General features: G+C 36.5%; 2 protein-coding genes across 5 annotated transcripts in view; both read left to right on the forward strand.

Annotated features, from left to right (window-relative positions):
• The first annotated feature begins 1815 nt into the window (after positions 1-1815).
• Positions 1816-29738, forward strand: LOC139133334 (NIPA-like protein 2). 4 transcript variants are annotated; one of them, XM_070699879.1, is made up of 14 exons: positions 1816-2084; positions 11305-11373; positions 12739-12913; positions 13513-13572; positions 14673-14725; positions 15724-15795; positions 16332-16428; positions 17165-17300; positions 18362-18450; positions 19850-19913; positions 20774-20871; positions 21810-21940; positions 23567-23645; positions 28753-29738. In XM_070699879.1, exons 1-13 carry the CDS (start codon positions 2055-2057, stop codon positions 23642-23644), a joined length of 1152 nt encoding a protein of 383 aa, XP_070555980.1. In that variant the 5' UTR covers positions 1816-2054; the 3' UTR covers position 23645; positions 28753-29738. The 4 variants fall into 4 exon arrangements, with proteins under 4 accessions (XP_070555980.1, XP_070555982.1, XP_070555981.1 ...); XM_070699880.1 differs by lacking the exon at positions 1816-2084 and adding an exon at positions 10736-10960; XM_070699881.1 differs by lacking the exons at positions 21810-21940; positions 23567-23645 and having other exon boundaries at positions 1863-2084.
• A 9487-nt stretch (positions 29739-39225) lies between these two features.
• LOC139133335 (short transient receptor potential channel 5-like) overlaps positions 39226-72089 on the forward strand; it is a 72032-nt gene continuing 39168 nt past the window's right edge. Inside the window, exon 1 of the mRNA XM_070699883.1 lies at positions 39226-39516. Coding sequence (XP_070555984.1) covers positions 39333-39516 — 184 coding nt within the window. The 5' untranslated portion in view covers positions 39226-39332. The remainder of the gene's footprint in view (positions 39517-72089) is intronic.

Here is a 72089-nt window from a genome sequence, read left to right on the forward strand (position 1 = left end):
GGTAATGACCACTAAAGGAACTTTTGATTACATCACACATAACGATGCCCTCACTGCCTCTAGTGTCATGACGGCACATACTATACACATGGTTTGGTGGAATTTTCGAAATGCTATGGGATTGGGTATGTTGTTGTAATCAGCCATCAGCCATTGCGGATCATATAATGAAACAATTTAATGTGCACAAGAATGCAGCCATAGTATTTTATCTTCGTATCACGTTTGAACAAAATCAGTCCATCGAGGGACAGTGACCTATGTTTATGTTTCAAAGACATAAAAGAATCACACCAAAATTGAAATCAAATGGCTGTCTATTGACCATATCGATCATAGCACAAAATTAGTAGACATGCATATGTATGCCATAGTACTTTATCTTTGTACCAAGTCTCAACAACATTGGTTAAGGAATATTTGCATATGATTAAGCCTCAAAGACATGAAAAAATCCAAAAAAGACCATGGGCAGAGATATTGGAAAAAATTTACAATCTGGCAGCCATATTGGAAATGTCATGAAGTAAATTGACATGTATGCCATAGTGCTTGTGCCAAGTTTGGACAAAATGGGTGTAATGACCTTTGAATTATGCTTCAAAGACATGCAAAATTCCAACAAAATGGCAGTTCTGCAGCATTATTGGATCCTATCGCATGGTTAATTGATACATGCATATGCATGCCATAGTACGTGCTTTGCCTTTGTGCCAAGTCTGAACAAAATCGGTTCAAGGATGTTTGAGTTACGGTTCAAAGACATGAAAAAATCGCAAAAAAATGGCCACCTGTCAGCCATATTGGATCATTTCACAAAATAAATTGGTGTTCATATGAAGGGCATACTGTTTTGCTTTTGTGCCAAATTTGAACAGAATCGGTTCAAGAATGTCTGAGTTATGGTCCATAGACATGAAAAATCGCAACAAAATGGCCGCCTCACGCCCATATTGGATCGTATCGCAATATAATTTGACATGCATGTGTAGGCCATAGTGTTATGCCTTTGTGCCAAGTTTGAACAGAATCAGTTCGAGGATGTTTGAGTTATGGTTCAAAGACACGAAAAATCACAAACAAAATGGCCGCCTCGCGGCCATATTGGATCGTATCGCAAACTAATTTGACATGCACATGTAGGCCATAATGTTATGCCTTTGTGCCAAGTTTGAACAGAATCTGTTCAAGGATGTCTGAGTTATGGTCCAAAGACATGAAAAATCGCAACAAAATGGCCGCCTTGCGCCCATATTGGATTATATCGCAAAATTATTTGACATGGATATGAAAGCCATAGTGTTATGCCTTTGTGCCAAGTTTGAACATAATCTGCTCAAGGATGTCTGAGTTATGGTCCAAAGACATGAAAAATCGCAACAAAATGGCCGCCATGCGGCCAAATTCGATCGTATCACAAAATAAATCGACGTGCATCTGTAGGTCATAGTGCTATGCCTTTGTGCCAAGTTTGAACGAAATTGGTTCAGCAGTGTCTGAGAAACTGTTGATGACGGACGGACGGACGCACAGACGGGACCCAATCTATAAGTCCCCGCCGGACTTCGTCCGCGGGGACTAAATGGTCACCATCCCTGTGTTGTTAAACTGTAGGCCTTATATAGAGAAAAACAAAATTTTCGATAAACTAGGAAGGTGACTGAAAGGGTTTTTCACAAAAAGCTTTAAAATGAACCCACACGAGTGGTAGATCAGAAAAGAGTTGTAAAAATTTTAGAGTCCAAATATCTGTCCCTCAGGCGCATGGTACCTTATAAAGTTAACACCCTTGTCGCGCACTCGAACACGACCTTTAACCTTTTGCTGGGTAAGCTCATCAAAACAGGCGGGGTGCTATGCTAGTGGGTCCGGTCAGCTGTGTGAAAGTGTCGAAAGCGCCGCACTGGGGATCGGGAACTCTGTCTAGAGTAAGCCGGTCACAGGAGGAGTCCCAAGTAATGATCGAACATACGTCCAAGTTTATAAACGAACATGAGAGGACATTGGGTCTGATGTGAGAGACAACACGGTGCGGCCAAGAATTCGAATGTGCAATGATCCAAATACATTTAACAGACACCCAGGTAAGGCCACTGTACACCAGAATGCATATCAAATCAGTAAAATATTCGTGGGACGGAATCGAATACAATGGGGCCTTTCACTTTTTTCTATTCAGTAGCAGTTCAGTTCCGGTGCGGCGCCCAGTTTACCGTCGCTAAATGCAGCTTTTTCGCTCGATACAGCAATATTCCAAGGGTTGGATTAGATCGACTAACGTCGCCAAAAAGTTTCTCTGTAAATCGCCTTCCAATGGCTGATTGGAGTTGATGAACGTAGCATATTTTCCAATATTGGCGGGCGGCCGACCGATGGTGTCACAGTAGTAGCCGCGTGCATATTTATGTAGCTCATTCAACCTGAACGAACAAACCTTGGTGGACGGTACGGACCGTGGACAAACATATTACCGGTTCATTGGTCGTGAAGATGAAAAGTATTCATCTTTCATTCGCGAGCGTTATTTTGTCCTAAACATTGCCGGTATTCCGAATTATTATACACCTCACTCACTGAGCCCTCGTCCATACAGTGCCGTATTTTGTGAATAACCCTATAATACTCGAAGTACGCTGGGATCGACGGAGGATCGTTATATTTTTTCATCACATCAGGGTCTGCTCTGGCTACTCAAGCTGATTAGCCTTTTTGGCTAATACAGTGTGAAATACAGTGTGAACACAAGTAGCCAGATTTTCTTTTGAGAGGTGAGGTCAAGGGTCACACACATTCATCTCGAAGGGTCAAAGGTGATATCATTAAATACTCAAGAGTAATGATAACCAAATATTTCAGGTCTGCCACTTTCTCATCATCATATGTATCCTCAGTGCTGCTTTAATAGTTCAATAAAAGAATGCTTCGTATCAAAACTCATGCATGACTATTGAACACCACTTGTGAACTTTCAAACGTCAACCAAAGAAATTGTGAAGTACAAAAAAATACAGAAAAGAGTAACATCCTCAAGATCTTCATGAACGTGGCATGGCATGCCATGATCACACTGATATTGATACACGTCCGTGCATGGCCAAAAGCCAGCAAAACTCAGTAACAATTTCCAAGCTAAGTAAACAGTGTTTTACAAAGCTGTTTTAAATCAAACTGGTTTGCACAATCCCTCGATATAGAAGTGACATTTTGATGACATTTCAGCTTGAATCATACCTTGAGATAAAATATAAACGTGAAACAAAGACATCATGTGTGCTGCCATTCACGTTCAAGAGCATGGTGTGAACCCGTGAACTGGCATGTGCATTGGCTGCACGTAAAAGCAACTCTACTTTCCTCCAAGATCAAACGGTCCGTGTCTTGTTAAAACAACAGCATAGCAGTGAAAATTGTAATGGTCACCGGTAAAACCGCTCTTCACAGATGAAAGGATGATCGCTGAAAACAACTGAAATTGCATGTTTATACTTGGACTATGACAACCTCCCGGGAAAACAGGACAGCGTGAACGTGATTAATGGCGGACGTAACTAGAGTGGGACTATTCTATTTAGATAACGGGGGACATTTCGGAGGGGCACAAGTACATGTATTGGGTATACGTGCCATTTTGCTCACGATACTATCACGGGAACTTCGATGTCCCATTATCTTCTTTTATCTGAAAAGTAATTTTACCAACTTGTACGACCCATTATACTCTGAAAACAGTGGCAGGGCTTATACTTAGATGAGTACGATAGTACTATGGCGGAAGACTTCCCAAGAAGTAAAACAAAACACCGCAATGCAACAGAACATCGTAGAACAAAGTGACCGAACGTACAAATTTTGAGTCGCCAGTCTGGCGATTGTTCTGACCGTCTGAGTCGCCAATGAGTGAATCAATTCGCCATTTTGCCGTCTGGCGAGCGGTAGCGCGAACACTGCACATATCCATTAATTATTCCGTAAGCGTACAAACCCTGGCGTATTAAATGACCGTTTTACATGCCATTTTTGACAAAATGCATCACGTTTTTATATCGATGCAAAATGTCAGCATGTTTTTGCCACATTGTGAAGAAGCACCAATTAACAAATTGATTTTTCTGACTGAAGATGAACTACCTGCAAAATCACCACACCACCCTGCACGCCGGCCCCGGGGCAGTTACATTTTTGACCGGCAGGTGAAGTCGTATTATTTGACAGTTGTTTGCCCGATGAGCGGGTATAAATAATGACTGATCTTTGGTTTGAATATCAGAGGCGAGTATACCGCTATACTAAGTATGCCAAATATGTTTGATCAGAGTAGGTATACCCATGGATGTAAAAAATAGAAGGATACAGGACAGTCCTTTGATCCTTGTTCAAGGGATAGTTGCCGCCGATTCGTTATCTCGTAATCCCGTAACGGGATTAGCGTGTTATTTTATTCATAGCGTGCCTTCGGGTTGTCGTCGGTAAACGTCGAGTCTTTTCGTGCATTACCACAGACAGCGTAAAAAATAGCGTCTTTCGTGCCAGTAATGTTGTTGTAGCAATACTACAACCTTTTTCTATCTTAACGATGATAAGCGGCTCATCGAGGAGGAAAACAATCGACTACGATAGCTCCTGGCTCACTTTCTGTCTGACGTAAACACGGTACAACAAGAACTGCGCATGTGTAATAACCTTTCCCCTTCTCGAACAATGCCTCAACCCGCGACGCAATGAACTTCGGCGAAAAAATCACCAGGGAATTTTCGGCCAGGCACTCAGACCGCCAAACATGACCAGACAGGAAAGTTTATATATAAGACTATATTTTTGGCGTAACAGTTTTTTCAGCGATGTCTCTGAACGTCTAGAAACGTGACTTCAATGGGTGAAACATGTCAAGAACGACGAACGCATTTGCATGCAATCCTATGGGGACAAATTATCGGCGTACCGCAATTGTAGCCCAACTTTAGAATACGATAACTTCAACGGCCAGGCGAACCAGCACTTAGGACAAACATTTCTAAAGAGTTCATACCTTGAACCTCTTAAATAAAAAAAATCAGACTCCGCGGCTCGATCCTTTGTAAGTGAGAGTGATTTTACAACATGAGGACTTATCCAAGTCGGTTCAAAAGAATAGTCATAACTTGGTCAAATATGCGTCGATTTTCTCAGTCTTTGGTTTGTTTGAGGTCTGTTCAGTCTGGGCATTCAGCACAAGCAATTTCACAAGTTTGAAAAGTTTTTTTATGAATTTGGCAACAATAATTTGATGTACACGATATCGTGAGTAAAGTGGGTGTGTCTGAGCCGTCCTGATCGCGGCAACCATGCCACAACTTCAAAGACCAGCGTAGACAAAGAAATAACAATAGGTGTGAAAGGGATTATAGGGCTGTCCTGTATCCTTCTATTTTTACATCCATGGTATACCACAGTCCCTCTACTGTGGGTATACTAATCTGTTTGGGACCCAACTTTTCAAAGTAATGTGCCCGGCCCTCTGGTTGTCTTTTCCCCCACGAATTTCCATACACAGCTCCAACCTTGGCAAAGCGCGGATACAACTTTTTTTTCAATGAATTTTCAGGCGCTGATCAGGGAGAATCTCCAACAGTCAAACCTGATTTCGATGGTTTGACGTGTTTTGGTTGGCATTTTAATGAATGATTGTCCCTACTATTTGAAAATCAGAATTCACCTCTGGCCGTCTTACCCGTGTTATACTTTGAGCTCGGGTAATATTATAAAAAAGTCAACATTTGCCAAATGCTCCATCACTCAGTACAGAAAATTACCCACAATTCTGTTTGATTTGTACCCATACTTTTCTAACAATAAAAGTTCATCAAGATGTTTTGCAGCAAAAATTTCAAAATCAGTTAAAAATACAAAAATCATGGTCTACAGTTATTACGATGCCATACTTTTTGGGAAGCAAACTATGAAAAATGGAGGGGGTCATTCTCTGAGAAAAGTTAACATCTAAATTTTTGTCATTTCCATCAGAAAAAAATCAATATTTCTTTGTCTCATGTAAAAACAGATGAAAAAGAATATTTCCAAACTTTCTATTACACTATTCTGCATGGCTGGGGAGATAATTTTTACAAAAATGCTATCTGATCCCTTTATCAGACAATTTTCCAAATTATTTAAAATTTAGAAGAATGATGTGCTTAAATTGATTAAGGTAGCACACGCCTGAGGGATAGCTAGTCGGACTCTCAAATTTCTACAATTCTTTCCTGGGTCGATCTTCCACTTGTGGGGGCTCATTTTAAAGCTCTTGAAGAAAGAAAAACTGTCAACAGCTTAGTTTTTTGAAAATCCAATTTTAATTTTTCCCCCATTGAGTTAATACAGGAATGGTGGCCATTTTGAATATTAAATATTGCTGCAAAATGTGGAGTAATTTGTTTTGCTAGTTCCAAACTTTGCGCGCCAACCCCCGATTTTTATTGTTGATTTGGTAAGAGAAATGGTTGAAAGTTCCATTCAGGAAAGTTTGAGCAAAAGTTTAAGTCTTTATGCTTTTTGAGGTGCATACTACCTTAAAAATATGAAATTTATAAAACTATGGTTAGTCCTTAGAGAAATTTGTCAACACATGCATGCACATTGGAGAGATGCGAAAGTACCTCACTGAGGAATCTGTATGGTAACAAATCATGATGATGATAAAATCATGGGATATCTCTGGTATTCAGTGTCCCTCCCCAAGTTGAGCAAGACATGCAAACAATCAAGGAAATTGCCACTAAAACAAACAAATCCCCCACATTTCCACCACGACCCCATCAACATGAATCCGTGAAACCATGGTAAAACAGACTTAGGTGAGGTAAAAATGCCAAAACTCTTTGTGCTCAGGTTCATGGCAAATTCCATCTTAGTCCTCCCCACACATTTGTCCTCAGTGTTGCTCAAGGTATAACCTCCTTGGGAAGTACATTAATTGACAGACAGCTACATACAAGAAATCTGGTAGTCCCAGCCAATGTCCGACACATTTGATGTGTATATACAGTATTTCATTGTAATATAAATCAATTATATTTTGCCTAATGAACGGGGCTCGTGAACATGGGTATTTATTTCTTCCTGAGCAGAGTGACCTGTTGTTTCAACAGTCAAACAAACAATATTAAAAATGGAAAATATTTACTGGAAAATAGCTGTTATTTTTCTGATAATTTGTATCAATTGTCAATTAACTTTAACCCTCAAAATTTCAGTACAACCCCATTTTCTGTCTCAAGGGGTTTTAGGAGGTTCAAGTAGAAGAGCAAAGGGCCTGGCTGAAAGGATAATCACATAAAAGCTATCCAAAAAGGATGGATGACTGTCACACCGCCTGTCTTTTTTCTTGATGATATATGTTGGCAATATTGAACACACTTATGGAAATGAAGTTTGTGATGAACAGACCAATTGTTTAAATTTGTCATTGAGGTACATGTATTCATGCACTGTTATATTTGCATATTATATAAGATACAATGTATTATATCCTGCTAGGTGAATCGCCTGAACGTAGGTTAAAGGTCAAAGCAGTTGTCAACTAGAGAGAGAGAGAGAGGCTAGGTTAAGCTAAATATAGAAATGTTTCATTCAGTATATCTATACTCTTTATGATGAGACATTCGGATAAATCACTTTGTATGGGACAGGAGAGAACGTTTCAGTTTTGCAAATGGAGTTGGGTACTGGCGAATGGGAGAGAAAAAATCACAAAATATTACTGACGAAATCAAGTCAAGTATTAATTGTTTTAATTGTAGTATTATAATTGTATGTTGAAGACAGAACCATCAGCAATACTGACAATGCTCAGTGTCTATGCCTGTACGCTTTGGGGTCAGCAATGTACCTGCAGAGATAACTGTGGCAGTATTTTTAGAATTTAGACTGAAAGCCAGGGAAATATGTAAACAACAGTCTAAATTGGTATGAGGACACTCGACAGTGGTAGCGAGACTGCAACTAAAAAGAAACGCATGATGCATAAAAATAAAATAGATGAAGCCAATATTACAATGTCTTGTTGCCATATTAATGATATGCATACGGGAACCATTAACATAAATTATCTGCTCATAGTCCTGTCACAACCATGGAGGCAGGGGACCTAATGTAGAATTATTACAGAATTATACTGAAATCCTTTTGATGACATTATGGTTCCTGTGGTTAAACCAACACAGGAAAATACACAAATAAGTTTATAATCAAACATTGACTTTGCAAGGTAGAAACACAGGGCCTCATAAGTGCCTATTTAAGTCAATATTACAGCGTTTTTCTTTCTTTTTCAATGTTGCAAATAATCCAGCTGAAGAGCACAACACTTGTGTAGCTGTCTTTTGTGTAGCGTGTATTGGCATGTATAGTGCGTCCTCGTAAATGTGACCTTTGGTTCCGTGACCTCTAGGCCCGGCTCTAGCCATGCCTACTTCCTGCCTGCCCTCGCTATGCTTACTGTACTAATATATGTAGTAAACACAGCGACGTCTGTACACGTGGCCAGAAGGCATGGCCAGAGGAATTGGCTAGAGGTCACGGAACTAAAGGTCGTATTTACATATGATCACATTCCCCATTGAGGGCGCACTATACATGCCAATACAAGCTACACAAAAGACAGCTACACAAATGTTGTGCTCTTCAGCTTTATTTGTAACATTGAAAAAGAAAGAAAAACGCTGTAATATTGACTTAAATAGGCACTTATGAGCCCCTGTGGTAGAAATCAAAATTTTGATATTCTAAAAAAGCCATTACCGTCGTCTTCATTATACTTCACTCAAAAGAGAATACTGCCCTTTGACAAGTCTTAACTTGACACTTGATGTTGTTAAAACTTAGCCTATTATATAGGTTATATAATACATATTGTCAAATATTGTCATGAGAGTTGATTGATGTGTGGTAAAATAATACCTTTTGCAAATGTGGAAGTGGTAATTTAAGTTATATCATACTTTTGTTCGCCTTTCTCTTGAGATCTTTGCTCTTTGCATAAATTCATTTCCAAAATTTAAAAATCTCGAACTTTGTCACCAACTCTCTCATTGTTTGTGCTCAGAATTTGTCATATTCACACAAAGCTATGGACCATGTGCTGGAGATCTGCATGCAACTGCTACAATTTATTAGCAATTCAGTCTCGATTTCAGTCTTTCAACAGTTTAATAGATGTCTGTAGATTTCACTGCAGATATCGAGATTACTTTAAGGTAGTATGTGCCTTAATAGTGATCAAGAATTAAACTTTTGCTTGAACTCTCCTGAATGAAATTTTCAATCATTCTCTTACCAAATCCACAATAAAAATCGGGGGTCACCATGTAAAGTTTGTAACTAGTGAAACAAATTACCCAACATTTTGCGATATTGAAATTTAAAATGGCCGCCATTCCCATTGTTAACTCTATGGGGAAAAGTGGATTTTGGATTTTCAAAAAACTAAGAGGGGAAACCTTTTCTTTCTCCAAGAGCTTTAACCCTTTAAGTGCCGAAGTCAATTTTATTGCCTTTGTAAAATGAAACCCAAACTTTTTTCATCAAATTTTTTTCAGAAATTGTGATGAGAAACTGAATTCTATAAGAAATCATGTCAATTCAGCCAAAACTATAAAAGAATTATTTAAAAAATGCATAAAAATTTACAAAATGTTGCACTAAAATTTTGGAGGGAAAAATTATGGCATTGGGTTAAAATGAACCCCACAAGTGGTAGATCAGAAGAGAATTGTAAAAGTTTGAGAGTTCGACGATCTGTCCCAAGGCACATTCTTCCTTAAGGATGGGAGGGAAAATTTTTATGCATAATTTAAATTTTGCAGTTGAATGGAGTTTAACTCTGTCACAAAATTATGGTGTGGCTGCATTATTCATCGGAACGATGAGATAGCTCAAACTGCATAACTGAATTATAGATAGCAGGCCAACCAAATTGCGTCAATCATCAGCATACAGACCTTAATTTATAATGCTGCCCTGGAATCATACCCTGTCAAAAGTTAACTCCTGAAGAGTGACATATACTCATTTGTTGTAAGGAATTAATTGTCCTGATAGTCCAATATATTGCATGAATAAAGAATCTTTCAGCATGTTTGAGATAATGACACATTTTGTGATTTGAAGGCCAGATAAAAAGGTATTTGTTCAATTCTAAAGCATGGTAAAGACATTAATTGGGATTTGCATGCCTATTTACATGTGTAAAACCAGCCTACCAGTAATTGTTATTATAGCCATCGAAATAAATTCAATTCTACTATGATGTGAATGTACTCTGTCACTATAGCATAAACCCTTTTACCACCTTGGTTTGAACCAATCCAATCCTTTTCTATGGTAAAGTTGGACCTGTAGAGGGTGAAATTGGGGTGAAAGGGTTATGGGTCTAGATTTAAGTGGGAATTAACTGACTAATTACCAGCAAAATGGCCGGTTCGCAAATAAAAAATCTTGTTGGTTTGAGGCAAACTGGCCAGGCTTCTATAGCTATAACCTTGATTATGAAAAATACATGTTAACCTCTAGAGGAAAATTTTCACATCTTTGTATCAAGGATGCTAACTGAGTGAAAGCTTGTAGACCTATTTATGGTCACAGCCGTGAAAGTACTGGTGCAAGTAACATTATTGTTAAATATTGTTCATGAATCACATGTTCAACTTTGTACAGCAATGATTGCATATGGGCTGACCCACCCATCTCATTGGATTCACGTATAAACAAATTTTCTAATCTAAAAATTAAATGAACCAGTTTTAGACATGTGCCAGAGCTGCGAGCAGCATGCAGCCAGGATTTACGAACACCTCAGCCTTGACGTTCTTAAATTTCGCTGCAGATATCTACATTACAATTTGTTAATTGGATTCAAGGGGAAAATATGCTTACTTTGAGTTTTAAATTCATCATTTTGGATTAACCCTATCAGGAACATATTATGGTAAGGGTACTTTAAATCAATTGAGACGGATATTAACAAGGAAGCAGTGTGATGGTCCAGAACAAATCTGTACTTTTTCTATTTCTGTAAATCCAAAATTAATTTGCACAGAAAAAGAAATGGTGTGTCACTAGATTAGTCAAGGATCTCTCCGCCATCTCCAAATCTCACCAAAATGACGGAGACATTCTCTATTACCATGGAAAAAGTTCTAGACTAGATTTGCAACAACACATTTCTCAAATGTAGTGTGGTATTGAACTAATAGAATAAGTAATAAGGATTTTATTTCATTTTTTTCAAATTTTTACCAGTGATACTTTTATGCTTCATTATATTTTCAGTTAATTGCCATCGGATGTGCGCTCTCTATTGGTGGAAATTTACTCATTAGTATATCTCTCAATCTTCAGGTGAGTTCATTATCATGTATGAAAGTCGTATATACTTTCCATTAACCCTTTGAGTGCTGTAATTTTTCCCACCAAAATTTTAGTGCAACATTTTACCGATTTTTGTGAATTTTTCTGATAATAATTTTGGTCCAAATGGACATCACATTTCATTGTTACAGTTTTCATCAAAATTTTGGCAAAAATCTGAAAGAGTTTGACTAAAGTACATTTTATAGAGGCAACAAAAATTGACTTTGGCGCTCAAAGGGTTAAGATAGAATGTGCCTCGGGGACAGATATTCCTCCTTTCAAAGTTTGCGTGTAGTTTTTCTGGTCTACCAATTGTAGGGGCTCATTATAAAGCTCTTTGAGTAAGACGAAAATTTACTGTCTTTTTTTTTTCAAAAAATCAAAAAATTAATTGTTCCATATAGAGCTAAAGGGACAACGTCGGCCATTTTTTCATAAATTTTGTTTGATACGAGATACTACTTATATTGTTATACATGTTGAAAGATACCGAATAAATGGGTGACCACGAGTATATTCGACCCCACACGAGAAATGAAACCATGGCGAAAATGAATTAATGGTAATGGTCATTAATTGATTTTTGCGATGGTTTCATTTGTCTAAAACCAGCGTTGAATATATGCATGGTCACCCATTTATTCAGTATCTTTCAACATGTCAAATAGTATAAATAGTATCTTGTATCAAACAAAATTCATGAAAAAATGGCCGACTTTGTCCCTTTAACACCGTACAGATAGCGACCATTTTGAACTTAAAAGCAAAACGATAAAATGTTTTAGCCTTCGGCCTTGACAGTTTATGGTAGGATTGGACTTAATATACAAAAAAGCCCTGACTAAATTTCCATCCTCAACAATAACATTGGACATAATATACGGACAGGTCTTTGAGATGATTTTGTAAGTTACAAAAAGTTATTCTGAATTTATTCTGTATTCTGTAGCTATATAGACAGAACAACAAATTATAAAAATATGTCAAAATTTAACACCCTTAAATGACCATTGAATAGGTTCATGGAACATGAAATAAAAATTTGTATGTGCCTGACATTTTATTAGCCATGGAAAATCTACAACAATGATATTATTTTCAATACGTATGATAACTCTTCAACTTCTTTATCCACTGGTGACTTAATAACATACAATATGGCAGGATAATTTGCTTGAGTTGTTGTTCCCAGATAAAGTCGTGACTAATGTTATTTTATTAATACCTCTTCTTGCAAAACACACCATTTTAGTCACATATTTTTATTTGATGAATTTTTATTTGATGGATTAAAATATGAACTGATTCTAAAATTTTACTTTTTTGTGTGTCTTCCTGTTTCTTTACATACAGCGATATGCTCACATAAGACTGAAAGCACAGGGCAAGCCCCAGGAAGATCATACCAAGAGCAAGCTATGGTGGCTTGGCATTGCCCTGATGGGTCTGGGGGAGGTTGGCAACTTCATGGCCTATGGATACGCCCCAGCGTCCATGGTGGCTCCCCTTGGTATCACAACAATGATATGTAAGTGTATGTGAAGAGTACCATTACAGCGTGTGTTTCTAGCTGTTCTTGTGTCTATACCCATGATGTGTATCATAAAATTGTATTCCGTATTGGATGTTTGGTCTATCTGATATAAGGGGGAAAAATATTTTACAATGAACACACAGACTATCATGATGTGCCTTAATGATATAACAGTAACACCCAGTGAAATGAAAAGAAGATTTTTAACTTTTGTTATGTCACCCTCTCCTATTGAATAACTGTCTTACTAATATTAATTAGAATTCAAAACCAGTGCAAGTTACAAAAAAGTAACGATTCCCGGTCTTATCCTGTACACATTTTAGTGATCAATGTAAACTGCCAACAATAAAGGAAAAAACTGTATATGTATAGTCTAACTAAAATATTTAAATACTATGAAATTAGACATGAACCACATTGTGACAATTGATACACTCCTAAAAAATTCATGATGTTTTCACTCTGTTAATGTTCTGTCAAATACAACTCTATGTTGTCTTTTATTCTGACAATCCAATGTTTTGTGTGTACAGCCAGTACTATTATAGCGAAATCGTTCTGACCATCAAATATTTTGTTTGTGTCTACAGCTAGTACAATTATAGCGATGGTATTTTTAAAAGAGAAGCTCAATCATCGAAATATTTTTGGTAAGTCATTTCATTATCCATGAAAAATAATTTCCCATTCTAGAGATACAAGTGATAGGTTCTCAGATATTGAGAGAAAAGAAAGACAAGGAAATTGTTATATAAAATGGATGAATTGGAAATACATGCATTATATCTTAAAGTTATACAAAGGACTCTTTATTTATGTTGATTGAAAAATGGCTTGGTGGAAATAATGGTTTCAGCAGATATATCCCACCATAGTAATTATGTCATTAGTTACAGCTTGATGTGTGGGTGTTGCTTGATTTTGTTTGTTCATTTCAGTTCACTGTTCATAAAGGTTGGGTTGTTAACTTTTGGTGTTTGGTTTACTGATTTTAAACACAATTTTTTTTCACTGTTTTATACTATGAGAAATTGATTAATACTCAAAGTATGAAAAACAAAGAAAATTCACAAAGGACCATGAATATTAATAAAATTCGTCTTGTGTAAATTAATACATTTCCCAGTGAAATCTACACCCTTTGTTGAATCAATTTACGATGTCTTGTCTCAGTTAAGGGTCATTGGCGCTATTAATATTAATCACATGTGTGATACATGGATTCTCAGTTTGCTGTTTGTAAATTAATATAGTGTATTATATGCACACACACATTTTGTATTGCTGTTGAAAAAATTCCAACCAGCATATATTTGCCAATTAGGTTTCAGTTGTCAGCAGATATTACGTAACACCTGTATCATTTCATGATGATCTGTTTCCGCATATTTGGAAACAATTGGGGGTTTTTTGGCTTCGAAAGGTCAGAGGTTATGCCACCTGTTTTGCAGCCATCAGTCCGAAGTTGTTTGATCACGCTGCGGAATACAGTGAATGGCTCTTTACACCTTGAATGCACGCACGCACCTACTCATGTTGGAACAAGTACATCTGACAAGAGTGTCATAGCAGGATGTTGACTCACAATTTTGTGTGAATCTGCGTCACTACAGACACTCAAATATTTGCAATATACTAATTCTAGATCATGTACGCCTTCTCATAACCATCACTTGATCAATTTCCACGGTTTTCGGTTTGTTTTGTATTAAAGCTCATTTGTTTTTTTTATTTTTTTGTTTTGCTATAGGCATAGGGTTGGCCGTTGTTGGAGCACTCTTCATTGTCCTGTTTTCGTCATCTGTAAGTGCAATATCTGTCGACATTCAAATCCTACATTCTATAGAAATTCTATTGAATTGTATGAAAAGTCCTCTAAACATTTTGTATTACTCCAGTGTCAATTAGATTAGTTATCATTACCAAAGAATTCTGGAGAATTCTATAAATTTTTATAGACTTTGCCCGTAACAGTTCCGGTGCACTGTTTTAACCCGTCATCTAACATGGTTACTGTAGAATATTGAATGAATAATATACAACAAATTCTGCTAATTTTTAACATGCATTTCATGTAAATCTTGAGATCTGATTCTATTTACTCAGTATTTGCGACCAGGGAGGGAAATATTTTCAGGAAAAAATATTGGAGCTTCTTCAGGCAGAGCGGAGGTATAAACGCAACATATACAGCTTGATTTTCAATTGTTTTAAAGGCATAATTAGCTGTGTGAACTATAGTTTTTGAAGCGTCTATCTTTGAAAAATTAGCTCCTGCCTTAAGTGATTGCTTGCTGTTAAAAATGTTTAAAGCTTTGCTGGACGCAGGTTGTTGGCTTTAACTTGAATGCCAGCTTAACCCTGTTACACCACCATTTCAAAATTATATCAATTCCAATTTGAAAGCTGCTGAAAAATTCACAGAAATTTGTGTTGATAAAGGAGAATATGCCAAAATATATTTTCCTAGAGATCTGCTGTTGCTGTACAGAGACTGCACAATGATGCAAGGTCGAAAACAACAATTGTTTAAGTCTCATTAGGAAAGCCACTGAAAAGAAGTGACTGCGGTATTCAAAATATCTTTTATACTCTCCACACGTCAGAACAGTCTATTCATACAAACATGCATAGAATTTTTTTTTTGTTCTTGTCATTGTTATGTATACACATTGAAAAGATCATCATACTTATAGATACATGTTTGCATGAATAGAGCCCTGAAGAATTAAGTTATGAGTTTGTTATTAAAATTTTATTCATGTCAAATCCTGTTTTTTTCATCTTCACATTTTTTGCAGAGCACAGAGGAAATTATGACTGCCAAAGAGTTTAAAGCCGCACTAAAACAATGGCAATTTGCCGTATTTGGTGTAAGTAGCGAACTCCACACAATGTCCATGATAAAGAAATCCTCCATTTTCAATTAATGTCCATAAATGTTAGGAGTAGGGATAAACAAGCCTTTTTGTTCATTTCTGATACACAACTCATGGGGGCGCTCTTCAACTCACCATGCAGGCCTCATATTAAATATGGCAATTTTCAGTTTTCCATTAGCCAAATGTAGACGCCCTTCTCCCAACCCACTTTTTCTCGGCAAAATTTTCTGCCACATGTATCTTGTGTTCAGGATGCATTTATCTTATCAATTGATGAGTTCTTGATGAGCTGATGTATCTGGTTCCTAGGAAACTGGTTTTTAATCTTCGAAAGCCCAGGAAATCGAACATTGCATGCACGAATATCTTTAAAGTTGTCAATTTCCACATTACTCTTCACCATCACAGACTTTAATAGATAAATGTGTATTTCAATTTTAATTTCAATTTTATCTTTCAATTTTGTTTTTTAAATCAAGAGTAAAATTACATTGGTAGAGAATATTTTGTTTGTGTTTCACTTGCAGTCATTGGAGATTGCCTTCCTAATAGCTCTGTTGGTTGCTATTTACGGCTTCAAAATTAACCATGTTGTTGTCATACTGCTGGTTTGCTCAACTCTAGGTAAGTTACAGACATGCTAGGTCTTGTTTAGACGAAAATACCGGTATATGCAATAAACTAAATGGAAGTTGCATATATGTAATGCATAAAAAGTAGTTAATCATTTGTCTGATGCTACTAATATACAAACAAAATATTGTTATAAATAAGATTATTTATTACCCATGTTTTTCAGCATTCTAAAAGAATACAGTAACTGCTGAGTGATCCTCATTATGAACCTCAGTGAAATTTTGGTATCTGAGAATGTCATATATGTGATACAAAAAGGCTACATTAATGGAAAATGGAATTCAGAATTCTATATTACACAAATGCAATTTAGACAAAAAAAAAGAATAAAGTGATGCACATCATGTATGTGAAGATTCTTTCTTATGTTTACAAAAGACAGTCAGCCATAGTTAACCATGGAATTGCAACAAAATTAAGACGGCAAACTTTCCCATGTGAACAATATCATTGTGCCATTTGGATCCTGAGAATTGCAACACTGATTTACGTCCATGCACAAGAATTGTTTCAATAACCCAACAAGTTTGGAATGCTGAAAGTGACTGAAGGTATTGGTATGAAGCAAGCACCAGAACTTCTGTCAACACTTTGTGTTACGTCACGTTTTTCACACACTTTTCTCCAAGGTTCAAAGGTTAACTACCAGGTATATGCATTGTAGTTTATGCAGGCATTTTTCAAAGTTTATATTGACGCCAATTTATCACATAATCTTTTGCAGCCTCCTTTACGATAATTTCCGCCAAAGCCGCCAGTGGTATGATTGCCGTGACGATGGCTGGTAACTCACAACTCATTTACGGCATATTCTACGTGGCGGTGCTTGTCATGGTTGTCACGGCAATATTACAAGTCAAGTATGTTTTTTTTGTGTTATACCGCTCCAATAGCCATAACTTTTGATATATATTTTGTTTTTAGTATTTTTGTTCTGTCTTTAAGCAAGATTTTTCATTCTCAAAATTGAAATGCGATCAGTTTGTCAACAAATGCGATCTGTATAATGTAATCTGTGTTATTGTCGACAGCTGAATTCCTATAGTCTAGACTGGTATTCACTCATCGACAGTGATGTTTTATATTTGCATAAAGTGTATTGTGTTTGCAAGGCTAGAGGTTTGTATTTCAACAATACATTCTAGAAAGAAGGGGGTCTACTTATTTTATGGAACAAAAAAAAATGAAAAATTTTGTCAAAAATGACAGCTCACATTCATTCACCCGTCAAAAGAAGCGAAGGACTCCAAATGTGGCTTTAGAAATTGAATAATGTTTCCCAATGTTCAATTACACTGTCTGAGTGATTCAGAAATCGTGTCCCTGTAGGGGGCGAGCTTGTATAGAGCGCCCTCAGGGAGAAGTGTTTTCTGTTCAATAGCTGTGATATCTACCGGTATTTTGAAAATATGCAAATTTGCGTATCTAATCAAGACAAAACAAATGGCATGGGATAACAACATGAATAGTTGAATAAACCTCATTTGTATTAATCAGATGTATAAAATTCTTTTTGAATTACCATGAGAACATGAACTAAAGCAAAATTGACAGACTCAAACTTTTGCTTAAACTTTCCCAAAGGAAACTTTAATTTAAACCATTCTCTTTTGAAATCGAGATCAAAATCAGGGGTCACAGTGCAAAATTTGGTACTAGAGATAAAAATTACCGAAAATATTACCCATACCGGGGGTATACGAAATTTAATATGACTGCCATCCCTTTCTCAGCTCTGGGGGAAAAATTATACTTTCGATTTGCAGAATAATAAAATCACAATGAAAACTTTACTTACTCCAAGAGCTTCAAAATGAGCCCCCACACCAGACCAGAAAAAACATTGTAAACATTAGAGAGGCTGAATATCTGTTCTGGAGGCGCATATTCTACCCTAACCTTCATCTTTGCCATACTGCAGGTTTCTAACACAAGCAATGCAGTCTCATGAAGCTAGTGTGGTGGTACCTATTCATTATGTGTTATTCACATTAAGTGCAATAGTGACAGGTAAGTGGCAATTCTTCAAAGGGAAGGGGGCTCGTCGGAACTGCCCTCAATGGTGACCGATATAAACTCTGTATCCAAGCTATGTTAGTAATTGATTGTTTGGTCACATGACTAGAAATATATACTTCATTAGGGTTTAGTTCTTCAAGTGAGAAAAAAAATAAAAATCTGAAAGTGTCTATTTTGTATGTAGCTACCTTAATGACTGTTTGCAGCTGGTTGTAACAGTTTTGAGAGAAGATATGACAAAATTGATCAGAAAGAGGCAGCACTGGTTAGGATGAAGGCTTTTATTCATTGTGGCCCTCACAAGGTTGACCTTACAGAATTGCAATGATTAAAGTTAACACAAATGAAAGTTTGCATGTTTATGCCATTGATTTGTATGTGACCAAATGAGAATAAAAGTACACTTTAGACTGAAAATTGCATTCTTGTAAAGGAATGTTTTAATGTCAAATTTCCATTAAAGGGACAAAGTCGCCCATTTTCATGAAGTTTGTTTGATACGAGATACTTATACTTATATTGTTTGACATGTTGAAAGATACTGATTGAATTGGTGACCATGCATATATTTGACCCCGGTTTTAGACATGATAACATGAAACCATGGCGAAAATGAATTTATGGTCATGACCATTAATTCATTTTCACCATGGTTTCATTTAATTTGTCTAAAATCGGGGTTGAATATATGCTGGGTCACCCATTCAATCAGTATCTTTCAACATGTCAAACAATATCAGTATAGTATCTCCTATCAAACAAAATTCATGAAAAATGGGCGACTTTGTCCCTTTAATATTTAGTGTGACATGAATACTATGAAATTGATAAAAGTTGATCAGTAGCATTATAAAATAATCATCATCAATAGTTTTCCGTACATTTTGGAAACGAATACTCCATTTTGTTGATGATAAATTTTAACACAAACTGATAGAAATATTTTGAAGTGAACACTAGCAGGCACTGAACTAGAATATGCAGTTTATTAAAGAGTTTATCACCTCAGGCTCAATGCCGATAATGCTTTGCTGAAAATTGACAAAAATTTGTCAAAAAGTTCATTTTATTATCAAACATCCTGAGGCAAAAATTTTGCTCTCTACAAGAACCACTCTAATCTGTGTGTGAAATGTCATGAAAAATGGCTAATTATGATCAAATTTATAATTAAAATGATATAAAGTTCCTTCGAATACATACTACATATCGCACAAAAATCGACACAAACACCCACACAAGCACATCTAGCCATAGAGTCCAAGACAGTAGAATTGACCGTACCCCATGGCTCTTGACAGTGCTCTGACATGATTCTAATAACATACTATTCGTGTCCAATCAGCTCTGAGGTGAAATGACATCATTATCGAATAATTTCCTTTTTCAGGAATAATATTTTATCACGAATTGGAAGGGATGACAGCTTTCAGTATTTGCATGTTTTTAATTGGGTAAGTACAGTGTATCATGCAAATCACGTCATACAAGAAACCAGTTGTCATGGTAATCGTTGTGCTTACTATACCACTGACTTGTAATTTCATCAGTTGAGTAATTTCAATTGATAATGAGTCATTATTGCATGATCTGCATATTCGAAGTATTTGCATAATTGAATGTATTAATTCATTTAGGAAAGTGAACATAGAGATGTAAAAAGTATTATCATGTGAAATTTAAGTATTTAATCTACTCGGATGTTGTTTTTTTCTTTGACAACATAAATAATGTTGACTATGAACATTAGCATAATTTCAAATTATAGTTTATTCAGTTGTTCAAAATCTATGGTTCTAACTTTCAGTTTTACTGCCATCGAACACATTATATTGATGATCCACCCCGCCCTATTTTCATCTTTCTAAAGAGAAACCTGCCATAGAAAAGGGTAATTATGGGAAATTTGTTGACTTGACTGAACAAAAGGACTTCAATTAGGCGCATAGCAGTTCTGTCTAGGTGTGTGGCAAATTGAACAGTGTCTCTTGTCTGTACTTTCTTAATAACATGTACACAACTTCTTTTGGTAAGGTTATACTTGTTTAAATCACATGCACAAAATATACATTAGGTTCAGAAAAGCAGCTTATCTCTAATTTCTGTATGTAATCTTGGTTTCTGAAGGTTGGCCTTGACAATTAAACAATTAATCTCCTCTTGTAACATGCAAAGCGAGAGCCACACCGAGAGATCATATGGCTAAATGACTGAGATAATTGGCGGCTTGTAGGATTTGGAGACATATTCCAGTTTTGCTGTAATATATGGGTGAATTCCTTTCTGAACAATTAATATTTCTGTCCCTTCACAGATGTGGCTTTGCGTTTACAGCTGTGTATTTTATCTCAACTGGTCGGCCGTCAGAAAACAAAGATGATATCGCAGTTATTTCAGATCAAAAGCCGGATGGTAAGTTAACACTCGGTGTTATAGTTTGATCGCCGTCTTAGGTCATTCAAGGTAATGCCATTTATATGACGGGAAGTCAGGCTGGTAAATTGTGAGTTTTAACTCGCTCGATGACTTGAGAATTACCTGAAAAATTTTGTTGAGGGACGTTATCATCATTCTTTATACTCCAGATGATGTGTATTTATATTATATTTGAGAGGTGTTATGAGTAACAACAGTGAAATGCTGACAAGTTTCTCTCAAAAGCAACAGGTCTCATTAACCCTTTGAGTGCCACAGTCTATTTTTGTCCCCTCTATAAAATAAAAACCTGTCAGATTTTTGCCAAAATTTTGATAACAAACTGTAGCCAATAAAATATGATGATCATTTGGTCCAAAATTACCAAAAAAATAAAAGAAAAATTCATGAAAATTGGTAAAATTTTGCACTAAAATTTTGGCGGGAGAAAATTACAGCGCTGAAAGGGTTAATCAGTAGATATTGGTAAGGATATTATGGTTTCTAGATAAATTGTCAAGTACGCTACTGGCTAGTTTATGCCCCCAAACACTCATATTTCATTGAAGGTAGTTGGCGCCTGGAAATTTACAGATTTAAAAACTTTTGCTCAAATTTTCACTAAGCCTGTAATGCGTGTCCAGACAAGCGTGTCATGATCACTCACACCACTTCACTCGTATCAGATGTATAACACACAGCAATTACTCAATAAGACATACCTTAATGTTCATTTCTCTTTATTTGCTTTCATCTTTTTCTTCCAAAATTTCTTCATCAGTTTTTCACTCATATATTCATTCAGATGCAAAAGCATTTCCAGACACAAGACTTTACATTAAAAAAACAACAACAAAAGGCATAATGCTGATTTCAATGTTTGTCTCTGTCTGTCTTCTCAAACTTTATTCCTGTTCTGTTTTTTTGGTCAACAGAAACAATCCCAACTTCACAAACCAAAGCTGTACAGCCTGCCGATGTCTTGTCATGCAAGGGAAACTTAGAGAGCGTTCCATTACTGATCGAGGCAGGCTGCGTTGACTCTGCTTACGGCTCTTCAGTCAAAGTAACTGCTTGGTTTTATCATATATGAATTGCATGAAGTAGTTAAAGGAACTGAGCGTGTGGCAAAGTATTTGTGCAAAAACCAAAGCATGAAAAAAGCATTCTAATCCATCACAAGATTGTACATTGCAAATCTTACCTCCAAGGTTCTTCAGTTTCAATGAGAACTTGATCATCAATTATTTACTCACAGAACATTTTTTCCAGCCATTGTGTGAGTCTAAGTATTCCCTGAATTCCAAGAATGTGCATAAAATTTCTTCCCAGTTCGCAGTTAGTCAATTAAGTCACACTTCTCGCTGGCATGGTCAATCTTTCTGCTTGTTCTGTTCCAAATCTTGTTTTTTGATTGGAATATTTTGTATTAACTGCACCGGCATAGCTTATGTTCCTTATGTTTCCCATCTGTTGCATGTGTTTCTCCATATGTTATCCATGCTGTGGGCATTCAATAAAAACAAAAGAATTCCAAAATATAAACTTAGATGACGCTAAATAGAAACTTGCCACGGCTGAAAAAAAATGAATGTATGTAAGGCCAAACAAAAAAAATTGTGCTCTTCCGATAACCCAACCTACCCTATTATTTACTTGCTGACCCTAGGCGTTTCAGAGCTATGAAGACGCAGAAGTAAAAAAAAAAAGAAAGAAAAAAGCCACAAAATCACACATGCAAGAAATGTAGAGAAAATCACACGAGAACTAGCGCGAAACCTATGACGTCATTCATCGTTGCACATACGTTACAAACAATGTGGCGGCCCGTGATAGGCATAATGTGTACTTTATTACGTACATTATGCAAATGCAATCATGGCAAGGAAAGATCGTTGTTGTCTGCTGTCACCATCACCAAAGACAAGCAGGTCTGAAACTGGACTGTGCTTTAACATTACAATTTGCCGTCAAAGAATTATGATTCAGACAGTTCAGTTTCTATGACATTCAAACAAACATACATGTCAACCAGTAATCCAATCTGATAATGGAACTGTTAACAGCTACATGCAGTTATTGAACCCCTGAAAAATACGTATTTAAAAATAAAAATATTTTGAAAAAATAAAAATCCCTATCGACCTACCTACCCTAATTTTGAAAACCATGTTATCGGAACAGCACAATTTATTTTTTTTTGGCCTAATGTGAAATTACAATTTTGACCCTTGATAGGAAATGTAGATTAAACGTTATGCCAAAATAAAATTGCCATTTTTCTTTAAAAAATAAAAGAATGAAAAAAGAATAATAAGTTTTAAAGGATTCCAAAGGAAATTGTCTAAATTGGTAGTATTTCAAACAACAATAAATAAAAGAAAAATCAATTTATAAGTTTGGTATGAATTACAATGACAAGATGTGGCACTGGCTGAAATTAATGGTGTATGTCGGTGACCGCGGCCAATTGTTCTTCAGCTTTGTCATGACAGCCCACCAAACAGATCAGTGAAGTCAAACAAACTTTTTTTTATTGAGGGTCATAAAAAGCGCAAACAAAAAATGCTTGTTGAATTTTAGGCATTACTTTACTACAAATTGTATAGCACTTTCATATTCCTTAATGCCATATTGCTTTCTTATTTTCCAATTTTTAATTCCATTTTTTCTCAATTCACGGTACAACCAGGGACATAATTTACATAATTTGGAATTATCAGACCTCTCTGGAAAAAATAGTGAGCCTTCCGACAATGATAAGCGATAAGGTAGGCAGCACTATTACATTTGGACATTCGATACACCCACCATCACATGTACATATTACTCGCTGTGTATAAAACATTCCCATCTGTGCACACATATCTATATTTACGAATCTGTCAACATACCAACATAAAATCAAACGAAACGAAATGCACAAACATACTAGCATGAGTACACTCATTCATGCATACACGCATACCCTCACACTACATACATATATGGGTCGATGAATATCTATATTTTGATAGGAGTGGAAAATAAACTCATCAACATAAATGCTGTTTCAGGGCCTTGAGGATCATTTCTCCTGACAAACTTTTTTCCATCTACCTCTTGTTGGGGCTCATTTTGAGCTTATAGAGTAACTCAAGTTTGCTACAGCTTGTTTTTGTAAAATCTAAAATTTAATTTTCCCCTGTAGGGTGAACAAAGGGAATGGCAGCCATTTTGAATTTATCCTTTGGAAAATATTGGGTACTTGGTTTTCACAATACACTACAGTGACCCCTGATTTTTATTCTTAATTTTGAAAGAGCATGGTTTAAAGTTTCATCGAGGAAAATTTGTGCAAAAATTTTTTGTCCTTTGATTTCGAGGCGCTATAACTACTTTATGCTCGTAGTGCTGTTGTTTGAACATGTGATGCATACTTCCGATATATGTTCTGCAATGATATAAAATCAGTAGATATCACTTGAAAACAGTCAATGTACAAAGATTTAGTTTTTATGCTGAATATTCTTGTTTGAGACAATGATGAGCAGATACAATACTAAATACATTGTGATAATTTAGATTCTGTGTTCATATATTGAATCTAGGTTAGTCAATGACCTTGCCAAATACAATCTTGTCGAGAGCACATCACCTGGCAATAAACTGGTCATGATCAAAATCTGTGCCATTGCCTTGCTTAGATTAAAAACGATTACCTAAAAATGCAATCTTCAAATAAATGTGGCATTCAAGGTTGTCAGTCAACAGATTTCACGGAAGCTTATTGTATCCTTACAATTACCCAACCTCATTGTATCAAGCACTAGATTGGCGATTTTCACATGTGTTTGTCACTGTCCTTGCTATACTATAGGTATCGTTTGATGGTTAAGATAAGTCGCTTGTTGTCAATTCTTGAATGTACAAGACACACTCCACAAGATACACCCTACATAGATGCTAGGCTGTACATATAGTAGGCAAACGAGTAGAAAACAATAATTAATGGAACTCTTTGAACAACCTGACTCTATCCAGATTGCATTTGAATTTGTAAAGTGCAAACAGATAGTGTAGGAAATGTTAATGGCATGCAAAATCTCTTTTATAGTCTGCCATATTGTCTCTACATATTTTTATTCCTTCACAGTGAACGGTTAAAAAGAGTTGCGTGACCGTACCACCAGTTGATGGCTACAAAATGGTGTTTTTGAACTTGGCTACTAAATGATGTTATTGAACTTCCATTCTTTTGTGGACACTCTGCTATTTATGTTTGACTGTCAATGGTTATTATGATATATAAGCAAGATAATTTTCACATTATGTGGACAGTGACACTGACCTATTATCTCTTTCCACAGCACGTTATATTAACCCTATGGTACTTTCCAACCCATTGTAAATGAATTGGGGTTAGGGGGTTAGGGGTTATCTATGACCGTATGATGTTTCTTACAGGTACTTAAAGCCGCAATTTTCAATCCCAGGTTCTCGCATTAGTTGAGTTCTCCTCCCAGTCAAACACTTGGCCAGTACAATGTATGATTTCTAGAACATTAATTACACAAACTGATCTCAACCTTTTGTCATCTTTTGCTAATCCTGCAAACCGAGTTTATACAAGCTTTTTGATTGATGGTCGGTTCAAATTGCCGACGGTCATTGATTCCCCAACACCAACGCTCGATTTCCTAAAAAATTGTCTTCTAGGCGCGTTAGAATTTAAATATATAACCACAGAGTTTGATCGGCAGCAGCTTTGTGCTGACCGCTTGGCAGTCTGTCTGCGTTTTTGTGGCCAGAAAAAAAAACAAAAAGTGGCATTTTCTGGAGTATGTGCCCACGTGTTGCCTGTTTGATGTCCACTTACACAATGAATGCCGCAATAGCTTTGTGTCCTTTTAAAGGGAGGCTCCGCCTTTAAAGCTAAAATAGCTGTGAATGTGTCATAAACCAATCTCAAAATACCCTCAGTTTTCCAAGAGTTTTCTTTGAATAAGACCCATTAAAGCCTGAAAAAAGTGTAACACTGTCATAAGTGTCGAAAGTGGCATGTAAATTCAAAAGTTTTAACATCATTTTAGATTTCCCGCCATTTTAAAAAAATAATCACATGACAGAGAAAATAAAGATTACAATAACAAAATGTTGGCCGTCGTGTGTTGTGCATTCAAATAAATGGCGTCATACTTGTTTCTTTTATGATCACGGTGTGTATGTGCGGGAAATACTGCTTTTTTGTACTTTTCAGTGAGGGCCCCATTTTATGAGTGCGGCACTCATTTAAGGTGGTTGGAAAGGCTATTTTTGCACCAATTCTTTTCTCAGAGTTAATGTCAAGTTTCAAGTGTTAGAATCAAGATATTTAATTCAAATGTTTAGGATATCTCCCTTAGTTAATATTTTCTCCAAAGACTATAAAAATTGTATATTTGCAGCCATGATTTTGAAATATGACACCAGTAAATATTAAAATTTAATTTTTCATATTTTTTTTACATATTTGAATTTAATAATAATTGGATAGTATTAATATTACCAAATTAGTTATAAATATGTTGACACTATTTATTGTACGATTTGTACGGCAGGATTTGTAAATAAAATTTGTTTTTATGATTTTACATGGGTTTATATATCAAAAAATTATTAAAAATTCTTTCAAATTTCAAAATGTGATTTTTCAAAAAGTACTTCAAATACAGCAAAAATTGTGCCATACAAATCTTATCTGTAACCTTGTTAATAGGCTGTAAAAATTCCATGTTCATATCTCATTTCAAAGTTGGATTAAATTGGTATAAAATTATGTAGGAAAACTGTTATTCTGTCAAAAATGTTGAAAACAAGCCATATTTGCACCCCTCTTTTGAAGTCACAGAGCAGTTTTTTTAGTCAATCTCACTTTTGACACCTCTTTGACACTCAAAGAATCTAAAAATGCATTTACAATAGCAGTCACTCACTCTGAATGCCAGCACCGCCTTGTCAAACTTTCCTGAAAAACAGCAAATAATGACTTTCCCTTTTCAAACATTTTATTAAAAGCTAGGGGACCTCTACCATAGTTAATACACTAAGAACTCCCCAACTTCTTCTTATTTGGTCAGTTTTTTTAACAGGCTATAACTCTGCAATGCCTTTGTGCCCAAATGTCTAGTTTTTTTTATTCCACAGAGAATGTTGACTACTTTTATATTTTAATAGTTTTGTTGAAATTTATAACTGACGCTCTAGCCTTTACAACCACCTTAATATTCAGCATGTTGAAACGTGTAGACATTGTCCAAATTAGTGTGCAGTGATATTTCTATACATGTCCTTCAGTTATCATATTCACACGAGCCAACTTTGGTTTGAAAGTAAAATCATGAAAATAATGCATAAAATTTGCAGCTATGGGGCTTTAATAATACACTTACTACAGGTAACAAAAAATGACAACATTTGATAAATGTTTAATCATATTCAACTGTTTAGCAAGCTGCAAATTACCACAACATCCGTGTATCTAAACCTTCCCACCCCCACCTCTCCCAGTCATCCAGGTTAACCACCCGGTAGCCCGCTCTCATCAATCAGGTTGAACCGAATGATACAGAGAAAGATTAAAGTCACAAAAGATTACAAAACATGATTGAATCATGCCTGTATGATCTATGTACAGTTTTCTTCGGAATCCATCGGTCGGCAATTTTCCCATATGTTATTAACCTCTAGACCTTACAATAGTATCATTTTCCCATAGCACTGATTAATTACATGGGCATTCATGGATTGAATAACATAGAGAATAGGACTGTCTTTTCCAATCAACAACTACCTTATTTGTATTGATTGAATTAATCAAAAGATACCTTAGGGGTATTTGGGTTATTGCATTGATACCATAAAAACTTTTGTGCTCTCTCTCTCTCTCTCTCTCTCTCTCTCTCTCTCTTTCTCTCTTATTTACAGAATCTGATCTCTCTCTCTCTCTCTCTTTCTCTCACTCCGTTAGAATCTGATCTCTCTTCTCTCTCTCTCTCTCTCTCTCTCTCTCTCTCTCTGTTTACAGAGTCAGATGATACCATTATCATAATTATAAATTCACAACATTTACAAAATAATAGGACCAATTCTCTTACAGCTCCGGTCTGAATGTTAGGGATGCCTCTCACAATAAATAAATAGATGAATAAAACTACTCCCCTAGGGTGTGTCAAATCATAGCTTATAGTAGCTTTGACCCAGTGTTACAGTGCGTTTTACCTAGGTACCGCAACTTTGACCCAGTGTGACAGTGCGTTTTTCCTAGGTACCGCAACTCAGCATATGAGACGGACACAATCCACATACAAAACACACGATTAGCTCGGGTATCACGGATACATTTCAAAGCCATGGACTCGTCAATTAGCATGGGGCAGCCACTGTCTTGACTGAGAGATAAACAGTTGACTAGACTTGCTCTACAATGTAACTGTTTCTTTTACAATTTCAGCTAAGAGTTCAAGAGGTGAAGGTATTCTCAACAGAAACTAACTGAAAAGCCACACATTGTAGATCAAGTGTATCTCTCAGTCCAGACAGCGGCTGCCCCATGCCGGTTTACTGTAATAAATCGACGAGTCGGTGGCTTTGAAATGTGTCTGTGATACCCAAGCTAATCGTTTGTCTTGTATGTGGATTGTATCCGTCTTGTACGCTGAGTTGCGGTACCTTGGTGAAACGCACTGTATATGGTCTTGTCCAAGGTGTATGCTCCTTTCCGCTTTTCATCTTCTGTAGCAAACCAAAAGTAATGACACTGTTTAGAGTTTTATTTTACCAAAGAAGACAATAGGAATTCGCCTAAAAAATTGAGTGATTCAAGGATGAAGTTCATGGTTGTCCAATTTTTTTTTACAGTCATGTCAGAGTTCACTTATGAGGAAGTGCTCATCCAAAGACAAGCTGAGGAATACGGTACATTGTCAAGGTGACGAAGTGATTTTAAAACCAAGCTTTGATGGCGATGTCTTTTGTAACAGAAAGGCCTTTTTCATGTCAGCTGGAAATGTCACACTTCCAAGATTTGATAAGGAGGGGAAAAGGATCAAGCTGTCTGTCTTCCATGCAGAGAGAAAGTTTTTGGAAGCACAGTTTTATATACTATTACATCTGAAAGCTAGTGTTGAATAAAAATTATTGAAGGAACTACTAAATACTCTCTAATATTGCTAAACATCAACCTTGCCAAGTTTAACTATAAATTTGTGTATAACATTCAAGTTCAATGGCGTATCTAATCATTGTAGACTTAAATCTTTTTGTTATTGGCAGCGCAGTGTCCAAATTAAAGTGACACTTGTTCAATATAGAAATTGACAACTCTGTGTCATAGATATTATGAGTTTGCCTGTCAATGGCCCAGAGATGGGTAATAAGATAAATATTGAGATATACAGGCAAAAAAAAGCGGGATTGTGCAAGGATAAAACACACATGCAGTATGCTGGAGTCTGATTTATTTTTAACTCGTCACCAGATGGTTTTAAACAATCATCTATTTTTTTACTGAGAAGAGTTTATTTGCCATACCCCAGTTACTACAGAGGTAATTAGGGCCCTTCATGCATTATGATCAATAATCCGGTCCATATTGCATCCTCTAGACCTGAAAAAAAAATTATGGGCCTGATAACTGTTGTTTGTTCTTCTAATTTATGCACACGACAAATCAATTAAATTTACCACTGTCCACAATTTTCTGTGGCCTCAATGCCTCGGACACTCTTGCCTATGTATATATTCTACACATTTGTAACCTATTTGATTTAATGAGTATTTTTTCGCTATTATTATAATCACCCTGTAGAAAATGATGAAATAAACTGCTAACAAAATGATCCAGATACTTGTGTATAACGTGTTTTCTTGATATATGTGTGTGATGGCGTCTGTGTATGTGTTTGATGGATTCAATGAAAAGTTCCAGCCTGCTCACTTGATGCAGCTCTATCTGTACGCATAGTGTCTGCTATTTCATTATAAAGTCCTGGTCATGTGTTTGATGGATTTGATAAAAAAACCCAGCCTGCTCAATTGATACAGCTCTATCTGCAAAATTAGTGTCTGTTATTTTGTTACTTAGTCCTGTATGCTGAGGTGATCAGGACTACAAGAGCTTTCCCTTGCTATGTGCCATGCCCACAGATATACTTTCAAGTTTCTGTACATTTTGCAAAGTGTATATCTATATCAGATTCAACAAAATTATGGAAGTGCAACAGGTCATGCTAACCTTCTTAAATGAGGTTTCGGTCTATTTGATTAAAAATCAGCATCTTTTGCCCAAAGTATGTGCAAGTGTAGCTTACAAAGCTGTTTTTGTGGAGTTTTATCCATGTGTAATTGTTGTATGGCATCAGAAATGGGGAAACTTGGTGGCAATCTTCGTTATGACCAGCAGGCAGCAACATTTTTGTCTTTTTTCTCAATGGAATATTTGGAAAAAGTTGGTATAGAGGCGGATTCAACTGTTCACGGACATTTGTTGAAGGTAGGGTAAAGGTACATGAAGGGAAGGGTATTGAAGTGCTTATAAGTGGACCGAGGACAGTTCGGCGATTTTGCAATTTGAAGAAAGCAAAGAAGAAGCATTCTGGAGGGGGAAAAAGACAAAAAATGGTGGAAGATAACATTTTTCAAATTGTTTTCTTGAGGACAGTCGCAAACATTTTCGCTTCCCTTCAAATGTTCAAAATATCTTAAAATAGTATATCTGTATGTAAAACACCTTACTTGACATCTCTTGATAGCAGGTGCCTACCTTCCTTTTCTTAAACTGATGGCCTTTTTGCATCTTGTGAAATATCTTGGAAAGTAAATAAAGCTATTGCTACAAGAATTACCTTCTTTTGATCACATTCGCAGATTTTTTTCTATATAATTATGTCAATAATGATATACCAGTGTACAACTTATTATGTAAATGCTATGTACACCATCAGCAAACTTGCGATTACTAAACTGTTCAAGTCGTGCAATTTTTACAACTCCACTTTAGTTAAGCCATTTGATTCTCAAGGATATACTGTATTTAGATTTACTAGCTCCACCTAATTATTCAATGTAATGAGCCATTAATTTGGCCATTGTCGATTACACAGAGAAACATGGACAGAGTGGCAACACTTGCATGCCTTTTGTTCCATGGTCGTCTCGGTAGACTGTTGGCTTTTTATATTAAAATGAGCTTCAAAGGTGTTAAACTTTTTGGAGGCTTTGTTTGTATTGTGGTTGATAATTACACGAGATTATGCAAAAAATACGACGAGATGGCATCGTACTGCCAGTCGCGTAGCAACAATAGCTACTTTGTGAGCTCTCAGGCCAGAAACACTGCTTCACGCCAATCAAAACATAACACGCCAGCAGTTTCATAAACATGTCCTTCCTTGACGCACGTGTAAAAGACAGTATGACTGACCGTAAACCATTGAGTAAAACCAGACAGTATCGATAAAAGACTTTCAAATTTGGTTCAAACACACTCATTATATATTCATAAAAATATGAGAGGAATTTTTAAAAGCTCAAAACACTCCCGTTTTCGCCAGCACGTCAATTCTGCTCAGCACCACACGATAAACAACAACACAAACTTTGCCGAACATACTTTCGCTTAACGATTGGCAACAATCCGAAAATTACCGAAGGATTCATGGTCGGCACTCTTCGGAAAAGAGAGGCGAGAGCAACCTGAGGCGAGGCGAACATGGATGGGTTACGTAACCGCTTCACGCCTTAAACAATACCCGTTGCCACTCTATCTATGTTCCTCTATGTCGATACTAATTACCAGTGTTGCCCTTGGTAGACAAATGTGCACTACATGTAACTCGTGTTGGCTTTTGGTAGTGTTATATACACATCTAGCACTGTTATAGTCACATGACCGCTTTTTAAATATTTTACACTTTCATAAATCAGGAAATTAAGGTTTACAGATGCGATTTTCTCGTGATTACCGAGATAATGTGAAGACATTTTCGTTACGTTGTCGTCCATTTTCCAGTGTCGAGGTCAAACTTAGCTGTAGAAAACACTATTACCCCTTTGAGTGCTATAATTTTTCCCAGCAAAATTTTGGTACAAGATTTTTACTAATTTTTATGATTTTTTCAGTCTGTAAGTTTTTTGATAAAGTTGGACCAAATGGAAGTCATATTTCATAGGCTACAGTTTTTTATCAAAAGTTTGGCAAAAATCTGAAAAAAATTGACTGGATTATATTTTATAAAGGCGACAAAAAATTGACTTTGGCGCTCAAAGGGTTAATGCATTGAAATCTTAGTGTATAGAAACCTATTTCCTTTGAGCGGGAACAGTCACATTTCTAAAATTCCATTAGAAGACGACGAAGATCGAACACTCCTCACTGCGGAGAGCACGTTTATTGAAGCACAATTTAACTAATGATAATCTCCCATCTTAGTGAAGATTTGGTCCAAATCTGTGAATAAGCACTAATTTAGTTAGATGTGATGTGGTAGAGTAAGCTCGACTGTTTTGTCACAATCATCGACTTGAACGAAGTGCAGTCTCGGTATTACTGGAGAGAGAAAAAATCAACAAATGATTGTTTAACGTTTTTTCTATTTACTGTCTCCCACTGCTCAGCATGAGACTTTGCCCTATACAATTTGCAGTAATTCTCATTATTTTGCATAACATTCAATTTTATACATGATTACTGTAGATGAAATATTTTTAATTGAAGTTCGGTGTTTGTTATCAGTTCAACTTGACACATTTATTGTAGAAACTGACATCAAGGAGATTGTGATTATGCGCCTCGAAGGAGAAAGGCTTAAAACTTTTGCTGTACTTTCCTCAATGAAACTTCCAAGCATTCTCTAATCAAAGAAAGCATAAAAATCAGGGGTCACTGTGCAAAGTTTGGTACTAGAGAAACAGGTTATCTAACATTCACCGATGTCCGAAATTAAAATGGCCGCCATCCCTGCGATGATTCTATGGGGGGAAATCAAATTTTTGATTTTTCCAAAAACTAAGGCAGTGAAATTTTTTTTCATATACTCCAAGAGCTTAAAAATAAGCCCCTGCATATAACACGGCACATGCTGGAATCTGATCTGTTTAACACAGCACCATAGGGTTCTAATGAATCAGGTAAATTGTTGATTGAAAACAGAATGATGTTATCTCATATTATTGGAGTGAATAGGATCTATTGTACCTTTTAATAATAACCGGCGGGTAGACGCTCCATCATCTAGGCCTGAAAAATGTTTACGGAACAGGTAGCCTAACAATATTTTTGCTAAAATTGTTTGCAGGGGAAGAGTTAATCGGATTTTACGAATGAGTCTGTATTTTAGTGCTTGATTCCAAGCACTTAAAATTTCCTTGCGCTTGTATACACTCATAAACATTAATAATTTAATTTATTTTAATTTAGTGCTCTTTCACTTCCTTCATCATTCTAGGGCAGAGCTGAAATGAAATACTAGCTAGATGACCCAGGTGATTACTGTGATTTCGGTACGTGTCATGTCATGGCATCTGTATTTGTTTTGATGGTCTTGATGGAAAGTGTAAATGCGACCCAAAGATAGTTGTAATTGGAAGTATGGTGTCCTCTATTTGATTGCAATTAAATACAGTGAATTTCATAATAGCTTGGAATTACGGGGTGCTTGAGTGATAAGAAAAACGTTTCTGGCGACACAAAGTGACGCCACCTGCATTCATTACAGACGTTCTCTTTTGATAAATTTTGCAACAATTTAATGCAATACGACTTTCACAGTGCCACAGTCAACATCGTCAGTGTTGCCGCGCTCCCGTTGAAAAACTCACCCGTAAAGTGACCGCTTAAACGTTCTTACATTGCGTTTATCACATTTCCCGTCGATGAAACTGCCCAGAACGCTAACGAAAGTTTTTTTTTCTCAGTGCAGTGTGTATGGATCGGTACGCGATTGGCATTTCCTACACTGAACGTGTTCTGAAAGTGAGAACAGTGGACGCCATATCGGGTTAAATTGTTGCAAAATCTATCAATTTAGAACGTGCTATGTATGTTGGTGTTAATTTCTATCGCCAGAAATGTTTTTCTAACCACCCAAGCACGTTGTAATTCAAAGCTATTATGAAATTCACTATAATTAGTCCCTGCTTCAAGGTGATCTAGGCCAGCATAGATTTCCGTGCAGAGAGAGAGAGAGAGAGAGAGAGAGAGCCAAGTCATCCTTTGCATCATGTACAACATTTATTTAGAACTATGAAAGTGGCCCTAGCACCTTTATTATCATATTATGAAGCTAAAGCCTTTTTCAGGGCTGGATTCAAAAAAATTAAGCGTTTGTAAAGTAGAAACAAGAATAGCAAACAAAGCTGTTCAGGTAAACTTTGATTGCATTCATATCAGCTAGTGTCGTCAGGTTGAAGAAGGTGGTAGCTATTCGTTATCACCAGGGAGGGAGTAATCATGAACGGGGTGGTTAGGGATTTTTAATGGATGTAATGGATAGAGGGCAATGGTGGCTTTCGCAATGGGGGAGGGGACCAACGGGAAGATTTCTGGAGGGGAGGTGATAGTTGGGCAGAATGGCGGACAGAAGGCGAATTTTTTTCCAGTAGTCGCATGAGGACAGTTGAGAATAGTTTCAACCACCATCCAAACTTTATTTTTGTTTAAAACATGCTAGAATAGCACATTGATGTTTCAAAATAATACTGGGATATCGGGTTCTTTATTGCCCCTCACTGGAAACCTACCCTTTTTGTCATAACCCATTAGCCTATTTGCATTTTGCATAGCGTCGGGCAGCGAAAATAAAGCTCCGGCTCGCGAGAATTTATTCCCTCACTCACAAACTTTGTCGCTGTCCATGCTGATGTACCAGTGTCCAACATCTTTGGGAGCAACTGGCACTACGAACAAATTGAACTAATTTCAAGGCGGTAGGTAACCAAATGATGAATAAACGTATGCTACTATATAGGTTGAACTCAACCAACTGAGAAATACATTTCGACTTTCACTTTATAATTGTGCAATATGGTAAAGGCATAATAATTGATATTATTAACTGTCCCTGAGAGTATATCATTCAGCTTTTAAAATAGATAATGATATTTTATAACGATCCTATTAATTTCGCCATTTCGATATTGACTGCAAGTTTTGCGATAACTCTAACAACGTGTACATACACGTGTTAACTCCTTTTTTTCTTTATCCATTGTTTGCACATCGAACCTTGGTGTCGCCATGAGACAGCTTTTACAGCGTTTTGGAGTTTTTATAAATCAAGAAAGCAGGGTCAAAAAGCCTACCCCTTTTTTTTGATCGCCAAGAAATTTAGTGCAATGTAATTTGCATTGTACAGTAGTTTGTAGTCATTATTGAATGTCGAGGGTATGCAGAGAGCACTCCATTTAAAGGTATACTGTCACCTACTCCAATTTTGCTACAGTTACCATGGAAAGAGCAAATCTAACCAATCGCAGATTTTAAGTGAGTGGCCGCTTTTTAAAAACAGCGCCCTCACATGGGCATTTCGAATACCAAAGAACACCCCTTTGTCCATATATGGGCATATTTAGATTACAGGTGACTGTTTACCTTTAACCAATTGTACACCTTAGTATTGATATATTTCTTTCGCATTTGAAACGACGGACTACACAAGGGAGTCGACTTGCTGATACCTTCCATCAATATTAAGAATATTTACGAATATTAGGCCAAAACAGTTACATAGAGAATTTCTTACGAGTATACCCTACACATACTATAACAAAACTTGTATCTGTGATATATCGGGACTGTATGCTATGTCTCCAGACCTTCTGTAAACTTCTCTCAAATATCGATTGAAGGGTACCACACAAACAGGCCTAGGTAAGAAATATTAGCAAAGCGTACGGTCCATATCGTCAGGATGGAATTCTACATAGCTAAGCTACGAAGTCCCACCTATGAGATGTAAAACACAGATAGTTGATGACAAAAGCTAGTTGTCAAGACGCAATTTTGACGATTTTTCCCGTCATACATGCCGTTTCAACATGGCGGCCTAGGATAACGTCGATGCGAAGGCAGCAGTCGTGGTAAGTTTTTACCGTTATTTTTATGTTTTGAAGTGAGAAATCGTGAAAAAATGTATCGCCTTCCGGGTCAAATATCATGGAAAATGCCCTCGTGAAGTATTTTTGTCGAACGTTTGGTATTTTTAGAGAAGATAGATGTTAATTGCGGACTGCTGTGGGTGTCTACAGCAGATCTGTGCGATTTTGCAAATACTAATAGGAAATAGAGCAAACTTTGCATGAGTACCATTTAATAAGCTAGACCCTGCACATACGGTAATCTCAAAGATCAGATGGTAGAAGTCGCATGTTGTATACGACCAAGTCAACGAGTTGAGATCTTAAATTGCACTGCACTGCACCATACCGTGTACCATACTTGTACTGATACGCACGTGGTTTTCTATGGATATCGCACAGATCTGCTTAGCAGACCCACAGCAGTCCGCAATTAACATCTATCTTATCTAAAAATACCAAACGTTCGACAAAAATACTTCACGAGGGCATTTTCCATGATATTTGACCCGGAAGGCGATACATTTTTTCACGATTTCTCACTTCAAAACTAAAAATAACGGTAAAAACTTACCACGACTGCTGCCTTCGCATCGACGTTATCTTAGGCCGCCATGTTGAAACGGCATGTATGACGGGAAAATCGTCAAAATTGCGTCTTGACAACTAGATTTTGTCATCAACTATCTGTGTTTTACATCTCATAGGTGGGACTTCGTAGCTTAGCTATCTAGAATTCCATCCTGACGATATGGACCGTACGCTTTGCTAATATTTCTTACCTAGGCCTGAACGATGTGCATGTTAAACTCATATTCTCTCAGAGTCCGACATCGTAATTGTAAACCAATCTCTCGTGTTATATCCGCGAAAACAGTCGAAGGAATCAATTGCTCGAGAAAGGTATATAAGTTTCCCTTTTAAATTTTGTCTCTCTTGTTGTTTATTTACCCTTTTATGGAACGATCGAGTTACTTGAAAAGTAATTTTTATCTGGTTCGTACAAGAAAACTTTAGAAAAAATAATAATAATATTACAAAAATTAGACCAACCGTTTGTCGAGAAATGAAAAAAGATCATGAAAAAGGTACCATTGACATACAATTTGTTCACACCAAAATTTATGAAGTAGAACAGCGGCAGTAGCACTTGTTGTTGAAAGACCTAGCACAGAAAATCGTTATCCTTAATGTAACTTGTGGCCATGGAAGCAACGAAGTATGTAGAAATTGGAGCTACATTTATAGCATCTCAGTTGTTTCAGATATCAACTATTGTTCGAAATTATGTCCCTTGCTATCAATTTAATCTATTGAATGTGGCACGAACCACTGAAAAATTTTGTTTAATTCTTGGCTAGAATACAAAGTATAACGAGAATAATAGGGCTTGAATACTATTCTTTTAAAGTGTAAAGTAAATACTTGAAAGTAAGAAACAGCACACACGAAATCTGCAACTCTGAAGTCTTTTGCTGAAGTTAATTGCATTATGTAATATAGCCTTCCACCTTTGCAGTGCTCCAAAAAAATATTTGATCTGTAGCTCGAGACTATTGATTGTGTCATGTGATTGCGAATTAGAAGAAATCACGTGTACATACAGTTGATTCCGATACTGGAAGCATGAGGAACGTATGATAATATCTGACCTTGGGAGACGTCTCCAGCTGCTACAGTTTAACGACAGTGAATATGTTAAAATGTTTAATAGCTGTACATTTTAAAGTATTCTCATTACATTATTAATAGAAAATATCTACATTTTTTTCTACTCCCCAAATTATGTTCAAATACAAAGGACAAGCCTTGCAAACAGTATGTACAATATACAGTGTTAACATTAACAGATAATTTTATACAAGTCGGAATTAAAATTCAATTGTAAGTTCAACAAAATGAATAGGTCATGACCTGCACACAGATCGTGTTGACGAGTTGAATACTGGGTATTTTATAGCAGCCTTAGGCGTAAGACGATGCACTGTATGTTAAAGGTATACAGTCACCTGTAATCTAAATATGCCCATATATGGTCAAGGGGGCATTCCTTGGTATTTGAGTGCCCATATGAGGGCGCTTTTTTAAAAAGCGCCCACCCACTTAAAATCTGTGATTGGTTAGATTTTGTCTTTCCATGGTAACTGTGGTAAAATTGGAACAGGTGACAGTATACCTTTAAAACAAAACAAATATTATGAGGGGGTTTTCCGTTCGTCAGTCCATGCAATAAGCATTCCATTTATTTTGCTAATTGTAAAGAAACCTTCAACGATTAATAGCGCTTTAACATCGATACGGACTCGCTGACTTCATAAAAATTAAAAATAATTAGGTGATGTTTTAATTTCGGAAAAAAATTAAATACCATGATATTGATAGGCTAAGTCTTTCGATTGCATTGTACTTGTTTAGTCTTCTCTTTTGAAGTAGACATAGCTTTAATAATGAGTTGTCTACATTATTGAATAGAAGGTCAACCGGAGTCTGGTTTCAATAATTGCAGTCACTGAAATAGCTTATTACTTAACGGTTTATATGGTCCACTGATTTGAAAACTTACAAATCTGTATGAGGCAAGACTGTCAACCGATTGATGTATAGATGTACACGAACTATTTCTAGATATCCTAACCTCTGAACATGTTTAGAGGTTAGGATATCTCTAACTTTTTACCTTACTGTTCTATTATATGTGGGTTATGATCTATTTTCCGGGGTTCTGTAAGATGAGTTACATGTCGAAATACATATAGCGCTTAACTTTTGAAAACAGTCAATACGTGAGTGATTGCTAAATGTCGTTATTGGCAAATGAAATTTCGTCCACATGCCACAAAAACATTGCACATTGCAAAACGCGCGATGTGTTCACGAGGCCATACTTAGAACTTGAACACGTACACTTTAAGTAGAACATAAAGCAAATGAATTTTAGGGAACAAGAATGATGAAAATATCGTTAAACGCTACAGTCCATAAGTGCACAGGGCAATTATAGGGCCTAATGAAACTACCCAAAATGGCTACAACTATAAATTTATATGATAATTTCCGAGCAAATACACTTCCTGTGTTCTTTTGTAACATTCACATGTCCCAACATATAAACTTATGTAAAATATCTTACCAATATTTATATCATACAAGTAGGGCTATATCGTGAGCAGGCAACCCCTTTTATCAAATGGCGGAGTCCATGTCACGTGGCATTCAGCAGGTGTCTTTTTACGGTATATCAACGCAGGGCTTTGATAGATCAGCGACATCATATTGGCGCACTACTGGCGGAGCAATACATCAAAGTTTCCCGTTCCTTAACTTCAGATAGACTGAGAAAAACATAATTAGGGAGAGTGAGTACCATGGAGACGGGAGTAAGTCACGGATACCGTCCTGAACTGGAGAAGATATTCCTCAGTGCCGTTGAGAGAGGGGAAAAGAAAACAGTTCTTGTCGCGTTGAAACACATCAGCTATTTCAATGTTAACTGTATGGATGCCGAGGGACGCACTGCCGTCGTCATTGCAGTCCAGAATGGCAATATAGGTATGTTGATTTCGACTTTTCGACTCTTAGATAGCAAAGGGCAAATTCGTCTCTGCTACGGCGTGATGCAGTACAAGATTACTTGAGGTTTTGATTTCGTCTTGTTTGCATGTCGGATATCGACGCCCCTTCCTTTAATTGATAAGGAAAGCAAAGAAAGATACGCATAAATTGTTAGGATGACAAGTGGAGTTTTTATACGATACGAGTTTCTTCAAGTTGACGCACGATTGTCGTGGTACAGGTACGAGACGGCATTACCTTTTAAAACAGCTTCGGCTATGGCAAACATATTATACGACAAAGCGGTCTTGGATTTTCCCCAGATGTGTATTCCTAAGGCCTTTCAGAAGATTACTACATACAAGAGAGAATTTTTAAGGCGTATCTATGCGACGGGCAATATTACCAGTGCTCTCACGGGCGAAAGTCGAATTATCGCTATTGCAACAGCACAATAACACACGTCAACGTGTATCTCACCCTAACTTATTAAATCAGTGGGTCTGTTCAGGTATACCTGTCGCTAAGCAGAAACTGTCTGGTAGAATTTTCATGATTGCGTGAACACGCAATCCTTTCTATTGATTATATCGCACTTTTTACCCACAAGGTATGGGAAGTCATAGAAGAGCTACCAATAAAATTATGATAATTTTGAATATCTAGCTAAAGCAAAATACTTTTACATTAAATGTCCTCGTCACATAGGCAAGCTCCGCGCAGTTGTCATTACTGATCATAATCAAATGCAATAGGTAACGAAATCGTGCATTTGTATTTTAGTTGGTAAGGGGGAAGGGGGCTTGGATTATTAAGAGTGTGTTGCTTATACGTCACAACGTTAGTAGATTCAAAGCGCTCGAGCTAAACTATACTTAGTCTAAAGATTGCAGGATAATTTTATCTTTTGTAAACTTTATATTTTCATACTATCAAATGCTCCTTTCGTCGACATAAGTTACAAGGTTGTCATAGTGTACGCCACAAAGATGTAAGCGTACACTTGTTGCGCACCAAATTAAATGGTCACAACTTCGCTTCGATGTAGATGAAATAGGCACAAATGCAGTGATTTTAAACAATGGATTTGCTATCACCAAATCTAAAACCTTCTTCCTTGCACATTATGATATATATATATATATATATATATATATATATATATATATATATATATATATATATATATATATATATATATATATATATATATATATATATATATATATATATATATATATATATATATATATATATATATATATATATATATATGCATTAAGGTCATCCATCATTCGTATGGCTAGAGTATGATTTAAATCGTGACAATGTTCTTGTTCATCAACGATGCAAATTAACTTATTTTCTGTACATTGATGTACAGAAGAGAATTAGCCCTATAATTTACCTTTGACGAATAAAACAAACAATATGAAAAAATCAACCATGTTCACATCTGTGCATGCGTCTTAAGGACACGTATTACAAATGGAATTCGAAGTTACTTATTAAACGAATGGTATTGTTGATCAACACCACTGAGTGCCAGGTGCGCAAAAATAAGAAAGATTTTGCATTCGACACTTCAACAGGGTGACGAATTTAACGTTTGTCATTCAAACAAAAAGTCTAATAAATATTTACTTGAAAAAGTTGACAATATGCTGCATGGCTTTTGTTTCATTAAAAGGCTTCAAGAGTGACGTGCGAGCGGAAATATAGTTCCTTCGTTTTTGAAGCGCGTGCCACCTAATACTGTTTCGCATCCACAATAACGAAACTGTCTGTAGCATAATTAGCAGATTTATCAAGGCAATAAGTGTTTCATGATTGCACTGCATTAGAAAGGTGCGGCCTGCCTTAGCCACTCTGAACAACCCTGGTTGGGGACAGAAACTTGAGAATATTTAAACAAAGTAATGCAATGATCAGTGGTCCGAACATAACATGGACTAGGAGCTGGTATTAAGGAAAAAAAGTAATTCCACGCCGCGGCTATTGACACAATACTTGAACCCCCCGAATGATGGTTTTTGTCAGCTTTGTCAAAGAGCTCTCTAATGTATGAATCGATTTTTTCCTACCCATTTCTGTCATGTGCAGGCATCGCTTTGATTGTATTGACTTTTTGTCAATGTCCCAGTGGCCATCATTTTATTTTGTATTTTTCAATTTCCGATTTATCTCAATGGCAATAGAATAAGTCACACCACCAAGGGAACAGCGTTTAAGCTGACCTCAATCCGGGTCTAATTGAGTCTGTAGCTGCCATGGTAACGGCCAGGAATTTTAATTTGCCATAGCTGCAGGAGCAATTGCTTATGCTGTCCTCCATTAAGAAGTCCAGCAAAATTCACACCTGTGTTCCCCTTTAACTATTTCCAACTTCCTGTGAGACTCGCCTTAGATATTTTCAAAGTGAGGGAGGTCAAAAAATTATCAGCTTTGTTTGATAAATTCTTTGAGAAGTTCTATGAATCTCTTTTACTGAAATGTAATTGATTGCCTTCACGGTTAATATAGATTATTCGCATTAAGTATTGTATCAATCAATGAATCAATTAATATACTTTTTTCATATTTGGTCCAATGCGACCTTAGTTTAATCTGTCAAGAATGGTAATGTACCATATGGATGTATTTTAGAACCTATTTTTGTTTTAATTAGGTTCAAATAAAATAAAAAACAACGATCATGTAGATCATGCAAAAGTGATGGCAGATAGTGAGTGACTACATTAAGTTCATATGTATGTATGTATGTATGTATGTATGTATGTATGTATGTATGTATGTATGTATGTATGTATGTATGTATGTATGTATGTATGTATGTATGTATGTATGTATGTATGTATGTATGTATGTATGTATGTATGTATGTATGTATGTATGTATGTATGTATGTATGTATGTATGTATGTATGTATGTATGTATGTATGTACGTATGTATGTATGTACGTATGTATGTATGTGATGTATACACGCACACACACATACATAAATATATATATATATTATATATATATATATATATATATATATATATATATATATATATATATATATATATATATATATATATATAATGACTCTTCCTCTTAATTCTACTGTAAGACAAGCTCATGCATTATTACACTTTTGTTCTTATATCATGATTCGACTTTACATTCACACTTAAGATGAGCTGCGAGCATATAACTAATATTTTGAATGACTGAATGGGGTTTCAGTATTGTATGCTTTACGTAACGAAACGGTGTATTTTACAACGAAAGGAATTTCGGTGCAACTTGACATAGTTTCGTAGAGGGGAAGGCATGTATCGTGCAGGGACGCTTCTTTGCCGGGATACAATGTTTATATCAGGGGGACAATGAATTTGAATAACGCAGTAGTTTATGTGATCAAACACCGTAAAGGGTTCTGGACGAAGCAATCTGTTTAAAAGATTAAGCAATATCACACTGAAAGTAGAAACACTACATATCCTTGTGTTGCGGCCCGGCGCAAGCCATCAGTTTTCGTCAGGGAGTACTGAAGCCATTTAGAAATGTGAAAAGCTCGGTCTTTTGATGATGGGACTTTTAAAAAGGCCAGCTGGTTAACCAAAATAGCATCATGCAGTAATGGCGGGTTCCTCGTATATTCAATGGAGAGCCGACAACACAAATAGTTTAATGGTTTAACACCACATCACGACTTGTCCATTTTCCATTGTCATTCAAGGCCACTCTAGTGCCACTTCCTCGAAACAATCATTTAGGACCATATATTCATGGGGATTACTTTGAACCGCTTCAAGATGAAACAAATGAAAGAGGAGGACAATAAATTTGATAATGGGTTGGCGAAATATCCACACAGTGAAGGTGAAATACAGTGAAATATGTATTTATAGTGCAACATACGTCTCCGTACTCAAATATACATTCTGCACCGTTTCTATCTTTAGAATGACCACCCCTTTCAATATCGATGAAAACTCGAGTATGAAAGTTTAGGGCGAAATGCTTCTCATTTGACAGATTTTCAAACTCTCACAATGGCGCAGTTGTTTGCAAGGTTAAACGGCTCGCGAGGACTCATTGTATAGATTTTGCAGAGAAGTTAGGTGATATTTCGTCCCGTCGTTTATGTGCAAGTCGACCATATTGAATTTCAAATGCCAATAAACTTGAAGTACTTTGATTTCGTGATCCGAAAACAGACACAATTATCCTTGACTTTTATTCTTGATTACGAAAGAGAATAATTTAAAGTTCCCGGTGGCAAATAAGGGAAAAGCTTCAAAAATTCGTTTATTTTCAAAAAGCGTAATTAATTCAGGGCATTACCCTGATGAAAATAAAATGTTCCGTGCCAACCTTTAAAGACTGAAAATAACAGATGCAGTTAAAATATCCAATTTACATACTTTTGGATTAAATATCGACATTCCACATACAATAGATATAATGTAAAGTCTCGGCTCCGGTAAATCACAGACCCTGGAGCGAGACAAGCATTATTAGACAAAATCGGGGCAAGATTTGGCACAAATCCAAACATTCTTTACGTGGGATTGTTTTCTCGTTGAAAAGACAATGGACTGATGTATGTCCATTGGCGCATACAATTGATAATTCAGATGATTGTTCTGTGTTGTCTTGTTAGGGTAGAGGGATTGGTGTTTCATGGAATTCGACAGAGAGCTTTGGCTACGCATATCCTCACGGTACTCCACGCCTTCCTTCGCAACACGAGATTCTGCGAGAAGATACCTTTAAGATTCGTTACATTGTCATTAGACTGACGGGTCGACTTGTGTCGTTTTGGCACTCAGCCAATGATGTAAACATTTGCCCTGCAACAACACTCTCTGAGAATAAAACTAGCGTATGACCGATAACTTCTATGCTATCAAAACATTCCCCAAGGGCTCACTACATTCAAAGATTTAGAAAATGATAAATGCTGACCACATTCAGTATAACATGGAATTGCTCGAAGGGTTGTTGAATTTACTCACTCACCTCGTGCAGGAGAGACTAGTGTGGAATTGTATCTTAGTATCTAAATATATGGAAGGGAAGAACATATTTGTATGAAACTCCCTGGCGTACAGTTTAGTGTAAAAAGAAATGAAGTACTTTGTACGATATGTTCGTACCCTGATATCTAAATGCATTTTATCTGAGCATGATTGGCAGGCGGATGCCGGATCAACTTTTGCAAATTCCATTCAACCAGAACTCAGGGAATTAAACCTTTGTGGTTCCACATATAGTGTACTATTTATTCTGATATTGGAAATATCGTTGTGAAGTTTCAGGTAATAAAATGCTACTGCTCGAACGCGAAGAAGGTTTTGCGAAGAACAGGTTCAGAGGGTCAAGTTAGCTTTTTCTCTTACTGATTGGCTCGTTACTTTTCTAACAGCTGCGGTTAACTCATATCATTATGACTCGATGACTGTCTTAGCATGGTGATTAGAATAAATGTTGCCACATCCTTTGATTTGATTTTAATCAACTAATCTATTTCTAAACGTTTACAACTATTTCTTATCATATAGTTCCCATCCCTTACTGGCAGTCGTAAAACTGTACAGGGTTCCCTGCATTCGTACAGATTCTATACGCACAATGAACGTACACTGAAGTTTTACGGCAGTTTCTTCTAGCTGTTCAGTGCAATTCAAATCCACATCTGACGACTCTATACTCGCAATATAGTCATTAGATATACCTTCATATTTCACTGTATTTTTACATGACCTTTTGATATTTAGTTTCTGTTGTTATCTTTGTGTTTCCATATGAATTTTGAAAGTTCTGTGCTATTTCTGTGCTTTGGTGTCTTTGAATGTGTACTTGCGGTATGTGCATCTTTGTTTGAAAGTTGAGTCTGTGAGTCCGATATAGTGTTTCTGATCATCGTTTGTAGTGACAGTGGCTTTGTATATTATTGAAGAGGTGAGGCAGTTTCCTGAGAGTGGCACTTAAATATATATATATATATATATATATATATATATATATATATATATATATATAACATACATAATGTTTTTCGAACCTTTGCTTCGATAAAATTTAAAGTGCAAGAATGACACTTTTGATAATATATATAATATATATATATATATATATATATATATATATATATAATGTTTTTCGAACCTTTGCTTCGATAAAATTTAAAGTGCAAGAATGACACTTTTGCTCCATTCATTTTCAACAGACATAATGTTCTCCGTTTGAGCAAATATTTAACTAAGATGATACGTTATGACCCCTTATATGTTTAATCGTTTGACTGCCGCAATATGGTACTATTACTGTTCAAAACATGCATTTAATGTGGTATAAAACCTCGCTGGATTTTTCCGGCACTCAAGGTATATGGGAATTCATTACTATGCCGGAAATTTGCGTTCCAGAAAACAGTTTATTCTGTTTGTTCTTTGAATTTAATTTACGCTAGCAAAGTTCTAAAGATATATCACAATTTGCGACTGCAAAATGTGTCTTTTATTTTCTTTATTCACTGAGAGAAAATGTGTGTATAACGTGGCTTGAAGGATTTGAAAAGCAATCATTGTTTCGCCGTTTCGAATATTATTCCCTCTCGAAGTAACGAATAAAAGTCAGAGGTGGCTGTGCTAAATCATTTTACCCGAGCAAACAAATTAACCAGTATTTACTACCTCTTAAAATTTAAACCTCTAGGACAAAATTAAATTTTCGACTTTCACAAAATAAGCGAGTAAAAAGATTAAGTATACTATGAGCCTCAAAATGAACGCCAACAAGTGGTAGACAAACATTACAAAAATTTTCAGCATCTGAAATCTATCCCGAGGTGCATTCTGTTTTATTAATCTCATAGAGCAAACATCGTTTCCAAAGAAAGTGACCAACATACACGTTTACAAAGCCCATCGCTTGAAATCGTCCCTCGCGTTCTTGCAAACTGTGTTGTCTAGGTGATGGACGTCAGTATTTAAAAATACCCATATTGACATAAAATTTCCCATGAAGCTGTGCTGCTCTGAACTCTTCCTATCAAGTATAATACTCACGTATTTTTTGACACGCAGGTGAAGATGCAAAGAATGCTTGAACAGAGGATTACGCACGTAACAAATTGTGTGCGCACCAAGGGACCGTGACATGTGTCATTATTCGGGAAAAAGTGACGCCGAAGTCCGGGCTTAACTTGTTAAATAGCAGCTGTGCATTTCAAACATGTTGAATTATGTGCCGTCAGATAATATGTAATTGGTGCAAAGAACGAGAACAGAACGTCAAAGTTTTCTTATCCTCAAAAACATCAAATAAAGCAAGCAAGTGAAAGATTGCGCCATCGAGTATGCAAATTTCACAGTAACGTTTATCGGGAGACTTTGATGCAAATACATGCATGAAGAGCTGCCCATAACATAAATTCACTTGCGCATATGTCAATCCCAAAATGTATAGCATAACGTCAATGCTTATCTCGGTTTTCAATCATGGATGCTAGATTCAGTTCAATTGAAACTTCAAACCATTTTTCAATGTGGAAGGACATCTCACTTTAGAATAATGCATAAGCTTACCGTATCAAGTGCGTTGGCTCTACTCAACAAATTAATTAAGGCCCTCAAGACAAGGTCCCTGTTTTGATTTAAGTCTCCTAGCTGACGTAGCGTAATGGTTGACTGAGATGCATCTGGTGGCGAACATAAATCATGGTGTCAACTACAGAGTAGGAAAGCTTTCTCAAGAAATTACACATATAAGAATGTATAGAGACGGGATCCTACCAGCGGACTGCAAGACAAACAGACAGACAGACAGACAGACAGACAGACAGACAGACAGACTGATTGACAGAGGGTTATGAAGATAGAGGGACAGACAGAGGCGGTCAGAGACAGAAACATAGAAATGGGAAATTGTTTGACAAAGCGAGAGAAGCAAAGAATGGCAGAATCACGGACATAATGAGACAGTGAAAGACAAAGAGATAGAAAGATATCAGGGAATCGAGTGACAAGTGAAAGGTTCGAGTCACATCGATACATGCCTTAAAGACCGACTTAGATTAATTGAGACACACAGGAGAACGGTTATTCAAAAGGGCGAATTTAGTGTGTGATTACTCTATTATTGTGAAAAATAAACAAATAATAAATATTCATAATAATTGTCACAATATGCCTTGACTGAAGAATAACTGAAATATCGCGCTTAAGGCACCCTCTTGATATGCCTGTAATGCTAATGCTAACTTATGATTGGTACAAGTTATATATATATATATATATATATATATATATATATATATATATAATGCTCTGCTTTAGCATCGAGCACTGTAATTTCCCACGAGGACATCTGTATACTTCGAGATATATATATATATATATATATATATATATATATATATATATATATATATATATATATATATATATATATATATATATATATATATATATATATATATATATATATATATATATATATATAAATTACTTACTGAAGTTTAATGCATCCTGCAATCTTCAGACTCCATGCATCCTGCTACCCTTTCACTTCTGTCTGAAGATTGCACGATGCATGAAACTTAAGTAACAGATATAACTATTCCCTTGTACTTGAAATGATTTGTTATTATTATGTATAACGCTCTGCTTTTCGCATCGAACACTGTAATTTCCAACGAAGACATCTTTGTGTGTGTAATATATATATATATATATATATATATATATATATATATATATATATATATATATATATATATATATATATATATATATTACTAGGCCTAATTGCAATGATACCAAAAATTAAAAAAAACACAGGTTGACAGCAAAAAAGATAAAAGATTAATAACTTAATATTTTGGCAAGCCGATTAGATCTTTGGATAGGACCAGGTGTACATACAATCGATGTCTACACAAAGATAAAATGTTGCTACAGAACCCCTAGGGAATGTTGAAAAAACGAAAGTTTGCATGTCAACACCAACGCTAGAAATGGTCACCACTGACTAGTGACGTAGCTACACCTGTTTCTGTTATTCTTAGGAGACAAATCGTTACTCTTAAGCGATGTTAGCTAACTCGTCATTAATTACTTTGTACGAGAATTTGCAGTCAGTCTTGCGTCACTCGGCTTCCCAACGCATCAATCTTCCGATGTGGTTTTTTTTTCACTCGTTGTCAATAACATACTCACAATGTGTGACGGCTGAAGATTGATTCCATCATTTTGGAGTCTTAACCTGAATTCTCGACACGAATGAAAATTATTATTATTATTATTATTATTATTTTATTATAAAGCCTTCAAAAGAAGAGAAATACAAAAACTAATACAATGACAATTTAAAAATCAGGTATTAAATGAAAACACTCGGTACAAGACAAAAAAATCCCAAGTTTAAAATGGTCTTAATAACATATTAAGAAGATGACGACTGTGTAAATCTTTTGCAAGTAACAACTGGCGAATGCTGTCAGTCAGCCCATCTGGCCTTGAACATGTTTTCATATTTTTAAGGATCGACTGAGAATATTGCTTGTCAAAAATATACCGCAAAAGTGAAATACCATTTCTGACACAAATTCTATTAACACGTGATACTAAATCAGTGTGACCATGCAGTCTACCACATAAATGCATATTCAAAAGATGCAGGTAAAAACAACGTGCACGAGATTTATTACTGAAGATGGATTTTATCAAATCAAGAGAACTGATTTCAAGAGACGTATCAATTTTCATAACATTAATTGCCTTCAGGAAAGAAGTACTTCTACAATATTTATGAATGCCAAACCCAGCTTTTAATAATTTTGACTGGATTTTTTCGGCCTCATTAATTGATGATTTAGACATGTGTACACAGTTAATACCATACAATAAAACTGGTCTTATGGCAACATTCCATACATAAGCGAGTACATTACAGTCAATATGGCCATTACTGAATCCAGCGCCTTGAAGTCCATAAAAAGCTTTCCTACATGCATTTATTCTATTTCTGATGTGATCATTAGGATAGACGATGAAAGTGTAACACCTAAATAGTTCACACTTTCGCATTCATCCAGTCTTACACCACTCAGTAACCAATATGGATGCGGTGTAAGTGTACACTGACCAAAAATAAACACAGTTTGTCTTTTTTAGGATTGAAACACAAGCCATGATTTGTTATATATCTGCAATCTCGATCATATTTTGAAGACCAGTAACAGAAAGGCTAGCTAACAATAAGTCGTCAGCATAACAAAAAACATTAAAAGACAAATTATTAATCCTGATACCTCCAACACATGACGACAATTCATCCACTAAATCTTGATAAAACAAATTGAAAAGAAAAGGAGACGATAATCCTCCTTGACGGGTACCTACAGACACAATAACTGGTTCACTCAAACTAGAACCCCACTTAATTTGTACGCTTAGATGCCTATACCAATACACTAAAATCTTCCAGCAATGATTAGGAAGTACATCCATTGCTTTATAAAACAAAACATCATGAGGTACAGCATCAAAGGCTCCCTCTGCATCTAGAGAGCAAGTATAAACTGTCGATCCTCGTTTGTTACAGTATGAAATTACATCATTTGCTAAGGCTGCAGCAGTAGCAGTTCCTCTACCAGTAACAAAACCAAACTGTAAATCACTAAATTCATGTTGACCGGAAACATCGAGAATATAAAGTTCAATAATTTCGAAAATGTACAGGATAAGGTCAAAGGTCTATAATGTTTTGGTACTGCAGGATCAAGTGTCGATTTCTTTAACAAAGGGATAAGTAAACCTTTAGTAAATGACAAAGGAACAATACCAAATTTAAAACAGACAGAATACATTACACTCATATGATAAATAACCTTAGAGTTAATGGAATATTTCAAATGTTCAGACATTATACCGTCTGCTCCGGGTGCACAGCCAGATCTCAGCTTCTTTATGTACGTAATGAGCATAGATTCAGACATAACAAAGTCAGAAAAGGTAACATCCATTAGGCTGGTGCATTTATCTCGAACCTTAAGTTTGGCAGTCGACATAGCCTCACTAGTACAACTAGTCATACTAAATTTACTGGTGAAGTGATCGTAGAACTTCGTAATATTAATACTGGCATCGTTATTTTTAGATGAATCATATTTTGTCTTACGAATGCAATTCCAAAATTTCCTTAAACTACGACAAGTATACAGTGAGTTAAGCAAACGAGAAAAGCCATTAATCTTGCTATTCATTGCTCGATTACATGAATTCCTGTATGTCTTTTTCGCTGCTTTGTAGCATAAATAAATTTGTCCACTACGAGGTCTGCCACAGGATTTCCATATGCTAAACCAAAAACGTTGCCTATTACGTGTCACAAGACAATCATTATTCCACCAGTTGTTTTTCTTGAAACGGCCTTTATAACGTTGATGAGTATCAGAAACAACCTTCTTACATGAATTATGCATGATATTAGTGACGTCATTACACATGGTATCTACAAGTTTGCATGCTTCATCTCTGCTCTTAACATCCTCAATATTACAAGTATTTAATGACATAGCAGCCCGAGTAACGTAATTACTATAGGCAGAACATATTCTGTCATCAGACCAATTAACAGCAGGATATTTGCGTGTTCTATCAAAGTTATCATCAGTACCACCATATGAAGCAGAATTAAAAGAGAAATGAAGAGTTGTACATAACGGAAAATGATCACTTACAGTTAAAGACAAATCAAACATTATAGTACAGTTCTTAATGATATCCATAGCCATACCAGAACAGAAAACATGATCAATATAAGATTTAGAAATCTCGTTAAAATATGTGTATGTAACGTTTTGTGCAAAATTAAAGTTAGCTACTTTGAATTCATTGTTGCATAAAAAATCATACAATATATAGCTATGCTTTGTAAATGGATGTTTCCGGTACCAGTTTTTATTGAGTTGACTTCCACTGGGTAATGAAGCATTCATATCACCCACGACCATTATAGGCGACAAATCCATGTTATCAATTGCAGATTGTAAAATATCTAACGTTTCGCACAAAAGATCGATTTGCTCAGGATGACCATTATAATAAGGCAAGTACACTCCAAAGATTGTTAGAATAATTCGTCCGCTAGCAATCAATTGAACACCAGATATTCTATCAGAGTCAACAGCTATTGGTTTATAAGAGATACCTGGAACTCTTTTTGCAATGAAACCAATACCGCCGTAAGGACGGCCGGACATAAGTTCTTCCGGATTAATACTAGATTTCATATGTAACCATCTGTTTTTGTCAATAAGCTGCATATTAAGACCTGACAATTCCTGAGACGTGAGCCAGTGTTCGCTGACAAACAAAAGATCACAATTATTGTCATTTAAAATGTTGTCAATAAGACCATAAGATGATTTCAAACCCTTACAGTTATAAGAGCAAACACTAAAATCCATTTGATATTTATCGAAATTCTCAATGCCAGAAAATGGGTTTGTCTCGGCGAATAGCCCAATCACTCGCTACTATGAAAAATACGAGTACTGATAACCAGTCACTTGCGAAACGTAATCCACAGTATGAAAAGAGAGTCTATATCGAATTACCGGCGAGATCTGGTGATGGCAATGTAACCGGACGCCAATTCACCCTTTTGTGCGCGGTGTATTAAAGATGTACAGTTGAGGCTTATGCGCAAACGCCAAAACGGCATCTTCTCACAAATGTAATCGTGCAACAATTTTCATGAAATGAATTTCCGGGGAACTAATAGTATCAATTGCTTTGCTCCGTCTTGTAAAACACAATTGCCGGCGTTATAGATGATTACAGTGGGCATAAATTTGGTATTATGAAGTCTCAAAGAGATAGAAAACCACACACATAGTGTACATGCACTCTCAAAAGGAGGCTGTACATCCGTCGGTCGCTGGAAGGTAGCTGACAGTACAGCTGCACATGCGTAATGCATTTCCTGTTGGGGGAACACATTTAAATATCATATGAGCAAACAATTTTTTTCCTCTGGCAAATAATTATCTTGAAAGTAGCGATGGTTGTTTATTTTCGAGATTCGAGATGGCATTCAATTACTCGGCTAAAGAATATCATTTTTTAATGTCCACTTCTTGAATAGATAGTGGCTTGAAGATTCTAATGCAGACTGAAGTACGTTTCCTTGTCAATATATTTTTTTCACTGTGCGTTTTCACATTCATTTAAAAAGATCTTGGTAGTTTTTATGCAACCTTGCTTCCATTCAGTCAAATTCTATATTTCAACTTTGAAGGGTAATGCAGGTGCCGCCAACTGGTAAATTTCATGAATTTCGCAAAATCATCACAAAACGTGTTTTGAAGGCTGATATACCGATTTTTCTTATTTTCGGCCTTGACCTAAAATTGGAGGGGAAAGTAGAGCTGGCCGTAACCGCCCTCCTACTGGCATACACGGAAAATGTGCCCTCCCACTGAATTTTGATTCCCACTGCCCTCCAGTATCTATAATTTGCCCGCTCCCCAATCCACACAACAATTCAGGCTCCCCACTACTGAAATTCCCCATTGCCAACTAGATGCCCACTGGGCAATCCAAATCAACGCAAAACCGTGCGAGCAGCTAGCAGTATACCTTGACACATTGCTCCCTCCAAGTTAGGCGCGTAATCTCCCTTCAAGTTATATCAACCACGCCGCTTTCCCCTCCCATTAAGTATTTTCCGGTGCCCACTGTCAAATTTTTTCCCCGCTCACTGAAAATAATGAAATTTCTTCCCCGCCCACAGTAAATATCGATATTTCCTCCCCGCCAACTGATTAGTTTTGAAATCTGCCCGCCCGCTGCAAAACTGCGCACGAACACCTTTTTGCACGAACAGCTTAGTTGGCGGCACCTGGTAATGGGCAAGGTTTCAAATAAATTGAGCATTGTTTGCTGAAGCGATGGCATCGAATGCGCTGCGTGTTGTGGGCACTAAACCTTGACCTAACCAGCAGGGTTCAACAGTCAAGTATCATATTTTTCTGCCCGCGTTGTGTGCGTGTGTAACTGAGCTGCGGTGAAACTTATGATACCATAAAAGGGCATGGTTGTCACTTTCATTTTCACGCTGCTTTTGTCACTCTGCCGAGTGTCGAATCCTTAAAGTATTCTTGAGCTATTAAGTCCATGCAGGGAATTGTTAAGAGGATGTCCACGTGCGTCATCAGTTTATGAGCACATAAGTGGCTTCAAGTTGACGTATCACGCAGATAGAATCAAAAGTTGGTCGATTGCGTGAACCGAGGAAAAGCCTCTGAAATGTTGATTGTTTGCCATTATGGTTAAATGAGTAAAGCGTTCCTTCTTTTGATGCTGTTTATAATTGATGGTTCCTCATCTCTCAGTAGAATCAAAACGGGAAGAAACTATGGCATCGCTAATATTTTCAATCTTTTGCGCGCTTTTTAAACCTCAAAAATGTTTGTCGCAATGTTGAACATTCTACTTATAGTCTTAGAGCCAGATTCATATAGCTCTAATTCAAAATGTTATTTTGTTCAGAAGCTAACGACAACCCTGTCTAAAAATACCTTTTGGATCCCTGTGTTCTCCTGCAATGCCGTATGCAACCTTCTAGTGAACAAGTTTCTGTATGCATGTTTTTGAACAGTCATTACCCTCAGGGTCGGGTCATGAGATCTTGTGTGGGCCTGCACTTTTTATGCAGCTGGGCTATCGATTGAAAACCCCGACGTCTGAAGACTTGCCTTCGAATCCCCCTCTTTTAGGAAACAAGAAATATTCGATAAAGTGCACCACGGTGAAACAAAATACATCAAATCCATTTGTGTACGGTGCTGGCTATTCTCAAGGGCGCACTTCGATCTATATGTACCCCATTAGGACCTACATCAGTCATCCTTAAAAGACAGAAGACGTTCACTTGGCAGATCTAGAGTCAGCTTGATATGGATAAGATAACATTGAAACATAAACGAGTTTAATTATTCATGAGCGTCATTAAGCGGGACGCAAAATATTCATAATTTTCCATTTTTTATGTCACGTGATGTCTGTTAAATCAGATTCGACTATACAAGTTCAGGCAGAGAAGGGCAGGGTCATACACGCTTCCGGACTTTTTACGTCGATTGAGGTTGAGCGGATATAGATAGAAAGTCTGCGTATTTGATACATGTTTTTATCTTTTGGTTTTTTATTGATCTTCGCTGGCAACTCAGCATCTTTCAGAAAAGCGATTAGAGAGAAAGAGCATCCCCGAGGGAGTCTTTTCAGCGAGAGGAATAAATATTCACTTCCTAGCAGTTTTTCTCAACTTCGCTTTCTTAGCGCCGTTTCGAAATCAAGGAACACGAACGCACGATCATATCTTTACCGTCGTGCTTGGCTTGCATGTGAAACGTTCAAACGTGTTCTGCGTAACTTGACTGTCTATAGCTGTCTTGTTGTCATCAGATTAACGGCGGCCAATTAAAATGATGGCTTGTGTAAACTTGAAAAACGCAGAACAGAAAATATTTTAAATTCAAAAAAACTTAATGAGGAAAGGGTATATATGGTAACGAATATATTTAAAGCGAGCCCTTTATACAACAAATGTTCTATTAAAATATTACACGTGAAAAGGCTGGATATGGTGATAGCAAAAGAAATTGAACGATCGCATGAACACGCTGACATTTTATTCCTACACGATTTCGAAGGATGTTTTAATATCGACATGATCATTAAATCTCGAAGTAATTGTATTCCTAAATGACAAATTTAATAGAATGTATAACTATTGTCACGCCTATATATATATATATACATATATATTACTGTAGCCTATCTTATACTAATACCCTCATAGCGTCCATGTTCGAAACCAGATATAGATAGTACCGGTCATACCTGGTGATTTTCTTATATTTTTGCCCCGTTAAAAAAGAAGACAAAGTCTCTTCTCACTGATGTTGTGCAGGCGACATATAGTGTGTTGTGACAACGTTAGCAGTTCATATCAACCCGTATATAAACCTGTAATTGGCGAGGAAAAACGATAACCCCGCGCTAATGTGTCTGTTTGATTTGATCGGGACAACTCTCATAACCGTAGGGCTATGACCAGATTGGCGGTTAAGCCACTTATATTTCAGGTCGAGATTGATTTGAAAAGGCAGTGAAATAGAGAAGCAATTTAGGTTAATCAAGCGATGTCCTCCAGCGACTAGTCATGTGCAAAATATCTTTGTCGCAGGCTCATCGTCGCAGTTAAACGGAATAGCCATATACTGATCATGAACAATGCTCCTTTTTAGGTTTAACGCATTTCCCCCTTTAAATGGTAACCAGCATTGCAATGTTAATTTCCAAAAATTTGCATTTCTTAACAAATTTTGATGCCTTTGGAAAGAAGCTCTAGTCTCGTGAGTTTTGTGAAAAATATGATTTCCAAAATTCTCATTTGGTGGATAGTTTATTTCTACAGCGTTGCAGCTATGTCTATAGGTTATAATGTACAGTCCATATGAAAACAGTCTTGAGTCTCATCGTAGCAGAGAAATGAAATAACCAAAACCACTTTGTAACGTTAATTTTCGAAAATTTACATATAAAAGAAAATTATTGATTCCTTTAGAAAAAATATCTTGTCTTCTCTATATGTTTTATGAAAAATATTATTTCAAAAAACTCTGCTTTGTGGATAGTGTAGTTCTACCGTGTTGCGGCTACGTCTATCGGTTATAATGTACAGTCCATATGAAAAAGGCTTGAGTAGTGTTTAAGTTGTCAGACCGCAGCAAAAGTATCATAAAACTCAGTTTTTTATCTTTCTCATCAATATTCGTCTGCAAACACAGACAAGTTGCCTGGAGCGTCTCATCACACTTTATGCTCGGCTATAGATTCCTTCGTGACTGAATTTTTCACCCGTGTCATCTCAGATTGTCTCATACACGGTCCATGAATTATTCAGATGGACAAAGGAACAATCCAGGTTTACACGATTCATAACCTCTAAGTCTGCACGATATGTGAGTACACACTGCATACTAAGTATGTTAGACAGGTTGCTTTTAAACCATTGCTCTAAAACTTTAATCCTTTAAAACCTACAAGGATGAACACAATTGTTAAAAAGAACGACTGTGTGATATTTAACAAGAATGTGGTAGCTTACTGTAAATATGTTAATTTCAAGGGGAATTAAAAAGTTCACCATTTCGTTGGTTAAGCTTACATTCGTTGTTTAGCAGAAGCATTATTTATGGAATCCAGCGAAAATAAAATGCCAGTCAATACTCGATTCTTTTACAGCACTTGCTGACTTTATGGAACATATTAACCCAGCAGGCAACATAACTGATGATAAATATTACTTGTGCTGGTGAACACCACCTAACGTGTGACATTTAAAATATCCAACCGTCTCTCTCTGCCTCTGTAATACCAAAACGACTTTACAAACGTATCACATCCGATGTCATTATAATGTAGCTTCCCATACATTTGGGCTGAAAATCGTAAGCTGACCGATCAAGAACATCCTAGATAAATCTTTTTTTATACCGACCAATTCTTGGTATTGGGAGTTAAATAAACGAGTATATGCTACGTATTTTGTTATGCGCGCGATGATCGTAGATTGCATATATACTCTGTTCAAATCAATACTATATAGTAATGCATAATTATGCAATGACGCTCCTTTCTGAAGCCAAAGAAATACGTTCGTGGCTCGGTGCGGTGTTACTCCTAATAGTTCAAACAAGGTTGAGCGATTATAAATTCACATACTCATTATCTTCTGGAACATGATTCATATACCGATTACTGTTGTAATTATGAGTCCAGGTTGTCTGCAATTTTCGGATCGTATGGCCAGTTATTGTTATCAGTAACAGGAACTCATCATTAAAAGTATGCAAAGTACACTTATGATCACAAGGTATAATTTCCACATAATTTGTTTGTTTGACACGACATGACCCATGAACACTTCATCTTTGCATGATGAAATGTTTAATCGTCTTCAGGGTACCATGTTAACACCTATTTAAATGTCAAACGTGCCATGAAAATGTTAAACTTTTGCTCTTCGAAATGAAACATTCAGTCATTCTATTGCAAGATCACGAATAAACACAAGGGTCACCGCGCAAATTTCTGTATTAGCAAACAAATTACCTTACTGATATTTGCAATTAAAAATTGCTGGCATCTCTGTATTAAATCCACGGGGAAAATGATTGTTCGTTCATTAAACAAATAAATTAGATGGTGGAAATTGTATTAACTTCCTGAGCTGGTAGATTAGGAAAACAGTGCGAGAAATTTGAGAGTCCCAATATCCGAATTTTTTAAAGTGCATACCACATAGTACGTCACATGGTCGCTTTTGATTAATTCTTTTCAAACTGGTGCAATGTCGCGAGAACTTGTAGCTTTGCAAGATATGTCAAATGTCGGACGTCGGAAACAATATTTTAGGTACCAAGGTCAATATTTATGACCACGACATCTGCCATGACGTATTCTCAGCGCAATTGAGCCAGAAATGAGGAACGGTAGAGATAAACCACTGCCAAAAGTTACCAGTGGTTAATGCATAACGGTATCTCAGTCCGTTAGTCGTCCCCTTTGCCTCAATGGATACCGAAGACAAGAGCTTCTATCTGTTTTCTGCTCTGAGCATTGCATAGGTAGACTGCTAATGGATAGCCATCAACGTCACGAAAATGAGGTCATATTTCAAAAATTACACTGTGACAACGCAATTTCACTGAAGACTCGCATGGAATTCTTAGTGACTCTTATCATCATCTTCTGCATACACGCATGCGTATTTAGGAATATCCCGTGCCTTCTTTACGCACATATTTATCCAACTTGATTGTGTTGTTTATCATTCGTCAGTTTATTACAAGACTTACAATAGTGAGGACCGTAATAATCAAATTTTATTATGTGATGTTGATGAAGGATTTAGCCCATGCCAGTTCTTCAAAACGTCAGTGACTATATAATAGTCAACAAGATATATTGAACTTATACTTGAGTTATTTGTACGTGTAAAGGGTTCTAAATTTAGCCAAAGTTATACTATAATCAAGGTTGTGGGAGAAGAAGCTATCAAAGATGTGATGCTTTGATGCATTCGCCACCTGAGGCGTGCAAAGTACAACCCTGTACAATTTACAGGAGAGAGAAGAGCGAGACTCAGAGTTGTTGATAGATGTACGCCCTAAATGCGAAATAATCAGCGAAATATATGTGTTTCGTTGAGCTAGCTGATCGACGGTAGTCGATCAAGGGAACTAGTGCGAATGTCAATGGAGCCGTTTGACTCCATAAGCTGAATGCATGCCAGGCCTATTACAACCGCGGGAGAAGGGGCAGATTTTTTTTTTGCTTTTCCAAGAAAGGTTACGTAAGACTAATCAGATCACCCGTGTAGACTTGTCCACCTTTTCTTCATGTATCTAGGAGTCACTACGCTGACCAGCTGTGGCATTCAACTTAGTTTTTCAGCTTCCATGCAAGTCACGGCGCGCGTAATCTGCTGAGCGCAAAATACAAAGGCTGGGGACCAATATATAAAAAGTCTTATACCTTTCTCAGGAAGACAAAGTCTTTTTGGACTAATCATTTACGTTAGATTTAGAAAAAGGGGTTGTAAGACGGTGTTGGCGCTCCACGTCCCATATTTCTGACCTTTATGCCAACGTCTGAATCCAGACTAACAGGTCGTAAGACACGGTCTATGGATAAATTGTAAATTCTTTCGATCACCTACAAAGCTATAGATAATATTTACCAGATGAAATGGGCTTTTGATAAATGACCCTTTCTTGCAGTTGAATCATATGTTCTTCCGGCACCAGTAGGAGTGCTGTATTTCAGGATCAGGTATATTAAATATAAAGTAAAATTGAAGCTTCAAAATAGCTTTCAATTTATTTGGGACTCACCATCCACGTTCTTTATTTCTTTACAATAAACAACAACAGGGAGTTCATAGTTTGAATACTTCTTTCCGTAGACTAAAGCTGTACATAAATTTTCTGAATTCTTCAATTTGTTTTTTTTCAAACATACAGCATAAGGTATGCAAACACTGTGACGATCATCGTGTGCGTGAATGTTTGAATTAGGGAACCAAATGTCGCTTATAATGTCCTTGTCGACCATACCAGAATAATAGATTGTTAAGTTCCCGCAAATTTCACGTCTCTACAGTTTCCTTTCTTCATTCTTTGAATACATTAGTCTGCTTTGAAGCAATTTGAAAGATTTACATGGAGATATTTGCGGTACTTCCTCATGCTTCTGTAAAGATTTCTTGACGTAGTACTCCTTAGAGTATAAGCTTGCTGTCTGTATATTTTACTCTGTAATTGCAAAGCCTGTCCGATAATAATAGCGTGCATCTTACCATGCAGCCATTGTCCATGGAGAAATCTAGAAGTGGCCTTGCTTTTAATGGGTTAATTGCTACCATTGCGAGCCATCAAAACTCTGGCCACACAATGTCTATCAATATCAATGTACATATGCTACTGGACAAGCATTACAAACGCGTCCCTCATACACTCTTTATTACTCGCACGTACGTTGCCATGGAAACAATGACGTCATTAATTTCTCTATCATGCAAGCGATGCACGACAAGTTATTTTTGCCACTTCGATTAGCGCTTTGCTTTTATGTTTTTATGATTCTTCAGTGACAAGAAAGTAAGACTGACAATCGCAGACTATGATCTTCCGTCTTCAAGGTTTTGAATGTGGCAGATATGTCCAACTTGTTGAGCGTTTATTTAAAAAGTTAATCCAAGTTTAAACACCTTAAATTTACTAAAAGTGCACCATTAAAAATTATTGTGACTTATATGAAACGCAAGTTTAAGTTTATCGCATCGTATCAAGCAAGTATGGGAAATGCAAAATGTCGAAAGGTACAATAATATTTTATGATTGATGCAGATTATGTCCTTAAAATCTAGAAAGATGATCTAGTACGTCACCTTTCAGTGCGAGAGACGGTTACATTTTAGGAAAAAATCTAATTATAAAGTGAAATATGTTATTTTGGAGGTATCATGGCGATAATGCAGTTGAAAGGGTACATAATTCAGTATCAGATAATTTGAGTTTGTGATTTTAGCATCGTATTGTGACGTTGGCCAAGGCACCTTACACGTCATTGCTTCATTCGCCATATTTACACTACCCTGTCAAAAGTTTTTCGCTTGTTGCATGACGGATAAATAACAAAGAAAGTGTCTTTGTTCAAACCCTTCGTAGTGCATTTACCGGGAGCGAGATTCAAGCTCTCTCGCCGACACGGCGATACCAAGAACGTTAAATAAACGTTATAATTTTTTCCTAATTTATTTAATTACACACTGGCTTGTATTTCGATTTTTCACGTCAATTATCATACACATGATCTATAAGTAATTACGTTTGCCGCTGAAAAAGATAATGTCTGAAAATGCGCTCCAAGGCGTGATTTTTTACATTACAACAGACGCAATATAAACGAGTCGATTTTTCATCGACGTCCAATATTAGCGAAAACAATCACAGCGGCGGTTCGTGTTTCTGGCTGTACCTATAACGAAAAGGAGACTGAGCATTATGTAAACATCGTCAGCTGCAAAATATTTCGTTTTATGTCTACAAGGCATTTTCTAAACGCCTGTCTTCTTATGTATACGGCACGCATTGTTGTTACTTCTTACTGTCCCAACAGCGTGTTCTGTCATATGTCGTTTTGTTAAGCCGTTTGAGCATGAAGAGGCAGAAACGCTGTACAAACACGGCCAACAGCAAATAATTTGATATTCGCTACTTTCCAAATCCCCTACATTGTCGCTAACTCCTTCCACACTGTAAAAATAGCGGACGCTAGACGCGTCTTTACGCGTTCAAAATGTACATGTCGGTGTTCAAATTTGAACGGCTAGTGTTCATATTGTTAACACTAGTGTTCATAATATTAACAATGATGTTCTAAACCTGAACACTATGTGTTAACAACGATCTCCTTCAAGTGTTCAAAAACTCAGCATCATAGAAATTTTACAATACTGTGAAACAATTAACAGTCTTTTGTGTTTTTTACTTTACAATGGCTATATTAAATTTACTATTGCTTCACTGTCCGGTAAACGTACACGGATTTTGGTGTAACGAATTTCACACTAAGTGAAAAATATTTCCGGCCTGCAATTGCTGAAAGCATGTTTTTTCTAAAAAAGGAAGTATACAAAATAATTTTACCCGTTTATTACGGGTTGAAAGTTTAAAAATTAGAAAAGAAAATCAGAAAACCACCATGAACGTTTTAATTTTAACATCGGCGTGCAAGAAGCGTTCTACTTCTAAACACTTGGTGTTCAAGTTTGGTGTCTTTTCCTATCCCATGATGCATCCAAACGGAAGTTGCGACATTTTTCTTGTAAGCGCACCCTGAAGTCGTGATCGTGCGGAAGCAAGACCAGAAAGGGTAAGTTTCCTCTCCAAAATAGTGAAAGCTATTAGATTTTTGAAGCATCTATATTATCGTCCTTTGAAATTAATTGTATTGTACCTTGAAATAGCTTAACTACGTGAAGAAACCTTTTTTCTTTCAGTGGCTGGTATACCAACAACTGGCTGTGAATACGCAGTGGTACTTTTGGCCATGGCCTATCGATCGATCTCACTCGGGTCAAGGGTCATCGCAACACAACTGTAGCGATAACCCTTGACCTGAGCGCGATCGATACGCCTTGCATAGTGCTGCTGCGTAATCACAGCTAACACATGTCTTTTAGTAGACACAATCGCATGTAAAACATCAGGTAAACATCGTAGAGTATACATTGTATTGTTTCAGCATATGAGAGTTTGGCTTTTTTATTTTAATCAGTTGATGACAAGAAGCAGCAAATATTTTGTAACAGTATTGAAGAGAGGCACTGTATATGAAAGTCTCCCCTTTTCCTTAACCTAATCAGTCCCTTGTCTTTCATTTAAAGTTTCATCTCGCCATATTACCTATTGTTGCATTTTTTCAGGATGTAAAAAGTTGGATTTAACTGAAAATCGAAGAGTTGTTACAGAAGCTGGTGATACAGATAATGAAGAAGATGAGTGTACAGGTAGCTGTCTGGAAACAAGCTTGAGAACCTCAGTTCATCTCTAATGTTTAAACTTTCAAGGGTCAGTAACTGAATTTTGATAAATTTCTGTATTTTTGTTCTGAATTAATCTAAGCTTTGGTAGCATGCTATGATCTTTGAAAGCTTATGCCCTTGTAATATTTAGTTGATCATAGCCTGCTGCAACCAAACCGTAGATTATTTTGTATTGTAGCTCAACACGTCTCATGTACTTAGCAACTGGTTTTTAGCTTTGCTGTCAGTTAAATAAGTGGATGTGTAGCAGTATCCTCAAATTTGTACATCCAGAGGTTTTTCTTCAAAACAGCCTGTACGAATCCTTTCATATTTGGATTACAGGTCCCAAGGGATTACCCTAATCAGATATGTTCAAATTATGTTGAAATATGCAAATTTATTCCTGAGGCAAATTTGGCTATTTTTTGGCAAAAATCTTCTTCTCTTCTACTCACGTCTTCAATATTTGGTAAACATGTCGCTAAAAATGACCTTAGTCAAATTTGTGCTAGTTGTGATGAAATATTCATTTTTTTTATATTTCATGGCAAGTTTTGTCATTTTTGGTCAAAAAAAATCTTTAAAAAATCTTTTTCAAAACTGCTAATCGGACAGCTTTGATATTTAAGACATAGATCTCTACTGATAGTCTTTTTCAGATTGTTCAAATTATGCAGAAATTTGCAACTTGGTTATTTTAGGACATTAAAGACATTTCACACATTTTTAAGACATTAGGGATTACCAGAATGTGATATATTCAAGTTATGATAAAATGTACATTTTTTTCATTTTAAGGGTGATTTTTACCATTTTTGGTAAAAAAAATTGTATAAAAATTAATAGCAGGGTACACCAGAATTCGAAAGGTCTTTACGAATATGTTTTAAATTTCTGAGAAGTATATTTTTGAAATGTCACCAATTTATTTCAGGGTTTATTTAAAGATATTACAAACAAACAAACCTTTTTGTTTATGAAGGACTTTGTTGGACAAGGAAATAGGTTTTACCATGCCAAGGACCCACTTTCCCCACTTTCTGCATGTTGTGCCTTACTGTGACACTTTGACAACTTAACATGTTGTGTTTACTTTAGTGTGGATATACCATATATACCATGTGCTCTAGAGAAGCCTTGACTAACTCCTTTTTTCTTCAAAATTTACAATCGTCTATACAAGAGGAAGTGTCTTTAAGAAACCATCTTACAAAAATGGGGTATGCACTTTTCAACACAATAAGTATGCCAAATTTTGAGCTTTTTTCAGATGATTTTTGTACATTTTAAACAAGTATGAACATAAAACGTAATCCACAATATGGTGATTTTATTGCTTATGTTTTTGATAGGAAGGTGTTAACACTGTTGGTTTTTTCCTCTGACAAACTTTACATACAAAGTTGCGATGTTTATTAGCCCATTTTACAGTAAATTATTGTATTTCATTCTAGAAATGTTTCGTGTATTTTTAGAATAAATAATTTTACTGGATATCAATGGTCTGTAATGTTATTTCAAGGCTTGAACACCCCGTGAACGCCCAAAATTAAAGGTGTTCAACAAGCGCGCATCATGTGTTCTAGCCTTTAACACACTTATCGTTGAACGGCGTCCATGTGTTCAAAAAGTGTTACAGCCCTTTGAACGCGTAAAAGCGTTCAATTTTTTGAACACATTTCCTGTGCAACGTGTGTTCAGATATGGAACACATGGCGTTCAATATAATGTCTGATGAACACGTAGCGTTCAAAATCTGCACACGTGTGTTCAAAAATTGAACGTTGGTTGAACACGTAGTGTTAAATTTCTGAACGTCTAGAGGCGTTCAAAAAGTGTTACAAAAAGGCGTTTAATTGGTGTTCTATCCTTTAACACTTAACTTTACAGTGCACATGCTGCCGTTCGGCAAGTCGTAAACTCAATGGGTAGCAAATCGTGGCGAATCATTCTTCAAACAAACTACACATTCTGAATGGCATTTTCCTGCAAAGGAAAGCAAATAACGAAACGTCGTCGTTTCATGTCAATAAATAAACAATTGCAAAAATGGAGAACTTGATCGACTGCAGAACATTTACACAGAATGACAGCCTGATAAAGGATATCTGCTGCATAAGTAAAGGACAAAATTCTATTCGGGGACGTTACTCAAAAACGGGCATAAAATTTGGTTTTTTTGTGAGCTGGGGCCATATTTAACGATAATGACTACATCGGAAAATTTCAAAATGTCTTTACGATAATCCCAAAGGATGAACTGTCAGGAAAAGGCCGTCAAAGTCATCACTTTGGATTCTGCAGACGTCCCTGTTAATGCCAAGCTGAAACCCAAAACTTAATCCATTGCCTAACCCGTGCTTGCTTGTGATAAAATCACCATTTTTTGCCTGCCGACACAGACATTAATGCTTAGTCGGCGACTTCGCAAGCAGACGTTAGTACCATCTTTTTCGCCCAAGTGACAAAGCCAAAATACTAAACAACATTCTTGACAATTATACATTAACTTATGGTGCCAATTACGTTTCCAAAAGGCGGTGAACCCCAACCATTTTCTAGTGCATAAGATTTGCCTACAAAACGGCGTTCGTTTAGAACTATCAAACAGTCCATACCAAATTACCCTATCTCTGACGTCAAAAGTAGGTTAATGTACAGAGAACCTGTTAACGGAATTGCCTTTACTTAATTTCACACTTTATGAATAATGACGTCAGTGCTAGTGAATAAGTAAATGTACGAAAATATACTAACCGATAAAATATTTGCAGTAACACATGTTATTTATAATGTACATGCACAGACACATACACCTGCGATATATATATATATATATATATATATATATATATATATATATATATATATATATATATTCATAATTAAAATATTTATTTTCCATTATACATTGGATGGAATTTCCAGAATGGATATAAGTGTCTTGAAACTCAGTAAATGGAGGAAAAGTGAACTTTTCCGACAACTGTGCAAGAAGAACCGCAAGAGGAGTCATTTATTTTGAAGTGAATCTAATGCCTTGTCAAACAATTGTGTCTTATGATTGATGAATTATGTTGAATCAAACGACGTAAGTTCCAACTTGTTACTGCGCTAATCTCTATATAATAAACGCGCAATACTAACAAGAATTCAATGACTTATCGACGTGTCCTCGTCAATATTTTCAAAAAGATTTGGGGAACATAATTCAATAACAGGATATTGCTGCGACGAAAAGAAGCATACATGCATATATGGTTAAGCCCTTGTCACTCTGGCGTATAACTTGTGCAAACCGTTTAAATGTTGACGGCATTTTACGTCATACCAAAGCTTTTTAACTTTAATAGCCACTTCCTCGCTTTGTCGATAGATATTTTCTCCAAACAAGAGCGTTAACACATCTAGGAAAAGTGCTTCTCTTGGGAGAAAACATGACTGTATGACCCTAATTAAAACAGGAAAACGTATTTATTTGTGTGTACAACTCACATTACACAATCGGTTGTCGTTTCAAATGAGAAGAAATTATTGCTTATTACACGGATGAATACCGTCCATTGTTTGGGAAAGAACTTTATCAAATACACCCGAGGGGTAGTACTTGTATTAGAATGAATTTGTCAGTTACTAAATCTTTTACAAATAATGTAAAAAAGGCATTCATTGCTTGGGATTCTTAATAATGAAAGTGGTGGACGATTTTCCATTTTCTGCTTCGGACATAAGTATATCGGCTCGAGGCAGCTAGATATAAACTAATTGAAACTTTAAGCATTGTGTTCCAGGTTTTGGTATCGAGGGATAAAGGTGCTCAAATCATCAATAATTATGAATACCACGAACAAAGATCTCAAAAATATCTAACACCTGTGAAGCTCATTTTAATATGAAAAGGCCATAGTCTACCGAGACTACCATGGAACAAGAGCCATGCCGCGTTGCCAGTCTGTTTCTACTATTTGTCTGTGGTTTAGCTAACAATGAAGCCACGAACACGTGTAGATAGAAACATCGCCATCTCTGCAACCTTATTTACTCAGGTTGTTAACGTCAGAAATGATGGTTAGATTGAAGTAAAGATCACTTTCTCGAATTTGGGACGTTTGATAAAATGTTTTTTTCCTGTTATATTAAGTTACTACATTTGAGAATTTTAAACTTCAGATATAACTCTGGTTGCGTCATCCTACATACATGCTAAGGGTAAGATTACCGATAAAGCAGCTATGGTATTATAATAGAAATCCGATAGTATTGGAAACTGTAAATTGAGCCGATTCATATTTTGGGAACATGTCAAATAAATCCAGTTGGAAACTCCGTGTAACATCTGATTCTGACATTTCCTTTATACGTCAGCTCACCTATTTCCGTAGACATAGTCAGACAGAACATCAAAATTTAAACGAATTGGATATATGTGTTCGCTAGACAGTTCATAATACAAAACACAAACTGCAATATTTCCGTCAAATGGGGGAGGGGTGTTGTTTTCGATGCCGCATGTTTATGGTGAATGCCTACGTCAAAAGCCTATTATTCCTTGGTCAAAGGTGCTTATTCGGGACCAAATGTATCCTACAGTAAAAAAGGGGGTCGAAAGACTACTTGTCCGTCAAAAGTCTAAATAAGGCGAAAACAGGGGTCAGTGTCGATACCGTTGTACATATGTGTATACAACCGGTGTTGGACACTGCATGAATCATCTAATTGTTAACCGGTGGCATTGACCACACAAGATAGACATCAAATCAGGTCCAATAATCGTTATCATTCAAGGTAAACTATGAAATTTACCAGGTCCAAGGAACATATAGATGATGACAAAGGCAATGGGGCCATCTTGAACCACGAAATAGTGGTGGTACCAGGTGTCCGGAATGGGTAAGCGTACCCTGCCTGTAGGGTACGCTGACAGATGTTCTGGCTCAGAGTGGCTCCTAATTTATGCAAAAAGGCATGATTTTGAAAAAAGCATTAGAATCATCATCGTTCAATTTTTGCTATATCGCTCAGACTGAAACCAAGCTGATGAGTGCGAAAGAGTTATAAAACTTATGTGGAATCTGAAATAAGTCGACTTACGAAACGTTCGATGCAAATAAAGAAATCTAAATATAATTTCACTTTTTAATTTCATGTAAGTAATGCCAATACTTGTGTAAAGTAAAGGATACGCCCCTCGTACCTTGGCAATGTAACTATGTCGACAGCGTTGAGATGGAATGCTGTTCCTGACGTTGTCATCTTTGCATGATCTTCAATGGCCACGCCATGGACACCTGAAGCCATTCGCTTTAATAGTTCTGTGAAAGAATTGGTGTTCTATTGCACAGTGGAACTTTTCGGCGTCTGTGATATGATTGGCCAATTCGGTTTGAAACATGCGCTTAACACGCCGGAAATTGTGTCTTGAAAGGAACAGCTGGGACCGAGCATGCTTCCGTTGAGAGAGCTTAATCACCAGGGTAACTGCCTTTTAACATTTTATTATCCCGAGATGTTGCATATCATTCTGTAACATGCGCGAGATTTTATAATTTTCACCTTAAAATGGGGCATGTCTACCTATATGTATTTGTACAATGAAACTTTGACGAATCTATACCTTAATTTGTCTTAACAATGAAATTTCCCCATCTTTGAAATTCGGTCTTCGATGACAGAAAATGCATGCACGTTCGCCATTAGTTCATGGATCAAATTATTCGATGGTGGCACTTCGGAGCGGAGTTTGGATTATGACGAACAACAAACTGTTCTCTGGAACATTGATAAGACCCAAAATTATTGTTTGTGATATTGGGCAAAGATTATATCAGGAGGATTAATGTGCTGCAGTACATTGCACTCAAGGCGCCCTGTTAGGAATAAAACAGTATTTTCGCTTTATTGGCCGAAATTTATCGCGACACTTCATTTCAACTTCTAAATGAGTAGGCCTAATCATTTTTACTGGTGAAAAGTTTTCGGGACCGTACTAAACATATGTTTCGATATCCATTTTCTTCAGCATTCTGTTTATGTATAATAAATGTAGGCATATGATAATTCTTAGCATGTTGACCCACAGACATATATAAACGTATAAAGACATGGAAATACATGAATTACAATCAAGAGTCGTCGAAATGCCCTTTGCTTTCGATCATTTGTCATAGAGTCATTGCCTTGGGAAAAACCGCAGTTACTTCAATACAGACAAACAAAATGAAATTTTGATGAAGAGAAAAGAAACTAGAGAGCACTCAAGTGGTCTTTTAATTTCCGCAGCTTTCCCCAAGGATAAGACATCCTGTTGTCGTTGCCCTGGAAACAAACTATCGGCGTGTATGAAAAACATCTGAGCATCATAAGCACGTTGACGTTTGAAATGTTCGTCAACTACAGAACGACTACGGCGAGGATAAAATTTAGTGCTCACTGCGAACAGGTGATGCATAAGCCGCGGATGTCGATGGCTGCTTTGAGCGACTAAGAAATTCAAAAAAAAAAAAAAATCAGGCCGGTTCATTTTGTGCATTTACATGTCAGTATTTCCGCGAACACATAGAAAAGATGTTTCCATTCTGTTTGAATTCCATGGGGCCGTTCCAACTTGATTGATTGGGAACAGATTAATGTTGGCCATCCCTGCGGATCAGCCCTAACGGAGCCCTTTATTTACCCAGTGACATTCCATGACATGCAGTGCAGGATCTCATGACAGCGCACCTAAAGGCAACTTGGTCACATTCCCCCTATGGTAGAAATCACTGTTATTCTGAGAATGCCTAGAATAATGACAAAATACAAAAAACTAAACAGTTGGTTGGATTGCTATATACATTTAAATAGGCCCAGTATTATACAGTTTTGTCCCCGGATTTGATACGTTCAACATCATGAAAGTGTTAACTTTGCGATGGTCCTCATTATGTCAATATATAACATTAATGACAGCGATGATTTATCGTTTATTTTATCGGTAAGGGTCACTTGGTTTCTCCGAACTTCGGCCTTTGTACCTCAACGTATTTCGGCATTATTCTTGCTTATATTGATATTATTAGGAAGAGTAATGAACATCTAATTTTTTCAGAAACTTGAGGTAATTTGGCATCTTCTTTACATTGCAATGCATGGTGTACTTGAGATTAATCAGACGTTGTTATCAGCGTCGTAGTCTGGAAGTCTGTCTTCGACGTGGTATACTCTTGGCCACAAACATCCTTTTCCTTGTCACGGTTTAACGAATAACATAATTATTTGAAAACAAGTTTACACAAAATATGAATACGCACAGTCGGTTAATTGAGACTGTATTAATCATAGAAGAATTACAGTGTCACCAAACTGAGAAACGAGGTTATCATTACGTTTTATGTCCCTGCGTCTGATCACTTATTTGCGTTGGAGTGTCCATCGTATTTTATCTTTGGACTGATTCTTGCGGGTGAAATGAACTGAAAACAAAACTATACGTTATATGTTCTATTCAATATAAGCTGACGTTGATCATCGTTTTACGTCAAAGGCTAAGAACAAACATCTGAACGTGTTTTCTCGAGCTCCTAAACATTTGATTCTTCAATGTGTTTTTGTCAAGGAAAAACGTAACGTTATCGTTTTCGAATTCGCCTTTTATTCAGTATAGTAGATGCATGGTTACTATGGGTAATCTTAGTCCGGTAAGTGCCCTGTCACATCTTGACGATTTAGCCAGCGTCTGCCGACGTATCAAAATTTCTCTAAAACGCTGGCTTGCTGAACTTACTGAACTTATGGTTTTTTTTTCAATTTTAGGCGTATACATTGCGTGTTCATAACGTACTCATAGGTTAAAATTAAGTTTTGGGTACGCTAGAGAGTTATCTCGACGCATTTCGACTTATGAGTTAAACTTACAAGTAACAACCTACCTATACAACTTATGGCCCGCGTGTGCGGGACGTATGAGCCGTACGCTGGCATACGTCGAAAAGTTTTGTGCATGCACAAAACTTTTCGTGCTTCAGCGTGCTTCAGCGTGCTCTTAACTTATAAAACTTTCCAATAACGTATTCGTACGTTGGCATACGCTCGCTAAAATCGTCAAGGTGTGACAGGGCCTTAACATTTAGAAAAGGTTAGAAATACTTGTAAGGTACAATTCTAAATTGTTGATAGAACTGAAATCCATTTCACGACAAATGTGTCTCGAGTACTACAACCATCTCGAATATGGAACCGCTATAGAAGAACTTTCTCAAATCTCTGCCTGAACCTCATTTCCATCAATAACCTTGCCTTTAGTTCAAGGACTTAGGCACTTGGTATATTCGATGTTCTTCTTGTGGATATAAATGTAAGTTACAACGACCAGCCACGTTGACAAACAGTTGATTAAAACATACATTTATCACAGCTGGAGATATCTCAAAATCTCGTGGATTCAGTGTGCTCTGAAATGAGAATGACAGTTTTCACCTGCGCCGCATGTCAAAGAAGCATAAGCGAGTTTTAGTACTGACAATTATTGCACCCGAAACGTCTGCGCATTTTTAGTCTCTGTTTTGCGAGTGTTTTATTTCCCACTGGTCGGTTAATATTTTACTGTATTTGTTTCAAGATAATTGCAACGTCCAATTTCAGCTCGTGAACCTTAACCTCATCGTTCATGCCTTGCCAAGGTCATGGATAATGATGAAATGTGTGTTATTTTAAATGCAAATAGGCCAAGAGAACACTGTTAATTACAAAGGGTCAGATCAATATCGTAATTAATATTGATGAGGAGACCGAACCAATTTGTCCTTGTTTGTAGCTCGATCCATATGGCTGGGGTATTTGAATCAGGATTGGAGGATGTTGAGTTCGATACCCTGAGAGCAAGATACTTACTTTATCCTTACCCAGCAGTAATGGGTACCTCTCCTTGTACATACTGTGACTTCCAACTGTCTGATGGATGGTCTGCAGTATAAGTAGACAGACAGACAGACAGACAGACAGACAAATCAATCAGTCAATCAATCAATCAATCAAATAATAATTGAATTTCATTGTCTGTTTAAATGGCATTGATCTAAACGATATTCCAAACGCCACGATTGAAGCCGAGATTGGTTTGCAGTCATGGTTCTTAATGCCTATATTTATTGAAAATCATGTGTAAGTAGTAAAAAACATCTCGCGGCAAGGTTTTGTGACGTAAACTGATGATTAATCTTGGAATAGGTAGTTGTATATATCCTTTCATAAAAAAATTAGATCACCGTGTAGGTATGTATTAACTGCATACCGATTTTAATTCAAAATTTTATCTTATGCTTTCTAACCATAAGTGTTCTTCAAATTCGCTCAATATTTGTCTTATCACTGAAAAATTAATCATCGGTAATGTTTCTATTACTGTTCTCTGACAAACGAACTGG

This window comes from Ptychodera flava, chromosome 5, assembly GCF_041260155.1.
Source record: "Ptychodera flava strain L36383 chromosome 5, AS_Pfla_20210202, whole genome shotgun sequence".
Lineage (NCBI taxonomy): Eukaryota > Metazoa > Hemichordata > Enteropneusta > Ptychoderidae > Ptychodera > Ptychodera flava.

Excerpts from the sequence above, each read along its gene's own strand:
- LOC139133334 (XM_070699879.1), top strand. The coding sequence starts at position 2,055 with ATGATCCAAATACATTTAACAGACACCCAG. Across the intron at positions 15,796-16,331 it reads GGCAATTTGCCGTATTTGGT|TCATTGGAGATTGCCTTCCT; the intron begins GTAAGTAGCGAA and ends TTTCACTTGCAG. Across the intron at positions 19,914-20,773 it reads ATTTGCATGTTTTTAATTGG|ATGTGGCTTTGCGTTTACAG; the intron begins GTAAGTACAGTG and ends GTCCCTTCACAG.